Below are 60,948 nucleotides of genomic sequence, written 5' to 3'. Positions count from 1 at the left end.
GATGTGAAAAAGCCTCTTCACTCTCATTTCGAGCTGCCCTCTGCTCCCTGCTGTTATGGCACAGCTCCTGGTCCCAGGCTAGCACCGTGTCAGCCCAAAATGACAAAGTTTGAAGATCTCCAGCTGCGCAGTGGAGCTTGAAATAACCTGGTGGTGCTGCTCTCTGCCAGGTGATGGACAGGGAGAGTGGTGCCTCCAGCACAGCTCTGCACCCCTGGGAGCTCAGGGTGTGCCCGTGCCCTGCTCTGGAGCCTGGAGAGCAGCTGAGCTGCAGAGAGCCAGGTTGGCACTCCTGAAAATGGCATTTCCAGCTGCTCTGGGCACGGACAGCCTCGGGCAGGAGCTGAAGGGAGCATTGCACACAGTGAATGCACGAAGTGCTGTAAGAATTCAGTGTAGCTGAGGCTCTTCCTGAGCTTTAAATGAAAGGGTTCAGGTGCAGTCTAAACCTTAGAGGAAGATTTTTGTGTTTGTAGCCACCACAGTGGCCACGGAGGTCCTGAAGCACGTCGGGAGCCTGCTGGGGTGTGAACAGGAAACAGGAGGAGACACGTTTTGTTTTTAGCACCAGATCTCATTTCCCTGCCTGTGCTTCTGGCAAGTCTCAGCTCGACCCCATTTTTCTTTCCTATTTTCTTGCAGCTTTCTGTCCATCTCCCTCCACAGCACTGATTTGCAGCTCAGCCATGCTTTTGCAGCATCCTCCTGCCAGCTGGGAATGTTCTGCTAGCTCAGGGTCACAGGCCTGGTCTGTAGGGGTTTATTCCTGAAGAATCATCAATAATTCATGCAGGAGCTCCTCCAGCTCCTCCTGGGCAGGCCAGACCTGTCACCAGTGCTGGGATCTGTACGGCCAGGCTGGGGACAGTGCTCAGGGGGCTCAAAGCCTGGTGACAGTAATTTCTCCTCCCAGCCTTTCCCTGAGCAAACTGGTACTCAAAATTCCACCTGGTCCCTGTCTTTGGGGAGAAAAATGAGTGGTTTGGAGGTTTGGAATCTTCCCAGCTGAGGGGGGGGCATGGCAGCAAGTGGGGTCTGGCAGGTGGGTGCTGGAGTCGGGGGAATTCACCTCCTGTGGTGGCAGTGATGGGTTAAACTCGGGCACTGGGGGTAGTGACTGGTTCTGGGAGGTGATGGGGGAAGGAAACTCCAGGCAGGGCTCCTCAGGGAACTCTCACAGTCCTGGGGTGTCATATTTATTTCCTTTCCCTTGTGATGTTCCAGCGTGGTTCTTCTGTTCTGCTCCATCCCTGAAAAGGAAAAGCATTAAAAACCGCGAGGTGGAGGGATAACAGTCCCAGCAGAAGGAAGCAGCTTTCCCACCTCCCCTCCCAAAATCGGGCACGGGCTGTGAGACATCCGCTTCTCCAGCCCGAGCTCCGCGGGCAGCGGGAGAGGGCGGGAGCAGGCGGATCATCCCTCCGGGAGAGCCCCGGGCCGCGCAGGAGGAAGCGCGAGCACAAAGCAGGGAAATGACTTGGCAAAGGTCACCTGGAGCTGGGGCCGAGCCCAGGAATAGCACCGGGCTCCGGCCACCCCCCGCAGCACCGTCCCTTCCTCCCGCTGTGCTGAGGGCACAGCTCGTGGCACTGGGGGTGGCTTTGGCTTTGCTGCTCTTTGGGGCACCAAAATTCACCACGGCAAAGAAAAGTGATGACAGTGGAGCCTCACCTGGGGAATCCAGAGTGGTGAGGGGAGCTGGGAGGGATGGGAATAGGCTGGGGGGGACAGGGGTGCCCATCAAGGCTGGAAAAGCAAGAGGAGAGGGCGAGGTGGGCACAGGACACCAAAGGCTGCTGGAGGCTGCCTGGAAGGTGTGGAGACACAAAGATGATGTGGCTGGTGGGGCTCCAACTACACCTTGAGGATGCTCCAGAACAGCCAGGGAAAGTTCCACACGACCTTCCCTGTCCTGAATGCCTTCTTCTGTTGCCTCGAGACCAAAGTAAACCCAGCCTGGGGTCTGGGGGCTCTGCAGGCTCAGGAAGAATATGTGGAACACCTTCAGGCTGTGCTACCTGTGTGTGCACAGCTGGCCAGATGTGGTGATACCAGTGCAACAGCTGGGCAGCCTGAAGGTAGGGGCTCAGGGTGAGGTGCTGAAATAAGGCCAAGAAGGGATTTGATGGTGCAGGAGTGACGCCAGGGAAATCAGTGCTGAGCCAAGCTGGGATGGAGCACGTGCCAAGAGAGGGAGCAGCCAGGACAGCCGGATGCAGGGACGGGGAGAGGACTGAATGGACACAGGCTGTGTCTGCCAGCACCTCCCTCCTTCCCTCATGCCCTCCGGGCTGTGTTTGGTGTGGCCACGCTCCTGCTGATTCATCAGCTCATTTTGGTGTGTCCAGCTGGAACTGGTGACATCATCACCTTTGTACTGGGAAAGGTGACTTGGGCTCATCGCCCTCCAAAGGCAGAGCAAGGAGCAGGGATTGCACTTGGATTTAGACAAAATGAGAATATGTCAAAGTCTGAGATGTAGAAGTGTGGAGAACAAGGCTTTGGGTCAATGAAGAAGCAGGAGTCCATCACCTCTTCTGGAAGCACAAGAGGTTTGTGGTGGGTCAGGGCCTGCAGGAATCCCACCTTCTGGGCACTGTGCTCTGCAGGTGACGGTGCCCCCAGGCTGGGATCGGAGGGCACTTCCACACCTTCTCACTGCCGGGCCCGTGCCGCCCCACGAGCCCCCACCCCGCCCCGGCATTGTACCAGCCCGGTCCTCCCTTTTCCTGTAGGTGGGGTTTCCATAGGATGTCTGCTGCTCCATCCCCAGCCCGGCCAGCTGGCCGGTGGCTGCTCCGGGGACGGTCCCTCCGCTCCGGGCTGTCCCGGCCCGGGGAGCCCCGGTGATGGCAGCGCGGGGAACAACCACCAGCCCTGCTTGTGATTTCCCCTCCTTTCCAAGCTCTGGCTGGAGCCCACGGCCCTCGGAGATGGGAGAGGATGCCGAGGCCCTGCGGTGGCCCTGAGGACTCTCCGGGGATGCGGTGGCCGGCGGGACAGCCCATGGCAGCGCGGCGGGGCCGCGGGGGCTCTGCCAGCAGCGTGCTGGGGCTGAGCCGCTCGGCGCTGCGGTTGCCGGCGCTCTGGTGGTGGTACCTGTTCCTGAGCGCCGATGCCCAGGAGGTGGCCACGTTCACGGTGCAGTACCGGGTGCTGGAGGAGGTGCCCCCGGGAACTGTCATCGGGAGCCTGGCCGAGCACTTTGAGGGCGGCGAGAGCGGCGAGGCGGCCGAGACCTTCCAGCTGATGGGGACCCCCGGGAGGTTCCCGCTGCACGTGGGCAGCGGGGATGGGGTGCTCAGCACGGCCGGGCGGGTGGACAGGGAGCAGCTGTGCCGCCACAGTGATCCCTGCTGGGTGTCCTTCGACGTGCTGGCCGCCCAGAACCCGGCCCTGATCCACGTGGAGGTTCAGGTGATGGACGTCAACGACAACGCACCACGGTTCCCCATGCCCGAGCTGGAGCTGGAGATCTCGGAGAGCGCATCCCTGCGGACGCGGATCCCGCTGGATCGAGCCCTGGATGCTGACGCTGGGCCCAACGCCCGCTGTTCCTATGCCCTCTCCCCCAGCGAGCACTTTGCTCTGGAGGTCGTCTCCAGCTCTGATGGGACGAGGCACGCGGAGCTCGTCGTGGTTAAGGAGGTGGACCGAGAGCTGCACTCCTCCTTTGACCTCGTGCTGACGGCCACTGATCACGGGGAGCCACCAAAATCAGGTACTGCTTTGATTAAAGTCATTGTCCTCGACTCCAATGACAACAGCCCCGTGTTTGCAGAGAGCTCCCTGATGGTGGAGGTTCGGGAGGATGCCCAGCCCGGGACCTTCCTTGTGACGGTCACGGCCACTGACCCTGACCAGGGTCCCAACGGGGAGATTGAGTACAGCCTGAGCAGGCACGCGCCCCCCGAGGTGCTGAGCACCTTCAGCATTGATGCTCGCACGGGCAGCATCCTCCTGAGGCTCCCTCTGGACTACGAGGAGACCCATGCCTATGAGCTGGATGTGCAGGCGCGGGACCTGGGCGCCAACCCCATCCCGGCGCACTGCAAGGTCCTGGTCAAGGTCCTGGATGTCAACGACAACGCTCCCGATGTCCACGTCACCTGGGCCGCACGGGAGCCCGTGCTGTCCGAGGCCCTTCCCAAGGACAGCTTTGTGGCCCTGGTGACAGCCAGTGACCCTGACTCGGGAAGTAATGGGCAAGTGCTCTGCTCCCTCAGCCAGGGCTATGAGCACTTCAGGCTGAAGAGGACCAACAGCCACAGCTTTGCGCTGCTGACCAACGCCTCGCTGGACCGCGAGCGGCGTGCCGAGTACAACCTGACGCTGGTGGTGCGGGACATGGGGGACCTGTCCCTGGCCGTGCTGAAACACCTCACCATCTGCATCAGCGACGTCAATGACAACGCCCCAGCCTTTGAGAAGGCTGCCTACGAGGCTGCTGTTGCTGAGAATGGTGAAGCACCTGCCTTCCTGCTCACTGTCCGTGCCACTGACCCTGACCTGGGCTCCAATGGGAAAGTCACCTACAGGATCCTGGACCCCTCTGCTTTGGGGTTGGTCTCAGTCGACCCCATGACTGGAGACATTTTTGCCCTCCAAGCTTTTGATTATGAGCAGATGAGGAGCCTGGAGTTCCTGGTGACAGCAGAGGATGGAGGGCATCCCAAGCTGGCATCCAACATCTCCATCAGGCTGGCTGTGCTTGACCGGAACGACAATGCACCCATCATCACCACGCCAGCGCTGGTGGGAGGGGTGGCCACGCTCTCTGTCCTGGTCAATGTGGACACCGGCTGCTGCTGGGTGGTCCCTGGGAATGGGAGCACCCAGGGGGCTGCGGCAGTGACCAATTCCACACTCATGTCGTGCCCTGCCAACCCTTTCCTCTTCACCATCGTGGCCAGGGATGTGGACTCCGGCACCAACGGGGCTCTCCGGTATGATCTGGTGGGTGGGGATGATGCCAGGCTCTTCATCCTGGACCCGCTCCTGGGGCAGGTGTCCCTCAATGCCAGCAATGCCAGCAGCCTGGCCGGCAGCCAGCGGGAGCTGCTGGTGCGGGTGAGTGACCAGGGGGACACCCCCCTGCACACCCTGGCCCGGCTCCGCTTGCTGTTCCGGCGGCACGGGGCCTTCTCCAAGATGTCAGCGCGGGATCCCGGCTGGCCCAGCCTCTCCGTGCTGCTGCTCATCTGCCTGGCCGCTCTGCTGGGCGGCTGCCTGCTGCTGCTGGCGCTGACCCTGTCCCTGCGCAAGAAGGACAAGAAGGACGGCATGGCCTACAACTGCCGGGAGGCAGAGGACGCCCGCAGGCAGCAGCAGCTCAAGAAGCCGCACAGGCAGATCCAGAAGGCCGACATCCACCTGGTGCCGCTGCTCCGGGGCCGCCCCCGGGAGCCCGAGCCCCCCCGGGCCTGCCAGGAGGAGCAGCCCGACACAGCCACCCCTGCGGCCGGGGGGTCCCCGCAGAGTCCCCTGCACCTCACCCCCACTCTCTACAGGACCCTGAGGAATCAGAGGACACAAAAGGGCTCGGAGGAGCCGCAGGGCACCTTGGAGCTGCCCGTCCTGCAGCGCCGGCCCTGCCCGCCCCACAGAGCCAAGCACGCCGTGAGGGAGGCTGCGGCCCCCGCGGAGGCACCGCCGCACGGCAAGAGCTTGGTGAAGCCACCCATGGGAGAGCCCCGAGTGCCAGCCGAGCAGCCCGTGGGTGCGGGGGGACCCGGGCAGCCCCAGCCGCACCAGCAGATCCTCAGGAGCCTGGTCCGGCTGTCGCTGGTGGCCCTGGCGGAGCAGAGCCCGACCGGGGAGTTCTCCATGGAGTCGCCCCCAGTGCAGGTAGGAGCCGCTCCGGGCGCTCCCGAGCGTGGGCACCTCCAGCCCTTCCTTGCCTGGGCCGTGCCCAGCCTGGCGAGGTGGGAATGTGCAGCCTGAGGGTCTTTGCTTGGTCTCTTCCCCAGGCCTGGGTAGGATGAACACCCCCCACCCAGCAGGGTCACCCCAGCAGGACAGGCGGGAGTGGGGCTGTCACAGGGTGTGACAAGGGGACAATCCCAGGGACAGGAGCAGCAGGAGGGCTGCAGGGGAAGCTCGGGCCCAGGTGGGCTGCCCAGCGCTTGTTTTTCCCCCGGTGTGGGGATGCTGAGCCATCTGCGGGAGGAGGAAACGCTATAAAAAGGCCGGGGGATTCGGAGGGACGTCCTGGCAGGAAGCAGCTTGAGTGGCCAGCCCGGGGCTCAACAGGCTTTTCCTGCCTTGCAGCAAATCTCCCAGCTGCTCTCCCTGCTGCACCAGGGCCAGTTCCAGCCCAAAACAAACTACAGGGGAAACAAGTACACGGCCAAGAACGGCAGCAGGTAAGGCTGGCTCCCAGCACTTCCCTTCCCCACGCCCCCTTCCCCTGCCCCAGCCCCACCAGGCCAAAACCTCTGGGGGCAGAGACACACAAAGAAAAGCCTCATCTCCTGAGTTTGGAGGTTCTCCCTTCAATGACAGGTTGTGCTCCTCTGGTCCTGGCTTCCAGTCGTGTCCAGCTGCTCTTTGCCTCCTTCCTGGGGTACCTTTGGCAGGTCCCTCCATACTCACCGGAGCTCTTCCATGGCCATGGGCCATCCCTTGCCAAGAACTCTGATGGTTCTGGGTGCTCAGGAGCACAGAGGGGCCCAGCTCTGGAGGCAGCAGCACAAGAATGAATGTTCTCATGGCTTTGGACACTTAGTGCCTGTCAACATGAGTTTGGGACACCTGACCCTGTGCCAGGGGGCAGATGAGTGAGGAACTGCAGCAGGGCTGGAGGCACTGAGATATCCCATCTATGTGCTAAAGATATCCCCAAACTTCATGGTGTTCCCATTAAATTATGCTGTGTGCTCTGGGTGCACACTCCTGAGGATGCTGAGTCTTCGTCACTGCCTTGCCACGTCCCTCTGTCCCCACCTGGCCAGGCCATAGGCAGACACAGCTTTCTCCACCTTTCTCACCTGCAGCTGCAGAGGATGGAGAGGGAGGGAGAGCAGCTTCAGGGTATCTGGGGTGCTCCTCACCTGGTCCTGCAAGGGGGAAGCTCCTATGAATTAATGGGGAGGAGCCAGCAAATCCCTGTTTGCTCAGGATATGCCCCTAGATCCCTGGAAGTGTTCCAGACCAGGTTGGGTGGGACTTGGAGCAACCTGGGATTATGGAGGGTGTCCCTGCCGTGGCAGGGGGTGGAATGAGATGGGCTTTAAGGTCCCTTCCAACCTTTCTGTGGTTCTCTGATCTTGCTGCAGAAGGATAAAAACCCTTTCAGGCAAGCAATGTGGAGCAACCCCCCAAACCTCATTAACTGATGGGCACTCGAAATGTCCTTGGTTCTGTGGGTGGTGCACGGGGAGGGTGCCCAGAGCCCCTCTCTGGGGCATTTTGGGGAGATAGAGACCCTTCCAAGGGCTCATTGGGGCTGAAGTGACCTGGGTGTTGTGACCTCTGGCAGGGCTGCAGGGCTGGACACGGGGCTGGACACGGGGCTGGACACAGGGCTGGACATGGACTGCCTGAGCACCAAGGACAGCGGGCACGGCGAGAGCGAGGCCGGGGACCGCGACTGCGACAGCGCCTTCGAGCTCTCCGTGCAGCAGCTCGTGGGAGAGGAGCTGGAGACCCTCCTGGAGCCACAGGCAGGTGAGGTGACCTCGCTGCTGGGACAGGCTGGGGCTGGGGGGGCTGCAGCAGTGGGATCTCCTCAGGTAACCCACACTGACCCCATCCAGGAGGTCCTGCTGGCCTGCAGCAGCCAGGGCACGTCGCACCTCCCAGAGTGGCTCTGGCAGGAGCAGTGCTTGGGGCAGCATGTCTGGACCATCCCAGGCTTTTGGTAGCAGGCCAAGGGATTTGCTGAGCTTCACATTGGATCTTTCCATGTGTTTATGGCTGCTCTTCCCTCCCATGGACGTGTCTGCTGAGGTTTAGGGTTTAGTGATGTGTGAGCTTGGCCTCTGTCATTGCTGAGGGGTGAGGTCCAGTTGCACATTGCAGCTGGTGAGCTGCTTCCCACGCTGGCCTGAGCCCTCCCTTCATGGTCTCCTGGTCCATGCAGAGTGAAAAAGGTGGACACTTGTCCTTGTTAAACCCCTCAAGATGTTATCTACCCTCAGAGCCCCACTGGGTCCTCCTTCCTCTTCATCTCTTGTGACCAACCTGCTGCTAATTTTATCTTTTTTGAGATGTGTGACCAGAATTGTGCAGTGTTTAGGATCCACTGGGGGTACAAGGAGGTTTTCTGGTGTGTTCCTGTCATGGTTTGACACTGGCACAATGCCAGTGCTTCCATGAAGATACTTTCTCTCTGGTTTCTGCTGTGAGATGTGACTAGGAATAAGCAAAGCAGGCTCTTACTTAGGGAAAAAGAACCAGAACTTTATTAACTACTCTACAACTACAGATAAAAAGGAACACACACACAGGGAAAATGAAAACTTCACAAGTGCATTTCTTCCTCTCCCCACCAAATTTCTAACTCAATACATTTGTTCTTCAAATCACCAACTCTCGGTCCAGCAGCACCTTTTAGACAATCAATCTTCAGTTCATCAAGAGGAGAGGAGTCTTTCTTGTACCATGGGCTTCCCCTGGAAACACAGCTGAAGCCTCGTGTGTTTCTGTGTCACTCGTGGCACCGCCTGGAGTACATCTGCCATCATGACTTCTTCTTTTTCATGTCCAGTGCTCTCACCACTGAACACGGACCAGAACTGCTTCTAGGGTTGTCTTTTAAGGATGCTCTGTCTCGATCTAAAAAAAAGGCACAGCCTCTCTTTTGGGACACCTGTCCCCACAATTTCTCCTTTGGGACACCTGTCCCCCCCATATTTTTTCACCCCCTGGGGCCGAGGGGCATCAACACTGAGCAGTCTCTGTATCACAAACAATCTCTCTTTTGGGACACCTGTCCCCCCCATATTTTCACCCCCTGGGGCCGAGGGGCATCAACACTGAACTCTATTGGTTCTGAGGCCATTGCCTCCCCCTAGAATGCAGTCTCTGTATCACAAGGAACATGGTTCTGTCCATGGCTATACAAAAAGAGTCCAGCCAAAAGCTATTCCATCATCTCTTCCCACTAGGATTCTTCTCTATTCTTCTACTATCTCTCACTCGCCCAGACCTCTCTCACACTGGCCCATTTCCTTCCTCATCTTCCACTCTATCTTCTAGGAAAGGTCAATGTTCTGTAAAGTTCTCATTCTCTAAAAAGGGGTTAAAAGCTCCTACAAGCGGCCGGCTGAACCCCCCCCTCTTCTCCGTCCCAGCCGTGCTGCCGGCACAGGCCCATGTTTATCAAGCTTCAAGGTTACAGTCCCAGGCAGCGGCTCTCTCTCTCTCTCTCTCTCTCTGTGTCTCTCAGGGGGGGCTGCCCGATGGCTCCCGGTGTCTCTCTCTCTCTCTCTCTCACCCTTCCACCCCGGGGCTCAGGCCTACCTCTCCCGGCCACATGGCTTTCCCCTCCCCCTGCCCAGCCAGCAGCTGGGCCGGGGGAGAGACCCGAACTCTTTCCCGCCAGAAACCCAAGAGGACCCTCCCAGGGGAGAGCTCTGCTTTTAACCCCGTGTTCTCAGAGGCGTGTCCAAGTCCCAATGGCCAGGTTAAATGCCAATATTAAAGTCTGAATATCCATTGGCCCAAAACACAGCATCCCAAAAAACACATTTCCTGTCAAACCACCACAGTTCCTCATTCCTGTCCTGCCCAAGCTCCATGCTGAGCCCTGTTTGTTGTGGCTCCCAAATCTCTCCTCTGCGTTGAGGGAGAGCCATCAACACATGACAGGTCGTTGTTCCCTGTGACAATTATCTGACAGTTGGGGACACAGAAATTCACCAGCCACATTTTGCTCATGGCAGTCAGCATTATCAGGTCCTTCAGCAACCCTCTGCTTTTGGGTGTTTTAGTGGAGTCAACACCAACATTGTCCCCTTGCCATATCATTTATCACTGTGTTGAGCAGATACTCTGGGACTCTGCTAATGACCTCCCTTGGTGAGGAAGATTAATTATTCCTACCATCACTTCCCAGCTTTTAACACATATTAGTCCCTACAGAACCTGGCTGTAAATTCAGGCACAGCTCAGGTCCTCTGCAAGCCTGGCTGGTGCTGTTCCATCAGCTCAGGTGACCTCTGCCTTCACAGAATTGAATGCTGGAATTGTTGGGTTGGAAGGGACCTTAAAGGGAAGTGTGGGTTGGAAGTGACCTTAAAGCCCATCCCATTCCACCCCTTGCCATGGCAGGGACGCCTCCCACTGTCCCAGGCTGCTCCAAGCCCCATTGTCCAACCTGCCTCAGACACTGCCAGGGGTCCAGGGTAGCCACAGCTGCTCTGGGCACCCTGTGCCAGGGTCTCCCCACCCTCCCAGGGAACAATTCCCACCCAGTATCCCATCCAGCACTGCCCTCTGGCTTTGGGAAGCCTTCCCTTGTCCTGGCACTCCAGACCCTTGTCCAAAGTCATCCAGGACTCTCCATGCAGCCCTTCCAAATTTCCAGAACACAATTCCCCATGTGACAATGTCAGGTGGTTCCTCTGGGAGCAGCAGCTCCATGGCTCTCTCTGCTGAGCCTTGCACAGAAGGATTTCTCTGAATCTGCCTGGGCTGGGTTCACCTTCACATACTTAAAAACTCCTGTCACCATTTCCACCTCCCCTCCCTCTGATCCTGCATTCATTTGAAGCAGTAGTTAATGAACAGCAGCTAATAAACCAGGCAATTTCATAACTGAGTTCCTCTGGCACTCCGGGGTGAATACCATCTGGGCCTGACATTTTCTACATGTTCCTTTTATTGATTTGTTCTAAAAATCTCCTCTCTTGGCATTTCAATTTGAAAGAGTTGGGCTGACTCATGTCCTGTAGCAGAAATTTCATTGTGGAGCCTCTGTGCTCCTCCACAGAAGAGAAACTCATTGAGCTTTGCTGCTGGGGTGGTTTGAATTCCAGAGCTGGGCATTTTTGGTGCTCTTCCTTTGAGGCAGAACCTGCTGCTTCTCCCCCTTTGCCTCCCTGCTCTTTTATTCCAGTAAGGAGCAAACAAAGGAAAGGCTGAGACTTAAAAGTTTCCTTGGATTCTGAGGTCCTGCAGCCAAGAGCAGGGAGCCAAGAGGAGCCCCAGCTCCATCCCAGGTGCACTGACATGCCCTGATCCCAGAAAAGGGACTGGGGGAGCTGCCCAGCAGCTCTGAATCCAGTCCTGCCCACGCAAGGATAGAAAATCAGAGCTATGGTGAGGTGCCATCTCCCATGATCCTTGGATCTGACAGGAAAATCATCCTTTTGGCCAAATTCCTGGGATTCCATAGGATCATTAGGGCTGGAAAAGCCCTCCCAGACCATTGTTCCCCAGCACTGCCATGTCCACCAGTGACCCATGTCCCCAGTGCCACATCCCCATTCCTGGGGTGATGATTCCACCACTTCCCTGGGCAGCTCCATGCCAGCAGGGAATGCTGAGGCTGTGTGGATTCCTGCTGGCCATGCCCAGAGGCTGATGTGTTCCCGACCTGCAAACCTTCCTCAGGAGCTCAGAGCTGCCCCAGGAGCCCAGAGCTGCCCGCAGAGGCAGCCGAGCGCAGCCGCCGGAGCTGCCGGCCTCCTTCCTCCTCTCCCAGACACAAACAGAGCTGTGGACTTGCATCCTGAGAGGGAGGAAGGAAGCACTGCTGGTGCTCAGGAGCATCCTAACAGCTGGCTGAGGCTGGCTGGGCCTTTGTGCTGTTCCCAGCGGGGGACTGCAATCCCGGGCAGCTCTGGGATTGTTGATGTTGTGGGATGAACTCGCAGCACCGTCTGTTAGCTCTGATCCCCCAGCAGCCCAGCACAGCACTCCCAGCAGCAGATGAGAGATAGAACTTTATGGATGATAAAAACAACCCCTGCTCCCCAAACACCATTAAAACAAGGCAGTAAAGAGTTATTGGTCAAATTAAACATACCTAATTATGAGGTTTTCATGGCCATGGGACCGTCAGCCCAGCTCTCCCTGCAGAGAGCAGACCAGTTGTACCCTGCTCCAGAGCTGAGGCAGCCAAATATTCAGGGAATGAGGTGGCTTCTTGCAGACTGGGGAGGAGAAAACTGCATATTTTACAGCAAAACCTGCAGCACACTTGGGTGATGTCTCAAGGAACAATCACTGCAACTCAAATACTGAGATTGCAGAAAGAAGCCCTGGATGTGAAGCAACACAAAAGAATTTTGGGGCTCCAGCTGAAACAAAAATCTAAGGGATGTACCTGCCCTTCTCTCCTTACCAGGCTGAAGTCCCAGCTCACTCCCCCAGCCCATGCCAGGGCAGTTGTTTTCCAGAGAAAAAGGAGCAATTGCTTGGCTGGCTGAGGGAGGAGCCTTGTCTCAGTCACTGACTGCAGATCCCAGGTCCCAGCTGTGGCAGGGTATTGACCACCCTCTGGAATTAGCAGGATAAGAGCATTGGAATGGGGACCCTCCTTTTCAGATGCCACTTTTTAGTCAGAGCCACACAATTATTATTACTACAGTGACACCAGCCCTTGCCACCCTGGGACTGCTGGGTTTTGTTACCAGTGAGGTTTTGGGGCTCCCAACCCCTTTCCTAAACTGACTGGTTGCTCTGAACTCCCCTGAGGTTCTGGGATGTGCTTTGGGAAGGAACAATGAGGGGCTGGAATGCAGCCTCTGTGCACCACAGCACGGCCTCTTGTTTACCAGCTACCTCAAAAAACAAGAATCCCTATTCCCCTTCCTGCTGTCTGACGAGGAAGCTATTCCAGGCTCTCCCTGCTATGGGGTCCTTCCTTTATTTTCCAGGAGATGTTTATTCATGGACATCTATAATCACTTCTTCTCTTGCCAACACTATTTTAAGCATAAAGATTTCCTCTGCTGGCGCATATCTCCTCAGACTAATGACAGGTTGCAGTCAGATCCCTGGAGAGCACTTGCTTCCTTAGGAGCAGCAACCCCCAGCTCTTGGGGTCTCCATTGTGTGAGCCTGGATCACTCCTGGTTTCATCTCCAGAGTTTTCCCTGCTGGTGTGGTTTCAGCTCCCTCTCCCACAGATGGATAATCAGATTTGTGTGTAATTCCCCTAATCAGACCCATAACAATCCACCCTGGCTGTGCCTCCCTGTCAGCAGGGAATGCTCTGAGTCCTCTGTGTGATTCCAGTTGCCCATTGTGGGCCACAATCAAATTTCTGCTGCACTAACGAGCCTGCCCCAGCCCCCAGCCCAGGCGCCCCCTGCTCCTCAGCTGTTTCCAATCGAGGAACAACTACTTTAGAGCTCAATTGTTCAGTCCCAGTCTCCAACCATCCAGCTGTGCATTTTATAATCCAGAATTTCATTCTGGTGTTATTGTTTTCACAGTAACCCATTTCTTTTCGGTCTCAATCTGCCTCCTTAGCAGCAAATTCCCACCCTGGAGTGACCCTGAAGGGAAGTCCACTATCTTTGTGTCCAACACTTCCCCCTGGAAAGCTTTTCATTGTCTGCTCCCCTTCAGCCAGTCCTGAACCCTCCCTCTCTCAGGCTTTGCTAACAATTTAGTGAAGTGCCAATTGAGACTGCAACAAATGAGAATGCACAGTGATTCTAATGGCTATTATATTAAAAACAAAACAAAACCACCAGTAGTTTCAAACCAGTTCTACTGTGGCTTTTTTAAGCTGCTGGTTTGCATGGTGTCACTGGTGATCTGTTTTCAGTCATGTCTGTCAGCTGATTTTAGATATTTTCATTTATCAGTATTTTTATCAATCTATCTCCCCCCCTGTTCTCTGCTGTGCTGTCCCTCCCCAGAGCTGGCTCTCAAGAGGCTGACAGCTGCAGACCCAGAGTGGGTGGCCCGGCTGTCCCTGCCCCTCACCAGCAGCTACAAGGACAACGTCTTCTGCCCCGACTCGCCGCGCTCCCCCGAGGATGAGGAAGCTGCAAGGCAGGAGAAACCGAGGACCTTTGAGACCTTTGGCAAAGGTGCTGGGGCTGACCCTGGTGGCAGTGGGACGAGGCTGGCCAGCACCTTCCTGTCGGAGATGAGCACCCTGTTTGAGATGATCCTGTCCCAGAAGGTGCAGGTGCACAGCGAGGCGGGCGCGGGGCTGCTGCGGCAGCTCTCAGCCCGTGGGCACAGCCTGGGCCTGGGGGATGCTGCTCCAGGGCTGTAGCAGCTCAGTGGCTGTGGCAGGGAGAGAACAGTCAGAGATTTGGGGTGCCCAGCCCTATCCCCAGCCCCAGCAGGGTCACTGTATGACCCATGCCCTAGACAGGTGTATTCCTTCCTTTGTCTCGCCCCACTGAATTTCTCCACAACTGATTTCACCTTTAGTTCCCCTCCAGCTGTGTGTCCTTGCCTTCCTCCTCTCCCACCCTGCTCTCCCAATGCTCTGCCAGCCTCCCATCCCACCCAGCAGCAGGAGGGCCTTTCCTCCCAGGACAGGCCCAGGCAAGGGGGTTGTGAGAACAACCACAGCACAGCGAGATACATCCATGTGATCAGAGACTGTGAAAATACCTGTCACGGACACTGCTGCAGCTGGGCTCCAGGGTTTCAGTTATTTAAATAAAACTGTTTTTTTCTAACTCTACCCTCTCTGTCAGCAGTGGAGCTGACATAATATATGTGCAGAAAGCCTGAAGTGGCAGCTGGGGAAGGGGAGATGAGCCTGTTGTCTCCCACAGGTCCTTCCAGCTCCTGTGGTTCTGCCACTGGGAAGCTGGCATTTTTTAAAAGCCCCCAAAATCAGCACTGGCATCTCTCCTATGGCTGCTCCAAGTGCCCACCGCTTCCTCTCCATAAGGACTGGATGTGGCACTCAGTGCTCTGAGCTGGGTGACAAGGTGATGATCAATCACAGGTTGGACTTGATGTTCTCAGAGGTCTTTTCCAGCCTTAATGATTCCATTCTATTCTGTTCTCTCCTTTGAGGCCATTGGATTTTGGAGCACAATCCTTATCCAAAAGCAGACACCAGATGGCTGGAGTCTGCCAAAGGTAACCTGGGAAAAAGGAAGTGTGAAAACACTGTTTTGAAATATTCAGTCACAAGCTTCACCCTTTTTATGGGTTTTCACTTTGATCTGTCAGTCTGGGAGCTGTAAGACAGTTTTGGGATAATAGCATGGGTGGGGAAACCAAGGTATTGGTGACAAAGGAAGAAGCACACAGGTGTTTGTCTCTGCACTCCTGGAGAAGGGAAGGGTGGTGCTGACCCACAGGCTTATGCAGCAGTGTGGGCATGGCAGGTAAGGGCTTCTGGGCTCTCCTGGACCATCTCAGGGACCCTACCCCTGTGCTTTTCCATGTACCTGGAGGTGACATTCCCAGCTTCAGCTGTGTACACACCCGAGCCACAGCACCACACAATCACACAGACGATTTAAAGCAGAGCAAATGAGAAAGTTACCTCTTTCTGTTGCTCTTGGGGCTAAATGACAAGAACAATAGAGTGAGATTTCCCCAGGTGGACTTTTTAATATCCAAAATGTTGTTTTATTTCCAGTCTCCAAAATGCTTGTACAGATGAGCCCATGTCTGGCATCCATCCATGGATGGGTTTGGCCTGGCCTGCTCGTGCTGCTGGTCTGCTAACACAAATCTCTTGCTGGTTTGTTTTACAAACAAAACAGGTTCTTGCACCAAAACAATGTCAGAGAGCCAGATTCTAACTGAGATGCAGCTGTGCAAACCACGAGGGAGGCATTTGTGACTGAGCCCTGTGGGATTCCTCTGCACCTTGGGAGCACAGGCAGAGGGACAAACAGCCAGCACAACCTCACATCTCCCTCTGCAAAGTTGCTTTGATGTCCCTGTCAGAGGAAAGTCCTTACACAAAAATACCTAATAACAAGCAGGTTTAAAAGGAGACAAATTCCTCCTTCTTGCTTTGCAATTTCCTGGTTCTGCAAACTGCTTTCAGCCCCCCCAGCCCCTCTCCCATCCTGGCCGATGCGTAAGCGCGCTCTGGATTATCACAGCATAGGAAATCCACCCCAGGCATTTCCTGCTCCTTGTATCCTGCTTGATAAAGGAAATGGTCTAAGAAAGTTTGGTCTGAGCAGAAGGAGAGAGCAGACCAGAAGAACAATCAGATGTGTTGAGGGCTGGCTGTGCCCCTCCTTTGCTGCACAGAGAAGTTCAGGATGGGGCCATTGCCTTTGTTTTGCAGAGCCTGATCTACACAGAGCACCAGGGCCACAGGAAGCTGGGCAGCTTGCACAGATGCCCTTGAACCAGTTTAAACTGGTGTGAACAAATGCCTTTTTCCGGATTCAGCTGCCCCAGTGGAGGAAATTATCACACCAGCTGCCTGCTGCTGCTGCCTGCCAGCGGTGCCTTCCCGCTGGGAGCATCCCTTATCCACTCTGCTGAAAATGAGCTGGCGTGCTCAGCAAACAGGGACACGATGGATTTTGAAGCAAACCTTGCTCATTGTGTCTCAGAGAGGTGGGAGCAGCTCCCTGCCAGGGCTGCAGGAGCAGGAGAGGGGACAGAAGGACACTGACATGGTGCAGGATGGCCGGGGACAGCTGTCACCTCACTGCTACAGGTGGATCTGTCACATCCCATAAAAAACTCTGCCCAGTGATGAGAATTCACTCTCTTGCTTGCCCAGGTCTGAAAGCAGATTAAACTGCCATAATGGCAACACAGAGCCAGCCTACACTGTGCTGGTAGCAGGGGCACTCTGGGGACCTGCTTTGGAGAGAGAGAAAATTGCCTCAGAGGGTGTGGGCTAGGACAATCCCAGGGTTAGTTGCCAATGTCCCCATATGGTGGCTTGTAAACCTCCCTGGGGGACCATGAGCAAGACATGCAGGGCTATTGGAATTAGAATCCCAGATCACACCAGTGTGGTGCAGAACCACAATGGTGCAGAATGGTTTGGGCTGGAAGGACCTTAAAGGTCATCTTGTTCCACCCCCTGCCATGGCAGGGACACCTTCCATTATCCCAGATTGCTTCAAGCCCTGTCCAACCTGGCCTTGGACAGGGCTTGGAGAGATCTTTCAGAGATCCAGGGGCAGCCACAGTTTGGCTCTAATACAGAAATGCAGGTGCAGAAGGAACATCCCTGTGTGGAAGGTAGAGTACTTGGTGGTGCAGGAGATATCACAAAGTTTATTCTCAAAGCCCAGGTATTTAAAAATGCCTCCTGTTCCATGAACAGAGAGCTTTCTCTTTCCTTTCACTGCCAGCCTGGTTCCAGCCCACACCAAGGGCTGCTTTGTCCTCTGCCTGCTGGTGTCACTCACTGCCAGCAGTGCTGGGGCTCCCAGCCCTGCAGCTCCAGTGGCACTGTCCTGGCTCTGAAGGCACAGCTCCACCCTGCGCTGCTGAGCAGCATCATGGGCAGTGTGCCTGTGCTCCAGGAGTGGGGCAGGGTGAGGCCACACTGTCCTGGCTGGCTGCTGTGCAGACCTGCAGACACAGGCTCAATAGTCCAGAAATCAGGGCTGGAGGAGGAGGCTCTTAATCCTGAAGGGAATGGATGCTTTGTGTGCATATCTGAAAGTACAGAAAAAACAAGGTGTTAATGACACTGGCAAAGGCTGGGCTTGATCATACAGCCACAGAATCACAGAATATCCGGAGTGAGAAGGGACCCTTAAGGATCATCAAGTCCCACTCCTGCACAGATGCCCCAACAATCCCACCCTGTGCCTGAGAGCATTGTCTAAATGCTTCTTGAACTCAGGTTTGTTTGCTGGGGAGCTTGTTCCACTGCTCAACCTCTCTCTGGGTGAAAAACCTTTTCCTGGTATCCAACCTGAACCTCTCCTGACAGAGCTCCAGCCATTCCCTCAGGTCCTGTCCCTGATCCCTGGGACCAGATACTGGAGCCCTGTGCTGCCCCTCAGGAGGACATTGAAAACCACAATGAGCTCTGCCCTCAGTCTCCTCCAGCTGAAGTGGAAGAATGCCCAAGTGCCCTCAGCTGCTCCTCACAAGGCTTCCCGTCCAGACCCTTCCCCATCCTCGTGGCTTCCTTTGGACACTCTCTAATGGTTCAATGCCTTTTTTATACTGTGGTGCCCAAAACTGCCCGCAGGACTGGAGGTGAGGCTGCCCCAGTGCAGAGCAGAACAGGACAATCCCCTCCTGGCCCAGCTGGTGATGCTGGGCCTGGTGTCCCCCAGGACACAGTTGGTCTTTTCAACAGAAGTGATTCTGCAACCCATCATACTATGGGAACAGCTTCTCCAGCTGGACGGGAAAGAACTGAGGAGGAAAAGCGGCGCCTTCCCTTCACACAAAGAACTCCTTTGTGCCGTGGTCCTGTGGGAGCCCTCCTCTGGCAATACAGCCCCACTTTCACAGGGCCACCTGCCCAGGCAGTGCCCCAGCCCCTGGAGCCCTGCTGGCCCTGGTACCTTGCAGCTCCTGCTGCCATGCCTGCAGTCTGTCCCGGGCCTGCCTGTTGCCCATGGCTGCCGACTGCCGGTAGTGCCTCAGCGCCTCCGCCAGGTCTCGCTGCACTCCCAGGCCCTGCTCGTAGCAAACGCCCACGTGGAACCTGCTCTGGGCATCCTGGCACAGCAATCACACAGCAAAGGAAACAGAGACTCTTTAGCACCTTCTTCAGAGTTTACTGCTCTATCTTTGGTCACCTTGCTAAGTTTACTGCTCCATCCCTTAGGCTCTGTCTTCAGTAGTTTAGTCCCCTGGAGAGAAGCATAATGTCTGGCTCTGCTCCTTCCTATCCCTTTCCAATTAAATTCACTGATTTCCCTTCAACACCCAGGGCTGTGGCAGAGTAACAAAGGAGCAGCTGGCTCTGCAGAGCATCCCAGTTGTCTCAGAGGTCAGAGCTGAGGTGTCTTGGGCAGCCGTGACTGCGCCACATCCTGATCCCACCCAAACTCCGAGCACGCCCTGAGACTGCCCTAAGAGAGTTCAAGCCCAAGTCTTGTAAAAACATCACAAATGGCACAGAGGTACTTGCTGCCAAGGGTTGGGAAATTCCCCTTTAACACAAGAGTGCAGCACTCTTCTGCTCAGCCTCACCTCATTCTATTCCAGAAGAAATCTCAGGCAACAGAAATGAAGTAAATGAAGCAAATATGCACTAGAGAAAAAGCACCTGAACCACTCAGACATATGTAACTGCTGGGAACAAACTGGAAAGCAAAGGTTGGCACTGCAGTGAAGCCAAATCCAAACCCATGACATGTTTATGTGTCAGTTGTGCATTTTATCCTTGAGATCCAATGGGAGGCAAAGGGTCTCAGAGAGCAGGAAAGCAGGATGACACTCCTGAAGACATTAAAAAGACTGCACGGACTTGTGGTCACACAGACCTTTCCAGCAACAAAGCCAGCAGCACAGCCTGAAGAGTGTGACTGCCAGAAACATGAGCTAAACAAGGCTTTGGAAAAAAGAAAGGAAGAAAAAGAAAAAAAACCCAAGTAAGTAGCAAGTTTTAATAAAGCCACTAGAAAAGAACATATTGCAAGTGTTGCTGTCTAGGATGTAGCTGGTAGAGGCAAGTGCAAAACTCAGTGAGTGGGTGCTTTGCAAAATGTTGCAAGTCTCAGCTTATGACAAGCAATAAACTCCTTTAGAGATGAGATAAACACGTTGAAGAATTGGCACCTCAGCTGTGACTAGAGACAGGGTTCAATCAGGAGAGCTGCACCACCATCTCTCACAGGATGAACACCTCAGAGCCAAGCCTGCAGTGAGGGGAGAGCCCCAAATTAGCATGGCAGGAGTGACTGACACCCCTGGAAATCTGCAAGTCAGGCCCAGTTCTCCAACAGAACTCTTTATTAGGGGTTTATAGTCTGTGGCTGCATGTAGGAAATCAGGGAGGATAAAAAGTGGGAAACAAAGTAGAACACAGTTCTTGTGTTGGAAAAACACTTGTCAGAGTTCCCAGCTCAGCTCTAGAGAGAACAAGCAGAGAAACGCTGAATCTGTGACTTTTTGTGCTGTTTTCCTTTTTCTGGAGTTGTACTAAACTATGCTGTCCTTGCTTCATCCATGCCAAGAGTTCTTTCAGCCAACTAAACATCAATTCCAACTGCAGGGTAATGGGAAGTGAACCTGTCCATGGAGCCCTTCTCCAAGGAAAATGGGGACATCCCATCCCAGGGAACCCACCATCCATCAGCCTGCCCTCAAGGTGAGCCCCTGAAGCATCCACAGCATCTGCTGAGCAGCAGAGATGGGGAAGGATGCTCAGGGTCTGAAACTCTGGCCAAAACATGCCAGGGGTGCAGCTGAGGACCTGCAGTTACCTGACAGATTTTGTGTTGTTAAGGCATTACCAGTAAATGCCAATCATCTCTTTAATGGGATAACTCAATATGAAATTGTTCAGCATAAAATCTCTGACTCCAGGCTGGAAAAAAGGAGCCAAGGATGAAGCTTAGGAGAGATCTTCAGCAGATTTAGAACTAAATACTGTGTACTGTGATGTCTGAGCTGCTGTGGCAAGTCAGGCCTTGTCCCAGCAGACTGAGAGTGTCTCCATGCTGGAAAGAGGGTGAAAACCCAAGTGGCAAAGTTTACAATGATGTAAAAATGACCATTCAAAATGGTCAAACTTACTATAAAGAATTAATTAAAGATCTCACACACCTAAGGAATGGGCAACAAAATCACAAAGGAAATAGCACTGCCAAATGCAAAGTAGTGCTGATAGGAAGAAATTTGGGTATCACACTGTGATAGTTCCCTGAGACCATCTCATCAGTGCTCAGTGCCAGGCAAAGGGCAAGCAGGGCTAGGAATTATTGGAAGGGAATGCAGAACAAAGCAGAGGAGCTCATTATGTGAGATCCATGGCATACCTCCATCCTGAGTCCACTTTTAGTCCAAGCATCTTAAAATGGTCAAAGGAGAATTAGAAAAATAGACAGAAGACTGACAAGCAAAGTAGAACAGCTTAACTACATGGAGGCACAAACTAAACCAGCACTGCAGCCTGCAAAAGAAATGACTCAGAGAGGACACACTAAAGGGCACCACAACCACAACTATTAGCCAGCAGAAGAGGCAATAGCTGTTCATTATTTTCCATTGCACAAAAGCTGTGGGAACTGCAGTTAAAATGAACAAGTTCTTCAGGAAAAAATAACCCCTGGCCATTACAATGCAGCTGAAAACAAGGGGACAATGGCAAGAAACAGAACTGTGGGATGCAGAAACCTGGCTGCAAGACATGGGATCCACAATTCTGCTCCTCTAAAGGCTGGTGGGGGTTTAGGAGAGTGCTGTCCCCACACTGTGGCACTGCCCTTCAAGAAAGAGAAGCCTGGGCCACTTGGGGAAAGTGCATGCAATAAGATTCTTGGGGATCTAACATGAGCTGTGAAGAGAAACAGCAAGAATGGGGGAAGTCTGAATGGAGATTCAAGTATTTCAGTATGTTAAAGGTGCCTGAATTTAAAAATAAATCCAGAAACAGTCTTTCCATCCTCTCTATAAAAGATGAGAAACAATGGGCCAATTTTGAAGAACAGATTTGAGATAAACACAATGAAGTTCTCCAAGTGATGCAGTAGTGAAAGATTTTGACTGAAGAGGGTGTAGATGCTCCATAATGGGAAAGCTCTACAATGCTGGAAGCTGGATACAGGCACTGGTGCTGTAGGAACTCCTCCAGCCCAACGGGGCTGTCTCTGTAGGGTCTGTGCCCAGGGCTGTCTCCTCTCCAAGAGGCACCAAGGCTCCACTCTGTCCCTTCACACTGGGCAGTAAAATCCTGACATTCACTCCTGTTTCCAAGAAACCCTGAAATCCTCCACCTGCAGATCCCAAGCTGAGGACAATCCCTGGCAGAAGGAAGGATTACTTACCCCACTGTTTGCTGCCTGCAGAAGGTATTTCAAACCTCTCTTCTCCTGAGGCTGCAGCCCCCTCATGTAGAACACTCCAAGATAAGCCTGTGCCTGCAACAAAACCACATTGTCCAGATCAGCCAGGATTTTAATTACTCTGGTTTTTTAACTGATTTTTCAAGCTGCTGGGGTTACTGTGGCAGTGTGGTAAGGACCCTGCCTGTGCAGGGGCTCTTGGGAGAGCCAGGGCTGCCCTAAGAAAAATCAGCATGATTTGGTAAACACAAAGAATTCACATTTGAGAGCCAGAATATAATTTCAAACTCCCTGCAGGAGTCAGAGCCAGAGAATGGTTCCCACTCATGTCCTGTCCCCAAGATGCAGCAGATGCACCCCCTGGTCAGTGAGCTCCAGGAGGCCACAGGCACTGCCAGCCTGGCATTCCTAGGGTGAGATGGCACATGCCTAAAGGCATCTCCTGGAGTGGGAAAGGAGGGCAGGAGACAGATCTGCACAGATGAGTCATCTCAGAAAGTCACAGATACAAAATGAGGATCTGTTCTTACTTCAAGCACTGGAAGTTCCTCCAGTACAGTGACCTGTACTCTTGGAATTGAGAGGAGATGAAAAGTGAGCTGTGTTTTCAAGAACAGGTGAGCTCTCCCAGCCAAAGGTTTAATGTAAGAGCCCCATTGACAACAGCCAACCAACACGTGGCACAGTGACTGTGTCTGCAGGCAGGGCTGTCTCCCAGACACTGTCAGGAATATACACAAAGAATCAGAGAATGGTTTGGCTCATAAGGGACCTTAAAGATCCTCTAGTTCCAACCCCCATGCTGTGAGCAGGGATAAAAACATTGGAAGGCTTTCCCTCTCAGTGCTATCTCAGATGTGGCTCCAACCCTTCAGTCAGGGCTCTCTGACCTATGGACACCAACCTCTGTGATGCCAGCCCCTGCTGCTTGCTCCAGGAGTGCCACAGCCTTGTGATGCCTGTCCCAGGGGCTGCCAGGGCCGTGCTGGAGCAGGTACCTGGCGTAGCGGTACTGGGCCATGGGGTGACGGCTGCTGGCTGCCTGGCAGTAATAAAAACCTGCCTGAGAGAGAGAGAGAGAAAGCCAGCTGATGACTGGCTGAACATGACATGGCTCCCTTCAAGCTTCACCTCTCTGGTAGACCCATCACAAGCTGCATCCCTCCCACAGCAGAACATCAGCTGGGTCAGGTGGGACAGTGAGTACCCCCGAGCCCTGGAACCACCCTGCCCCAGCTGAAGGGGGTGGCACTGGGCCAACCATGACTCAAACCAAGCTGCCTGTGCAGCTCTTCCCAGCTCCAGCAGCTGCTGGCCAGCTTGCACTAGGTGGCAGGCTGGAGTTACAGGAGCCAAAGCAGAGATCTGAGAAGCCCTGGGATGTGCAGTGGTGTCTTAAATACAGCGACATGACAGGTTTCTCCTTGGAACCCCGCTGGGTGCTGGTAGCACAGCCTGTGCACCTGGAGAACCCTCAGAAGCTGTGGGAAAGGGATCTCAGAGCACCTCTCTGAGGGGATTGGTGACACTGAAAGCAGCTCTGCAAAGCTGCAATTTTTATATTTCCAGCATTTTCTACTGAGTCTTCAGAGCCTGGGCTCTCCCAGGCTCCCCAGGGAAAGGGCACAGCCCTGAGGCTGCCAGAGCTCCAGGAGCCTTTGGACAGCACTCCCAGGGATGCACAGGGTGGGATTGTTGGGGTGTCTGTGCAGGGCCAGGAGCTGGATCAGTGATCCCTGGGGGTTCTCTCCAGCTCAGGACATTCCATGACTTTCCCAGCCATGTAAAAGGAAGAAAGCTCCAAGCACCCGGCACAGATCCCTCTCCTGATATGTGCTCCCACCCCCACCCCCAGGCAGGCCCTGGATACCTTCTCCAAGTCCTTTTCTGTGCCCCTGCCGTGCTCGTAGCACAGCCCCACGTTGAACTGGGCTTTGCTGTAGCCCCGATCTGCTGCCAGCTTGAAGCAGGTGAAGGCCACCCGGCAGTGCCCCGCCCTCATGCTCTCGGTCCCTGAGGAAAACACAGCCCAAACCATGGAAAACAGGGAAAAGCACACAGCCACAACCCAGCCTCCAATGCAGCAACCTCCCCCACAGCCACTGGGCCTTCCTTGGCTCACACCAAGTGCTCTGGGCCACTTCCAGCTGGCTCACCAACCCTCCTTCCACAGTTTCAATAAGAAAAATGGCAACACTGCATTTTAGGGATTTTTCTGGGCTCGTGGCAGAGAGGGATCACAGGCTAACACAACGTATGGCTCACACAGAAACAACTTGCTTTTCAGTGCTGCAACTAGTGGTGTATATAGGGCAGGGACTTTTCTTAGCTCATTGCATCTTCCTTCTGCTTTTCTTAGAGTTGCAATCCTGCAATTGCTTTTTCAGCTTGCCAGGAAAACCGTGAGCTCAGACAATAAAAGAAGGATACAAGGATATGACATCTTGTGTTGCAAAAAAGACAGGAGATGGCTTAATTTCCAGCTACAGATGTCAGGACAACAGTGCAGGCTTCAAGCAAGCCTGGATTGAAATATGCTGAGATAAATCAGGTGGCACGATGGGACAAAGGGCAATAAATCTCTCCAAGCACAGTTAAAATTGCTGAAAGGAGGCTTCAGTTTGGGTATTTGCCATCCCTGCCTTCTCACAAGACCTGCAACCATTTGGAGGTCCTCCAAAATGAGAAACCTGTGGTTTAAGGGCAAAACAAAACCAACTCCACATTACCAAGGATATTCAATGCAATGGAAATATCAATTCGGAAAATCTGCTGCAATTGGAAAGCGGCTTCCTCTAAATGCCCTCGCTGAGCTGGGTCACCCTGAGGAGTCAGAGAAAAAAGCTATTAAAGAGAGCTAAATCATATCAACCCTAGAGGAGATGCTGGCTTGGAAACCAAGCAGTGAGACCTGTTTGTATGGTAGTTCAGTCATCAGGAGGGTGAGGTCATGTGTACACAGAAAACCCTCCCTGTCCTACACAGCCACCTCGCTGGGGAAGCTGCCTGGACACTGCTCCCCTGCCCCTGGCCAGGGAGCTTGGTGCAGCCTCTCAGGCACCAGCAGGCTTTCAGAATTCAGCAAATACCTCATCCTACTCAGCAGTCTGTAGCTCCTCTGGAGGGGCAGCGCAGGGACAGCTCTGAGCTCTGCTCTGGGACAGGGACAGCACCCAGGAACAGCTGGGGCTGGGCCAGGGCAGGGCCAGGCTGGATTTTGGGAGAAGCTTCTCCCCTCAGAGGGTGCTGGCACTGCCCAGGCTTTCCAGGGAATGGGCACAGCCCTGAGGCTGCCAGAGCTCCAGGAGCCTTTGGACAGCACTGCCAGGGATTGTTGGGGTGCCTGGGCAGGGCTGGGACTGATGATCCTCATGGATCCCTTCCAAATCAGGATATTCCACGATTCTAAGATAACTCCCCCCTCCAAAAATAACATTAGCCCTTGTTCCCTCTGCCACACTGTGCCCAGAGCAGAGTCCCAGCCAAAACACCCTCACACCTTCCCTTTACCCAGCTCCAGCTGAGCTGCCCCCTCAGCTGCACTGAGCACTGCCCAGTGCTGCTGAAACCCTGCAGGGCACAGCAAATCCTTTTCTCCTAGGCAATGAACAGCCTGGGACATGGGAGGAGGCTCAGCCCAGCTCCACACCCCTGTGACATCGAGTGGCAGCAGAGCTCAGTGCACTCAGGGAATCTGGAAAATGCCCCTTGGCTCAGGGCTACTCCCACGGGGCCAAGACAGGTCCAAGGGCCCTGAGCTGCTCCATGACCCAGCTGCAGGCTCTTCCTCCAGCCCTGCACAAGGGGCACCTCCCAGCATGGAGAGATCCATGCTCACCCCCTCAGCAGATCAAACAAATTCCTGCTTGGAGCCTTTTGCAGGAACTCACTCTGCTAAAAGCTGAATTTACCTCACTCTGCTCACAATGTCCTTGAGCGATTGCTCAGCCGAGTGATTATCTTAAAAAAGGAATTATTTGCATCTAAGATGTGAATTGCAAAAAATTGGCAGGTTTAATCACAACAAGAACAATAATATAATTTATGGCCTTGTGACTCTCGAGCTGATGCACTCTCTTCAAGCCCCAAGTGCTTCCCTCTTTACCAGACAAGAGCCAGCCCTGATTTGCAGCATTTGGAGTGACACCACCTTCCCCAGTCATGGGTTGTCTGGTAAACACCAAAATAGCAACAGCATGTAATCACCTAGTGAAAGATTGCATCAAAATGCATATACACAGCAACACACTGGTGCTGCTGAATTTATTTTTTTGTTTGGTTGCTTGGTTTGGTGTTTCTCACCATTTTCTTTCAGTGTTTCCCTGCCAGCAGCCCTGTTAGAGATATATCAAAGGATGGGGATGGCAGGCTGTAAATCCTGGAATTTTCTGGCTATAGCAGAAGTCAGTATATCCCATCTCCCTTTTTTTCCCAGTCTTGTGTGTGAGTGTTGCTCAGGCTGTGCTCAGGGTAGATCTGGGATGTGTTCCTGCAAGGAAGGTGCAGACACAGGGGGTTGAAAATGAAACCTTACCTTTGCACTATGGAGAACTGGCCCCACCCTGGAGCTCACAGGGATTTGGAACTCCCCTGCATTAAAAAAAATCCAACAAAAAAGCAAAGTTTAGCAATGCTGCATCTCTGCCTTTTCTCATCCTCTCTATTCCATAACTCTTTCCTAAAGGTCTGATCTCCCATTCAGTCAGGGACATCAGAAACAGAAGGAATCCCAACCAATCTGACCTTTGGAGCAAAAGCAAGCTCTGGAATCCAGCCCTGTGGCTGCAGCTCCTCCAGAAAGGCCCCTGGTTTTGATCTGAAGACACCAAAAGTAGAGAATCTTCTGCTTTTCCTAAATGTTCCAGTAACTTCCAGTAACTCACTGCTTTAAACCCCTGTGCTTCATTTCAAATTAAAGTACTCCTACTATTGGTTTCTGCTTCCAGGCACTGGCTCTTCTAGGTTTTTTCTTCTTTACTAAAAAGCCAATTTCTCCTTTTGAAAGTCCTGACACGACTAATCAGCCCCTCTTGATTCCTGTCTGTGATTCTAAAAAGACTGCACCATTCACATCTTTCAACTGCAGCACTTTTCTGCCAGCCTTGGTTAATTTTATGACTTTTTGCTAATATTCCTGAACTTCCAACGGGGTTACTGAGGTGCAGCCCCTCTCAGCAGTGTCACAGGAGGGGTGACATTGCCTCCTCCTGCCCAGTTTGCGTGGATCAGAACTGCTGCAGCTCCCAGCTCACCCAGGGCGTCACACCCAAGCCTCAGCTGAGGTGCTGCCTCCCCATGTCCTTCTCCAGGTCATTTCCCTGCAGGGGACAGCCCTGCTCCTGTGCCAGGGGGTGATCAGCCCTCTCAGGCACCCTGGGACAGCCACGAGCTCAGCACTTTGTCCCCAGCTCCAATGAGAATGATCTGACAGAGCATCTCCAGCCCGAGCTGAGCCACCTTGCTGGGTGCAGGACTGTGCTGGCAGTGGTCACAGTGGCATCACTCCTGCCAAGAGAACAATGACCTCCACAAAGAGGACACAGCCAAGGATTCAAGGATTTTTAACCTGGGTCACCACAAGCAGCTGGATCCCACAGGACATTGAACTCCAGGTGCTGGAGCCTGGACCACTTTGAGCCAGAGCTGTGCCCTCCCTGTGCCTCCCTCTCAAGCTGTGTGAGAGCCAACACAAGTGAAACAAAATGTCCTTTTAGGGCCTGATTCCTGGACTCCTGGGGCTGTTTGGCTCCAGGAGCAGCAGCAATGAGGTGTGCAGCAGGCAGGAGTGCTCCTTGCAGTGCCTGTGCTGTACAGCATGCAGGGAGCCATGGCCTGTGTGCCAGCTGCAGCCTCATTATTCCCAGACAAACAATTCCCCCCTGGCTGTATTCAAATGTGTGTTATCTGAACAGGCCCCACTCACCCAACAAGCAACATCACTGTGGCAAACATGACTTCTACGCAGCATTCCACCTAAAGTAGTATAATCTGTGAATTTATTAGTTGTGCTTTCTGTTTCTTTGCAGAGCAGGCATCAAATTATCTGATATTTCTCACTGTAAGGCTCTACCGTGTATCTCCCTTGTGATGTAATTTGGGTTTTTGCCACACAAACAACTGCAAATCCCATGGAAAAAAAATGGTCTGTATTAAGAATTCTCCCACTACTTGTTTAAACAGCATTAGTACATCCACACTTTAAAGAAACTGTACATTTTGCATGGGTGTCAACTCCTAAATCAGACACTCCTTGTTTACTGTGAAAATGTTGTAATTTGGACAAACCACTGAACCATGGAAAATAAACAGCCACTAATTCTGAATTCTGTCAGCCTGCAGAAGCACCTTGTGCCCCTCTACCACGGGAAACCCCTCCTCACTCAAATCTCCACAGATCAGGGTTACCAATTCCACAGAACATCTGGAAAAAAGCACAGGAACCAACCTATCCTGACACCCAGCCCCAGTCCTAAAGGATCAGAGAGTCCCAGGATGGTTTGGGCTGGAAGGGAACTTAAAACTCAGCCAGTACCACCCCTGCCACGGCAGGAACACCTCCCACCATCCCAGACTGCTCCAAACCCTGTCCAACCTGGCTCTGGACACTTCCAGAGACCCAGGGGCAGCCACAGCTGCTCTGGGGGACCTGAATTCCCTCAGAATCACCTTTGAGGCTGGGCAAGCTAAATTATTCTTCAGGTTATGTTTAAAAGATGGGAATATCACAGCTGGAATTTTCTGTGCAACTTTATTTGTACTTCTTCAAACCCATGCTATGATGCAACATGACTGCACATTCTTTTTTCCATGCAGTCTTGCAGCTTTCAGTGTTCTGGATGCCCAATGCTCACATCTTCAGCAGTTCATAAATATTTTTATCTCTCTTCACTGTTCATCCTGGACTAATCAAGTGTTGCTCACAGCTAGCTCCAAATGAGGAATTAATAATCTTCTCCTAGACAGCCTAGATTGCTCATCCCAAAACATCCAGGAGAACGAAGTCACAACAAGAGCTGGCCAAAATCCAGCATTTCTGCCTCATGGAAAATTTCACTGTTTCCAATTGGTTTCATTGTGCTTTGAAATGAAAACACACTTTTCCAATGTCTGTAATCTCAGAATTGAAATAACGAATTTTACAGTTCTGCCAGGGGTAAAATACAACTCCCCAGGGCATCATTCAGCTGCTGTAACACTGAGACTGGCTGTAATCACCTGCTTGCTCACTCTGTGCCTTTAACTCCCAGCAAAAAGCCTCTGAGTGAGGCAGAAATTGCATAGAAAAACATAAGATGTGAACACAGAGCCGAGGACTTGCTGGTAGCAAGATCTAGAATGCTACTTAAAGCAAGTTTTAAGTTAATTTCCTGAAGTTTTCTTTTTAAACAAAGGAATAGATTTTGTTCCTATTGTGCTCCAATAAAATTGGAGTGGCTCTTGTGGAAAGCTGAGATGTTGGGACCCATCCCACAGATTTCTGCCACAACAACAGCAGATTGTCACTGCACAGGGCCACCAGCACCAGCAAGTGTGGAAATGAACTGAAACACCCAGAGAAAGGGGAAGGACATGGAATTCTCTCCAGAAGATCCCTTGCCATTGCTGGCAGCAGCCAGGGTACATTCTGCTGCACTCTGAGTTCTGCTCTCTCATGGCAAGGCTTTGCTACCAGATTCCCCTGCATCATCTGCCAGGCGTCTGTCCTTCCCCTCCTTCTGCTCTCCCCAGCTTCCTGCTGCATCCTCATTTTGCCAGCCTCACCCTTTTTCAGTAGCTAAACACCAGGGAAAAAAAATCCTGTACCTCAGGCAGGTTTTTCTGTAGAAAGCAAAATGTAGTGAAAGAAAGGCATCATCAAGCTTCACTTTCCATGGAAAGATTCCCAGGACTTCTCACATGACAAAACCCTGCATTTTTTCAGGCTCTTCAGTGCAGATTACCAAATCTCTTCCCTCTGACTTTTCTCCATAAATTCCCACAAAATGGAGGCACAACAAAATGTGGAATGTAACCCGAGGACTTATGTACGGAGCAAAATCAAATTATTCCTGACATATATTATCTCTGACAAGTGACAGTTGGAGATGCTTGGGCAGAAAGGGTGAGGAGCAGGGATTATGAAGTCACGCTCTCCCTGGCAGAACTTTCCAGCAATCAGCTGTTCTGTGATCTGAGCAGGAGGCTTGGCTGGACCAATTAAGTCTCATTTCAATGTGTAATTTTACCTAATCACTTCTTGGAACCCACTTGTATTTCTGGCCCGTAGCAGCGAGTTCCACAATTTACCTGGGCACTGGCCAAACACAAAATGCCTTTTGCTCTTTTCCAAACTTGCCACCTGACCCTTCTGTGCTGCCTTTTAATATCAGCATTATGAAAAAGCCTGTCCCTATTCACTTTCTCTCAACACTTTTGGTTTCACAGAGCACCAGCACATTCTCTGCCACTTCTTTTTTTTAAGCTGAAGAGTCAGTCTGTGTTTGGATGTAATTGTCTGTCATCTTTTCTCTGCAGTTTTGTCCCTGTTTTTCAGGCACTGTCTTTTCCTTAAGTGCTCAAGACATGGCTGCATCCCAGACTCACATGAACCCACAGCACTGCCTTGTCCTCAGCTCCTTCCTTCACCATAATTAACATTTAATTGGCCTCACTGCTGCCGAGCACTGACTTAACCTTATCAAAAGCACATCCACAGTGACTTTAAATGTTCCCTCTGCAAGACAATTATTAATTTGACACTCCTCACTCTGTGTGTGTATTTACAGCCACACTCCCCTGTGCACACTTGTTTAACTCACCTGGGGATTACCCTGGCTTTGGTTCTGTGCAACCTTTGCCTGTGACTTTCAGATTTGCCTGTCCTGAAGAATTTTGTACCATTTGCTGCTTCTGCTGCCTTGTTCATCGCCTCTTTTTTCCAAATCACTGCTGACTGTGCTGAGCAGAACAGGTTTAACAAAGGACAGGGGAATCCTACAGTAATGGCTCTCCACTGTGAAAACTTTCTTGTGCTTTAAGGCGTTACCAGCCCAAGTGTAACCCCTCCATGTTCCCTCATACCAGCTTTAATTCTTTAGATAGCTTTGGTTTAGGTCCTGTCTGGATCATTTTCAGAAAGCTAAAAGCTGGATTATCTTGCTCCACATGCCTGTTGACTTCTCCAAAGAAGTCTTAATAGATTTACAACTCTCTCAAGTCTCTGCAAGGGAGCAAGCTGGCCTGAGAAATGGCTTCCTAAATCCTTCCAAGACCTTTGATACAGCCCACTCATCCCGGCATCTGACACCTCTATCCTGTAACAGAGTTTCTATCAAATTAGAATCACCTTTTTTGCAGTTCTGTGCCTTAAACTAACAGCCACCCACCCCTTTTTAAAAGCCAAGCTGTGCAATCTGTGAGTGCTCATTCCCCTGGCCACAGAGCAGGTTTGAGCATGGGATTACAGATTGTCCTCGGAGGCTCAGTGATCTCCCAGCTTCTGAAGAACATCTGAACAAAGACCACGTGGCCTTAGTGACTTGTCACTGTTCAATTTATCAGTTTGCCCAAAAGCTCTTCCTGTTGACTCTCAGTAGGAGCTGTTTGTCAGACACACAGGCACTCCAGGATGTTCAGCTGTGCCAACTGCAGGCACTGCTGTCTCCACTTCTTCCCACCACTCCTCCCAGAGGTCCATGTCCAGTCACCTGCCAGTGCTGGAGTGCTTCTTAATATGCTCCAGGCTAAAGCAGATGGGTTAAACAGTCTAATTGGCAGTTTAGGTAAATTAACCTGGCTGTTTTCCTGGAGTTAATTAGGAGACATGGAAACAAAATGCTCCATTTGCCAACTGATGGGAATGGTAACCTCTGGCAGGAGAAGGTTTGATAAGCAGTGATGGGCAGTAGCTGAAATCAGCACCGAAGGAAGCCAAAATTCTGAAAGCAAGCAGAAAATGGGAAACAGCTCCAACCTTTTCTGCAGCACCTTCATTATTTAAATTCTTCCCTGTGAGGGTGCTGAGTCTCTGGCACAGAGAAGCTGTGGCTGCCCCTGGATCCATGGAAGTGTCCAAGGCCAGGCTGGACAGGGCTTGAAACAGCCTGGGATAATGAAAGGTGTCTCTGCCCATGGCAGGGAACAAGAAGAGCTTTCAGGTCTCTTTTAACCCAAACCAGTCTGTGATCCTGTGATTTAGCCAACATCTGTGGTTGGTTTCCTGATGTGCCTCTTCTACACCACTACTGAATGTTGTCCCCTTGCCACCTGTTCCAGCAGGCTTCCTGCTTCCAACAGCCTTCCTGAGGCCATTATCAATGTTTCTATATCTAGAGAGCTGTAGGCCTCATCTGATCTTCCTTGGTGTGACTTTAAATTCTCTATGTAGGACACGCTTTCCTGGGCGAGACTTCAATTTTGTTGGAGTCTATCTTTCTATTTTTATAAAACTCATTTTAATAATGTCTTTGATACCTCCTTCCACTGTCTTATCTATGGCATAAGAGCTCAGAAATGCAACCTCATCTTGCAGGAAGAGAATAATTCCTCCAGTTTCACACCATGTACGCCACTCTCCCAGATCAATGGCGCAGCATCCTCCTGAATCCTTCTGGCTGCAAACATCTGTCCACAGTAAAAGAACAGGACTGGATGCTGCAATCAGTCTGCTAAGGCAGAGCACTGTTGGGAAAGCTGTTGTCACCTGCAGTTACAGCACAGCCTTGTCTCTGCCTTCAGGAGGTTTTTTCCTCCTGTCTCTGGACTCTGATTCATCTCTCTAAAATTTGCCTTTCCACTCTCACCTGCCTCCTGTAATGTCGATAAATGACTACACACTCCTTGGCTCCGAGCTTGCCTTGGAGGAGCTCCCAGGTCCCTCTGCCAAGAGTATCCTGTCCCGCAGCACATGGCACATACCTGCTTCTGCCCAGGGCTGCCTCTCTCCTTGCCCCGAGGGGATGCCTGAGGATGAATTCTCTGCTACAGCCTCTGGACTTGCTTTCTGCAGGATCTGGGAGCCCAGCTGCTCGCCAGGACCGCTGGTTGAGGCTTCAGTCACCACTGTAACACAGAGCACAGTGTCTGCTCCAGGTGACAACACCGGGCTGTGCATGTACTCAGTGTCCTCTGACCACACAGACAAGCAGGAGGAAAGTTCGTGCAGCAGAATCCAGAACGGAAAACAAAGGTAAGGGCACATAGATTGGGATTACACCAAACCATTAAAAGAATCAGAGATTCTCCTGACACTCTCCCCAGGGCCCGAGAGCGGCCCTCAGCCTCTCCCAGCCTCACCGAGCACAGCCCGAGGCAGGAATCCCAGCCCGAGGCAGGAATCCCAGCCCGAGGCAGGAATCCCATCCGGCCGCCCCCCGCCGCCCTCCCGGGCCCAGCCGCTGACCTGCGGGCTGGGGAGGCAGCGAGGAGCGCCAGGGAGGCCTTCGCTCTGTCCGGGCGTCCTGCAGCGAGCGGAGGCCCGCGATCTGCCGGAGCAGCTGCAGCAGCAGCGCGCCCACAGCTCCCTGCGGAGAGCGGACACGGTCAGGGAACTGCCCTGCTGCTTCTCCCGCTCCCGCCCGGCCCCTTCCTCCCGGCTCTGCTCGGGGATCCCCCGAGGTGTCCCCGCGCTGCTCCTCACCCAGGTGACGGCCTCCCGCACGGAGTAGCGGGGCACCAGGCCGGGCAGCGGCTGCCGCCGTCCTCCTCGCTCCGGGCCATCCTGACACGCGGGCGCCCTGCAACAACCGCACACACACGGGCGCCGTGAGGCCGCGCCGCGCCGCCGGCCCCGGGGCGGGGGACCCCCGAGCCGCACTCACCGCTCGGGGCTGCGGCCGCGGCCGCCGCCCAGCCCGGGGACACAGGCGGGGCGGGCGGGGGTGGGCGCGCAGCGGCCCCGGCCCAGAAGCAGCAGCAGCCGCCACATCCCGCCCGCCCTGCCGGAACGCGCGGGCCACAGAGACGGGCGGGCGGCCGGGCAGGGCGGGCCGGGGCTGCGGGCACGGCGGGCACGCAGGGGACAGAGGGAACACGGGCGGCTACGGGGAGGGCGGGCGGAGCGGCAGCATCGCCGCGGAGAGGGGATACAGCGGCACGGACAGCACGCAGCGAGGACAGAGCGGCGGCAGCGCCATAGAGCGCGGGTAGAGCGGCCCCGGCGCCATGGAGCGCGCACAGAGCGCCGCCCGGCCGGGAGGTCCCGTGTGGGCGCTGAGGGCGCGGGGGCTGCCGCTCCGCAAAATGGGGAATGTGTAAAACATTTCTGAAGAAAATGTGTTCACCGGGGTTTGATCTCTGTGTGCTTTGCAGCCTAATCAGCAAGAAGGGTGACTGCGTCCGTGAAACAGCAGCTCGCGAGCGCTAAGTGATGTCCAGGTGTTCCAAAGACCGATTACTTGGTAGGGTCACCTTGCAAATGACGCTGACATTTCAAGAGTCAGACATAGTTAACAATTTGTCCAGAGTGTAACACGGAATGAGAAGGGGGTTATGGAACAGGGTGCTGCCTTTTTGTTGCAGAATGCGGAATAAATTAAAATTAAGGAAGGATGTTCTTTGGTGCTTGATCTTTGTACGCTTTCAAGCCGTATCAACAAGCAAGGAGATTTAATCCCTGGAACAAATAGCACCTAACAAGCTCTAAGTGATGTCCAAGTGTTAGAAGGACAAATTACTTGGAGTTGCCTTGCTAAGGTTTAGGGCTGGACACATTTCAATGACCTCAGACCCCAGGGAGGTTGAGGAAGCTTGTAAAGAAGGATGTACCACTGATGGTGGACACAAGGCAGAATTTATAGACACAAGGACATTTGGCAGAACCCACAAGATAAGGAAGATTGTGATAAAGCCAACTCAGCAGCTGGGCTGAAGTCAGCTCCGATTGGGTAGAAGGTAATTCCAGCAGGGGCAGGTCACAACCACTGACCCATGGCCCAAGAAACAACTGACCCAAAAGAGGAGAAAGACTGAGCCTGGGACTAATTAGCATGAGAAGCGAGAGACTCATTAACCAATAGAAGATAGAATACTAATTAGTAGGAGAACTAGGTGACATGTAGCCAGTGAACACTGATGCCTTTGTTTGCTAAAATGTAAACTAAATAAATCAAATGCCTCGGCTCCGTGTGGATCAGCCTCTTGCACAGAGGACAGAACCTGTTTTAGGCTATCAGGGGAGTCCCTGGGGATCTGCTGTTGCGTGGGGTGGGGGTAACTCCTTCCAGGAGAGCATGGGTAGGGACACACCCCAGGCTTGTCATACCCAGGTTGTTCCTGCAGCTTTGGGGTGTGAGTGAGTGCTCCCTGAGCCCTGGGGGTGACAAAATATAGGAACCACCTCAATAGTGGGGAGTGCTGAAGGATTCCTGTTACTGTACTATAAACTGGATTGTTTTAACCCCAGGGAGAGGGGGAGGGAAGGGGTAGGGAGCCACCAACCAGGTAAGGGGGGGAAGTCTCAGGGGACAAATGACACCTGGATGGCCCAATGTCCCCAGGGCTGAGAGGCATCTTTTGAACTTCGCCAATCACACAACGCCCTTGCTGGCACACCGAGATTGAGGGACAGCTCTCAGCAGGAGGCAGGGGAGGGGAAGGGAGAGGGTGTTGGCACACCTGGGAAAGAACCAGGATAATGGAGACAGGCTATTACATCACGGCACAACACTGGATAAAGTGCCTTTTCCTTACCCAGAGCTGCACCCAACAGAGACCATACCATGCCAGCCTGAGAAAAAACCAGCTTCATGTCCTCCTCACCCTGGGTTTCCACCAGGAGTAAGAATATTGCCCTGCTCATTCCAGCTAAACACTTTCATTTATTTATTTGTTCCATAGGCACAGAAATTCTTGGTCATTCCAGCTTGGTCCCTCTTTCTGGAATGTGATGTTTTCTGTGCTGGTAATTCCTGTTATGGGCTCAGAATTCTTGTTCAGTATTAGCTGTGGTTTATGCTTGAATGGCTGCAGGTTTAATTCCAACTGTGGAAGATCCCTAATTGCTCTCCTTCATCAACCTAAACACTTGCTGTAAATTACCAAATTTCTCTTGGTGTTCCACAGCCTTTTTTTTTTTTTTTTGGTAGTGTCATATGGGACACAAATCCTTTATCCTTTTCACCCCAGATTTGGCTTAATAGTGTAATTACAAAGTCATTCAGTTGCCTGTTTCACTAAATGTGTCTGTAATTGTCTCATGTTAGTAGACTGGTGTTTGCTAAGCTACTACAGTTTGTTTGGGGATGAAAATTACATGCAAAATAGAAATATCAGCATCTCCACTCTATAATCTTGCCTTAATTTTCTTGCTCATCAGGTTGATACCACTAATTAATGCTCCAAAAACTGAACCTGCATTTGTTGGTATTGGTTCATCCACAATCTTCTCAGCTGATCACTGAATTTTTAATGCTTTGGTCCTGGTTTCCTTTCAAGTTCCCAGCCAGGTGGTGAGGGATACTCTGATTTTCTGTGCCTGGCAAGGCATGAGCAGAGCTGCTCTGTTTGGACTCCTGTTGTGGGGATTCCACAGGAGCTGCAGTGTTCATGGTGCAGTTGTGGGTTGGTGTCTGACCCTGGAGAAGGAAAATCACCAGCTGAAGGTCAGGGGATAAAGGTGAGGGGATGCTGAGGGATGAGGAAGCAGCTCTGCAGGGAAGGAGCAAGGAGGAGCCAAGGAGGCCAGTGGGATCCTGGGGTGCTTTTCCAGCAGGTCAGGCAGGGATCCTGCCCCTGTGCCCAGCCCTGGGGACACCTCTGGGGTGATCCTGCCCCTGTGCCCAGCCCTGGGGACACCTCTGGGTGATCCTGCCCCTGTGCCCAGCCCTGGGGACACCTCTGGCTGCTGTGTCCAGCTCTGGATCCTCAGCACAGCAGGGACAGGAGCTCCTGGAGCTGAGCAAAGGCCTGGAGTCAGTGTCCAGGAAAGGCTGAGGGAGCTGGGGCTGCTCAGCTGGAGAGGAGCCCAGGGAGAGAGAGGGGCCTCAGCCCTGGCTGTTCCTGGATGTTGTTGGGTGTCCTTGTCTGTCCCTGGGTGTCCCTGAGTGTCCCTGAGTGTCCCTGTGTGTCCCTGTCTGTCCCAGTCTGTCCCTGTGTCCCCAGTCTGTCCCTGTGTCCCAGTCTGTCCCTGTGTCCCCAGTCTGTCCCTGTGTCCCCAGTCTGTCCCAGTCTGTCCCTGTGTCCCCAGTCTGTCCGTGTGTCCCCAGTCTGTCCCTGTGTCCCCAGTCTGTCCCAGTCTGTCCCAGTCTGTCCCTGTGTCCCCAGTCTGTCCGTGTGTCCCCAGTCTGTCCCTGTGTCCCCAGTCTGTCCCAGTCTATCCCTGTGTTCCAGTCTGTCCCTGTGTCCCCAGTCTGTCCCAGTCTGTCCCAGTCTGTCCCTGTGTCCCCAGTCTGTCCCTGTGTGCAGGGCTCAGGGCAGCCCCAGGCTCTGCTCCAGGCCCAGCCATGGCCCCAGAGCCACGGGCAGGGCCTGAGCCCAGGAGCTGCCCCTGCCCAGGAGGCAGAGCTGCTGCCCTGGGCAGTGCCAGCCCTGAGCAGATGGTGCAGAGGCTGTGCAGTGTCCCTGCCTGGGGCCATGGCAGAGCTGTGAGCACACCCTGCTGTGCCCTGAGCTCTGGGATGGCCCTGCTGGAGCAGGGAGGTGACACCAGGTGAGCCCTGGGGTCCCTCAGCCTGACCCACTCTGGATTCTAAAGGGACCTGTGCAGAGCCAGGCAAGGCTGAGCTGGCAAAGCTCAGAGCTGGGGCTGCTGTGCAGGAAGGTGGCTGAAGGAGGAAATGTTGAAGAGAGAGTGGCCCAGGCTGAGGCAGGAGAATGTTCAGGCTCTTCCACCTGAGGTTCTGCTGCTGGGGTTGCCCATCTCAGCCAGTCTGTGTCCTTGAAGGCAGAGTGGAAAGGACATTGAGGAGCAGGAGGTGACCAGCCCTGAGGAGCTGCTGCAGGTGCAGTGTCTTACTGCAGCTTTTCTGCCTGCTGGTGCTGGGATTTTGTTCTGTGCACCCAGGGGCGGTGGGGGACGTGGCCAATGTCATTGCAGGGCCCCTTGGCAAGGTCACAGCAATCAGGAGAGATTCTGCTGACTGAGAAAGGGCAAGCAGCAAACACTCAGTGAAGAATTCTTCCCTGGGAGGGGAGTGAGGCCCTGGAGAAGCTGTGGCTGCCCCTGAACCCTGGCTGGCAGTGTCCCAGGCCAGGTTGGACACTGGGCTTGGAGCAGCCTGGGACAGTGGAAGGTGTCCCTGCCCAAGGCAGGGTGGCACTGGGTGATCTTTAAGATCCCTTCCAACACAAACCATTCTAGGATTTTATAAGAAGGGTAAGAAGAAGGATTGGACAATTGTAAAACATTTGATTTAACCTGACTCTTGAGAAGGTGATGGGGAGCTTTCTTCTGGAAACTGTTTCAAGCAAGATGGTGATGGGGAACAGGCAGGATGGATTTAAGGACAATGATGCCAAAGGAACCCGATTGCCTCAGTGATGAGATTGGCTCAGAGCATAAAGGGAGAGCAATGGGTGTTGTTTACTGGACTCTACCACAAAGGTGTCATTTTACCAGCCTAGTGGTAAGGTGTGGATGGGTAAAGGTGCTATAAATTGGATTGAAAGCAGCCTGGATTGCTGGGCTCAGCTGCTGGTCAGCAGAGGGTTAGCAGCACACAGAGCGTACCAGAAGGGGCTGAGAAAACTCTGCTTGTTATCATGATAATTTTAGGAAAATAAATACTTTGCTCCTGAGGGAAATAAATACTGTGCTCCTTAAGAAATATATTTATTTTGGTTGGATGAGGGAACCAGGCTGGTTGTGGAAAGCAGGCTAAAAATAGACATGGAAGTTCTAGAAGGTTATACACATTGTGAGTTCTTTTAAAAACCTTTGCAGTTGAAATCACTCTTTCAGTCACTGGTTTGGACAGTCACTAATCCCCATTCCCCCTCAAAGTGCAGAAAAAAATGAATGTATTTCCAAGGTTTTGATTATTTTTTTGAGGCACATTTGGCACCACATTTGGAACTTTATTCTCTGGAGTTAGTTCCTCTTGTCTTATAGTGGCCTCCTGCTAACTTAAGGTTTCATCTGCATTTTTATTTTTCTGCATCTTGAGCAAAGTAACTTAGTGGACCATGTAAGCTTTGATAGATAATAGTTGTTATTTTAAACTAAACCCAGAAATTTATGACCAAAAATCTCGCCATCCCCCTTTGACCAAATATACTTCAAACAGTGTAATTACAGGGGATATCTCGTTTCACAGCTCACAGAAAAAGCAAATGTGTTTGTTTTACTTTATTAGATTTCTTATAATACATTCATACAAACCCAAATGTGCATATACACACTCTGTCAATAATGCCAACTGCAATTTATTAAGTTTTATAAATTTTTTCCACTAGGTCAGTATGTTGTTAAACAGAGAGTGAAGGCAGGATCAATGTTAAAGATGGGAAGGCAAAATTTCCCAGTAAACAATCTCAGCTTTCTCTTAATAAGTTTATAAGGGATATTTTTGAGGAAGGCTAATTAATCACACACCTGAGACCTCTCTTAAGCAGTTGTACAATAAGAAAAGAGAAGAGAACAAGAAATAAAGGTGTTTGGGCATAAGCTGTGGCTCATTCTGCTGCTTCCCTGTTCCTGGCGTGCTGCAAAGCCCCTCAGTCAGTCACTGTAATCCAGAGCTGGGACTGGGAGCAGCTTTGGGCATAGATCTCGTTGCTTTGTGATGAACTCGGAGGCCCTGGGAGAATCTCTTGGTGTTGACAGCCCCTGACAGTAAATGTCACATGGATTCAGAGGGAGCTCAGAGCCTTCTGGTGACTGCTATGAGAAGAGACATGGTGACAGCAAACCTGATTGATGAGCCGTGCCACGAGGACAGGGAGCTCTGGGTGGTGATTGTCTGTAATTGAATCGTCCATGGAAGTTATTTCTGGGTTTCCACAAACACTCCAGGAGAGTTTGCACAGGGGAGGGGTGTGAATTCAGACTGAGGTGCTCAGCAAGTCCTTGTTAAGTCAGCCCTAACAGACTTTAAAACTTAACGGGCTGCTTTAGCTGCGTTCCCAGAGCTATAATGAAACAAACGGCACATGGAGATGGTCAGTCCTGCAATTACCTTTAGGAACGTTCATTGTCAGCTTCTGCCTCCCCTTTTTAGTGCCCCGTCCTCGTGGCTGGGCCGTGTGATGTTGGTGACAGAGGCTGTCCTTGGCTGTGACACGGCTGTGCTGTCACACCGGCTCGTCCAGTGATGCTCCGGGCGTTCACCGCGAGTGTGAGACCTCAGAGCCCCTCACCCAGCCGAGCACTGCTGGCCCTGACCAATTAAATTGACCTCTCTCTCATTAAAACCCCTGTGCAGGCTCTGGTGTGTCACAGATCTTTAAAATCTCCATTATGAATTCCACTTTCTTGTGGGTATTTTTAGTTTCTACTTGAAGAAATGATTATTGTCTCTTGCACTTAAACATATCAGTTTCGGCTCTGCAGACATCTCCTCTGGGCCATAGTCAAAGACCTGATCTGACTTGAACTGCTGAATCCTCAGGGAGGATTTCAACACAGCTCCAAGCACTCGGACATTGGAACTGTGCAAGGAGGAAGAGGGAAAGAAATTCAAGCCCTCCCCCCTTCCCTTTGGTTAGGCAGGAGCACATCTCTTACAGATTTACTTGGTTGTGCCAATTTAATGTGATTTCTTCTGAGGGCCTGGAACCACTCAAGGAAGGCTGACAGGTTTTATCAACAGAATGGAAACTGAAGTGATAAGGTGAGAGTTGTTGACCTGATAACTAACAAACAGAAAACTCCAGTGTCCCTCCAGCTAAATATTGCACTCCTCAGGTAAGTAAACGATGGCAGCAGCTGTGGTCTTGTCACTGAGCGAGAGTGTGTTTGAGTGCAGAGGAGCAGGAGGTGAACTGTGAAAACAAACACATTCACTTTGCCACAGACTATTTCCCTCTATTACTTTTAATGAGAGCTAAACTCCAAAATGCACAATGGGACAATAATATTGTGGGGAGAAGGAACTCTGCGTGCAGCTCCAAAATTCCAGACACCCATCTGCAATTAAAATGATTGCTGGTGTATTATTAATGGCTTGCCAGGAGTTGGAGGTTGTTACCAGGTTTGGGACCAACTGGTACAAGTCAGTGCACAAGTGACTGAAAGGCAGAGCTGAGTTAACAGCCTGAACCCTCAGTGCTCAGAGGAGCTGGGAAATGAGGGAAGTGTGAAAAGGTGAGAGGAGCCATGTTAAAACACATCCCTGAAGGGGCTGGCAAGAAACAGCTGGGTCACCATAGGCAGAAGTTAGTAAATGCATCCTAAGTGTGTGTGGGGGGCTTGTTACTTTTATTTATTTTAATTCTGAAATTGTGGTGGGGGAGGACAACTGGGAAAGGAAGTGGAGACCTCTAATGAGCAACGATTTCGAGGTAATGGGCACAAAAAGTACTGCAAGCCTTTCATTCCTCCTTTCCCCTTACATCTCCCTGAAAGCACGCTGGGATTATGTAGGAAACGGAGCTGTCACAGTCCTGCCAGAGCCCTGAGAGTTGTTGCCTGACAGGATATGAAGGCTTCAGCAGCTGAACAAAGCGGCACACGACAGAGCTCGTGTTCGGTGTCCATCTCCCCTCGCTGGCACCTGGCCTGCTCGGCACAATTGGCAACAACAAATGCCAAGCCAGCCCTTCCTGCTCAGCCTCTCATTCAAGCTAACTCTGTGTCTCACATGAAAGCACTTTGGTACTCCCCATGTTTGTCATCCTGCCATGTAGCTTTTCTTTTTGCTGTTACAGTTTCTTTTTGTCTCAGGTGAGGGTACCAGAGACATGCTGGCTGTTGGAGAAGCAGAGCTATGGTGGATGCAAACAGGGGCAGGGCTGTACTTTTCTCTCCTAGGAATTTGAAACTTTGGGATTTTTTTTGCCTGCTCTTGAGCAATGGGGTCATATATTCATAGAACAGCTGTTATAATGTTGAGATGCATTTCCTAAATTGTGCAAACTAGCTCAGAGCCCATCACTCTGCATGTAAAGTGTTGCTTTTTGTGGATAACCAGATTATAGTTGTCAGGGCTGAAATTTATCTTCCACTTTGTCATGAGGCTTGCTCAGTGTCGTGGCATCTTGAACTTTTTGCAGTAAATATTATCCTAATTAATTTAGTTTTTATCAGAAAACTTCTTCACTTTTCCCCCAACTTGTCAAATCATTTCTGAGCACATTGAACACCGTGGACCTTAATCCCCATGGGACTCCACTGCTGATCATCTTCCACTGTGAAAACTCATCCTTTAGGATAATCTTCTTTTTCCAATGCTAAATTGTAACTCTGTGAGGTCCTTACCTGTAGTTCCTGGCTGTTTTAGTTTATTTAAAAGTCTTTGATGAGACCTTCTATGCATGAGGTTTCTGGAAGCTTGGGGTGAGTTGGAAATGCAGGGAAAAATTCTCAGCTGGAGCTCTGCTATTTACATGCTTTTGACTCCTTCAAAGAATTCCAGCAGATTTAGAAGGCTTGGATTCCTTTTACAAAAGTCATGTTTACTTTTCCTTAACATGTTACTTTTATTCATGTATTCACTAATTCTGTTCTTTACTGGAGCTTCAGCCAACATGACCCATATGGACATTGGGCTTAGTGGTCTGAGGCTTCTTGAATCGCCACTGGATTTATTTTAAAAGCCTGATTTCTTATTAGTTACCTTCCAGTCCTTTGATAATCACAGCAATTTTCAGCAAAAGGTTACGTACTCAGGGTATTAGCTCAGTGATGATTCATATTTAACATTCTATAAAAACCTTGGGTGAATTCCATCGGGCACCCAGTGAAATGCTGTTATTCTTTTTATCTGCTTTATAATCTCCACTTAACACCCTTAAATTAAGACAAGCCTTCTGTGAAGGCCTTATAAACAAGATCCTGGTTGTAGAGTTTCCAGGATTCTCCAGGTGAACAGAGGTTTGAAAAAACCCCAAGAATTTTTTTGGATTTTTTGTGATTGCATCGTGTTTTCCGAGTGCTTCTTCCACACCTGGGTGGCTCTTGCAAGCTCCTTGTTCCTGACATGTTCAAGAAGGATTTATAACATTCTTTCTATTTCTTTAGCAAACTGCTTCTAAACTCTTTCTTCCATCTATGTTATTGTACTTTTACATTTAGTCTGCCAGAATTTATGTTCTTTTTAGATTTCCTTTTTCAGACACAACTTCAGCTTTTTGCAGGATACCTTTTAACTTCCAAGAGCCTCCCTGATCCTGCTGTTTTATGATGCAAGCTTTTTGTTTTCCTCTCAAGTCTTTTTTTTTTGACAGGTTATATGCATTTGCTTTGAGCCTCCAATATAAAATCCTAAAATAGTCTACCTGCCATCTGAAAACATTTTACCTTTCTGGCTGCCACTCTGAGTGTTTTCTGTAACAAATTCCCTCATTTTCCAATTTTCCTTTTGCTGGAATCAGGCACAACCACTTCATTTGCCAGCATTGCTTCATTTCAGAGGATGCAGTCATGAGTCAGATAAAAGGATTAAGGGTTTAGCCTAACCCAGTCTCTGGGAAAGCTGGAAATACCAGCCATTAACATTTCACTAATGGTAATTTCCCTGATTTCATTACCTGAGGAGCAGGCAAGGAAGCAGCTTGCCAAAGCTGGTGATGGTGAAAATTCCTGCCATGGAACATCCACTTCTGTCTGGAACCTACAATGGACCAAATGACAGAAAATTGGGGAAATAAAACCAATCTGAGCTGATTTATCATCACATCACTGAAGTTTGATGCTAACTGGTGTGATTTGGGGCAGGGTGTTGGTGGGAGGCAGAGTAAGGAGCAGAGGCACAGTGACAATGTCCAGTTGTCACACCAGCAGATCAGGAATGATCCAGGGTGAGAACAAGAGGTTCTTCACACCAGAGAATCACAGAACCATGGAATCCCAAACTGCTTTAGGTTGAAGGGACCCTAAAGCCCATCCCATTGCTCTCCCTGCCATGGCAGGGACACCTCCCCCTGTCCCAGGTGCTCCAAGCCCCAGTGTCCAGCCTGGCCTTGAGCACTGCCAGGGATCCAGGGGCAGCCCCAGCTGCTCTGGGCACCCTCAGTGCCAGGGCCTGCCCACCCTGCCAGGGAACAATTCCCAATTCCCAATATCCCATCCATCCCTGCCCTCTGGCACTGGGAGCCATTCCCTGTGTCCTGGCACTCCATCCCCTGGGAATTGCCTCTCTTCATTTTTCCTGTAGCTCCTTCAGGTACTGCAAGGCCACCCTGAGGTCACCCCAAAGCTTCTCCTCTCCAGGCTGAGCAATCCCTCAGCCTTTCCTCATTGGAGAACTGCTCCATTCATCTGAGTATCCCAAAAGCTTCACAGAAGTCCAAATAATCAAGAGTTTAGACTTCATGACTTCAGTTCCCATCTAACAGAGCCTTGGGTATGCTCTGACCCAGAGGCTGGTACAGGATGATTTGGAATCCAATTCTTTTTGTCTCTGCAGTGATTGCTCCTTGCAGAAAGCAGGAGCTGCTCGTGGGCAGCTCCAGAGCTGTTTGGGCTCAGCAGCAGTGCCAGGCAGGTGGGGAAAGCCTTCTCTCAGGTGAGGAACCCCTGGGAGGGGGAAAGGCAGCAGCACCAGGGGCTGCAGAGCACCTTGAGCCACCCCACACCGTGACAGTGGCACTGCTGAGTGGCACTGAGTGCTTAGCAACGGTGAGAGTGATGGGGATACAGATGAATTGACTGTTTTCTGAGCAAGCTGGGTAGGAACAGAAGTAATTAGCTGCTAGCTGATGAAAAGGCATGCTTAATTATTAGTATAATTATAGATATAATAGGCCAGGAATTATTCAGTAAAAGTAAGAAGGCCAATATGTTACAAAGAAGGTAATGGGAATGGAGGAGAGAATGACAGCACTGTGAATTCTTGAGAGGAGATGTAAAGAATTAAGATGATAAATCAGGAATCTTTTGGGTTTCTACTCTCTGACATATCAACTCAATTTAGCAGTGGTAGAAGGGTACACAGAGCTAACGAGGTCTGTGACTTGCATGATTTCTTTTATATAAGAGCCCCTATATATAAGGGTTTATATAATGTTGATTTAACTGATGGAATGCCAATGAAATCGAGCTGTGCTTTCATAAATCTCAGAACCTGCACAATTTCACAGGGATCTTTGCTCTTCCTCCAGCACAGCCATTTAATTCAATGGATCCTGCAGGATGCTCAGCTGTAGCTACTTCTGATCAATATTGGTAATTGATTATAATTGTTTGATAAAGCAGGACTGCTTTCTCTGACACCCTGAGAATTCATCTGGCTCAGAAGGTCTTGTGTTAGTCAGCCTGGCCAATGCAGCTAAAACTGCTTCCCATGGGAAAATGGCTGGAGAAAACAGGCTGAACTGCACTCACAACAGGGCTACATGGCTGATGTAGGATGTAGAATCATTGAAATGGGTAATCAGGGGAAGATTAAAGTGCTTGAAGGTTTTTCTGATGTCAGAATGGACACAGGGAGAGCTGGTCCTGCCTTTGTGCCAGGGATTGGTCTGGGTGCTGGAGGCAGCAGCAGTGACCTGGTGTCTCTGTCACAATCTGCAGCTGAGACACCCAAGTGCCTACAATGTCTGCTAAATTTGTAGTTGTTTCTAAAAGGCTGTCAGTGGGATGGGAGGCTGGCACCAGCAGCTCTGATCTGCATCCTGTGAGTCTGAGAGAAGCAGTGCCAAGGATGACGAGCCCTTTTGCTCATTGCACTGCTTGGGAAGGAAAATCAAGGTCCAAAGATTTTATTGAATTAGTATTTGAGGACTAATTATTAAAATGGCTTTTGATGGATGAGCTGTGAGTCATGCTGGTCTCGCAAATAGCATTTTGATAAGGTGTTTGTGAGACAGGGAGTCCTAAGATGGTAAGATGAGCATAAACCACTAACCTCAATGATGATGTTAATGCAGAAATGATACAAATGCTGTGTGAAGCTGCTGGGGTACATCTGGGCAAACTGGGGACAGACAAACTCTGTTCAGCCTCAGCTGGGCACAGAACCCTTGGAAAGTGAAGCTGGATGAGCTCTCAGCTGATCACTCAGTCCATCTCCTCCTTCCACAGCAGATCAGAGCTGTTTGTGCTCAGCAGTTGTTTCAGTTGCATTTTTAGCAGACTGGGACCTGGCACAGGTCTGTTCCTGCCCCAACCCTTCACTGTCAGGGCTGTTCCTGCCCCAACCCTTCACTGTCAGGGCTGTTCCTGCACCAGCCCTGCACTGTCAGGGCTGTTCCTGCCCCTCTCCATGCTCTGCTCTCTGTTGAGCACCTCCTGTTCTCAGTCTCTGGATTCAGGCTGTGTTTTCCTTGTCCTGCTGCTGTGCCTGTCAGCCTTTCCTGAGGAGCAGCACCCAAACCTGGCCATGCCTCTGCACTCAGCTCTTTCAGAGGACAGCAGAAGACCTGGGAGATGTCTGGCAGGTAATTCTGCTTATAGACCTGCTCAGGATAATAACCTCTCTCTCTGCTCAGGATAATAACCCTGGACAGCCTGTGATCCAGCAGAACCTTCAGTTTGTTTGTTCTTCCAGACTGCTTTCTGCCAGCTGGTGTCTGTCCTGTATTTGTGCACTTTACTCCTGCCCAAGTGAAACCACTCTGCTTTTTACCAGAGAGATGCCTTCTGTATTTATAGACTTGTCCAAGTTGTCAAAAGTTTTTAATACTGCTCTCCCCCATGTATTTGCAGCCTCTCTTCACAGATTTAATCTTGGCAGATTTAATAAACACACAGTCCATTCCCTCATCCAGGCTATCAATAAAATATTGAATGGATCTTCTGAGCAGCTGAGTAACCATTCAATTTGTCCTTTGCATTTCACAGTGAGCCATTGGAAACTGCTCTCAGACTGCAGATTCCAACCAGATTTGTGTCAGGACCCCAGCCAAGGCATTCATCACTTGTGGATGTCACATGGGACAGTGTCAGGAGCCTCAGGTGTGTGGGATCTGCTGCTTCTTCCTTATCCACAAGTCTCATCCACTGGAGAGCAGAATTGGATTGCATCAGCTTGTTTTGTTCCCGAGGGATTCATGTAGACAAGGACTCATCTCCCTGTTAGTTTCTGCACACTTGGAAAACATTCTGATTATTCTGCTGTTTTACTTTTCCTGGGTGTTAAATCTTTTGATATCTTACTTGTCCTGTTTGATTTGTGGACAGCTCCCAGTGTTTGAAAGTGTGAGAACTTTGTGGACAGTTGGGAAGGCAACAGATCCAAAACCTCTCACTGGGAGAAATGCTGTGCCAAATGTGAAATTCCTGTGATAATTCACAGAGTCACAAGTGGTTTTCAAGAGAGTGGTGGAAGGAATGTTTTGACAAAAAGAAATTATTTCATTTCAGTCTGAGAAATGATGATGCAAATCAGCATGACTTAAAAAAGAGATTTCAAGGGAGTCTTGAGAGAATTCTGAACAGTTTGAACTGCAAGTCTGAGCAGCCTTGTAGAAATTGTCTGGTAGATTAGGAATTGGGAAGAAATTCTTCCCTGTGAGGGTGGTGAGACCCTGGAATGGATTTCCCAGAGCAGCTGGGGCTGCCCCTGGATCCCTGGCAGTGCCCAAGGCCAGGCTGGACATTGGGGCTTGGAGCAGCCTGGGACAGTGGAAGATTTTCCTGCCCAGGGCAGGGGGTGGAATGAGGTGATTTTTAAGGCTCCTTCAACCCAAACCAGTCTGGGACTCTACAATTAATATGGCCAGGATCATGTAAAAGAAGAAGTTGTGAAAGAAGAAGTTATGAAACCCAATTTTGGGGTGCACTGACTTTTTTTATAATAGATTGGTAGTGAACATCTAAGAAAACAGAACTAGAGATTAAACTAAATTTCATAACCTTTTAACCCAGAGAGCCTGGCTCCTGTTTGCAGAGTGTTTTCTGAACTCTCCTACAGGCTCAGTGTTGACAGGAGCTTAATCACAGCACAGAGTGACCTTTGCACAGCTCAGTGAGAAGTGCCCCTGTGCTGGGCTTTAGAATCTCCTGCTCACTGCACACACGTGGCTGCAGGTTTGATCCCTCCAAAACAACGGATTATCCTGGGCTCTGGAGCACTTGTGGAGTGTTTGATACTGTGTGGGTGGGAAGTGCATGCATATTTATGTGAACACTCCAGCAGATGAGTGCAGGAAGAAAGAATAACCATTGCAGTTGGGATGAACGATTTGCTGTTAACCAGAAACACTGATTTTGCCTGAATTTGATATTTTACAAAAAATATCACCCAACAAACTCTTAGCTATGTGTGCATTAACAAGCCTTTGGGTCAGTGCCTTTTCTGCTCTGCATTTTTGTTACGTGGAATTATCACCATGGGAATGCCTTGACTTGCTTGGAATAAGCCCAGAATGCCAGACTGGTTTGGGGTGGAAGGGACCTCACCCAGTGCCACCCCTGCCATGGCAGGGACAGCTCCCACTGTCCCAGGCTGCTCCAGCCCCAGTGTCCAGCCTGGCCTTGGGCACTGCCAGGGATCCAGGGGCAGCCCCAGCTGCTCTGGGCACCCTCAGTGCCTGCCCACCCTCCCAGGGAAGATGGAATTGTTGGTGGAGAAGAAAAACCAAAAATGTCATCAAACTCCCCAAAGAGAGGCAGATATATTCCATGTAGGAATACTGAAATGTGAGCAGGGGCTCTGTTATGATGCTTTCTTTGGTATCCCCCATCTTCTGCAATAGAGATCCCCGTCTGCTTCCCCATCCTCACAGCTTCAGGAGCTGCAGAAGTATTTTAGATGCCATTTATGTGTGCAGAAGTGTTCTTGCTTGCTGCTATTCTGTTTTTTTAATGTCCCCTGCACAGGCAGGGTCGGGAATGTTCCTGGTGACAAAGCAGATCCATGTGAATGTTCTGAGGAGAGGGGTACAAGGCAGTGTAGAACAGATTTATAACACTGAGGTGAATCAGTTCTTACAGAGAGGGCTCAGGAGTGTTAACTCCCAGTGACTTCCACTACAAGGCAGCTGTTAACATATTACTGTGAATTGGTTTAGGGGGGGGGAAAAAAGGATTAAAATTGCATAAGTAGATAAATTTTAAAGCGACAGAAATAATAATGACATGAAAATTGGCTGCAAGACCTGAGAGACAGTAACAATGGAACGTTTTAAAAATAAATGGGTAGCCAGGAAAGGGTGCAGGGAGAGAGGCTGTCTGCAGATCACAGAGGCACCTGAGCTTGACAGTTTCTATGACTGCATGAAACAGAGCCACAGCCAAGCCCCCACTCTCAGCAGCACATTCTCCTGCACAGCAATCAGCCTCAGCACCAGGCTGCTGAGGAGAGGCCTCCCACTATTTAGTATTCATTAGAGATGGCATTTTTCAGATTGCAGTGCAGAGTGTAAACAAGCCACGCTGGAGGGAGAGTGGAGAGCAGCATTTCTCCCAGCTCTGATTTATTCCTTGTTGATGTTTGCTCACTCCACAAACCTGTGGTAGCACCAATTTTGAGGAGCTGTCAAGCCAGCCCTGTTCTGGTGTTCTTTGCAAGGAGCCAACCCACCAGGAGGCACAGCACAGTCCCTGCAGCAGGACAGGAGAGTGGCTCCCTTGTGGGGCTGAACATCTGGCAGGTTTGTTTGTGGGATCTGCCAGCTGTCTGCTTGCTATTCCATGGCCACTGCAGCTTGGAACCTGGTCTGCAGGAGGGGGGAGCCTGGCTGGGCAAAACTGCCTGGACACATCTTTTATTGTATTTCCATTTAAATATACACACACTTCCTCCCCACACAGCATCAAACACTCCAGAAGTGCCAGGATCAGGATCCCAGGTACTCTGAGTGTGGCCAGCTGCTGTCACATCCAGGCACCAGGAGAGCAGGGCATGGCCCACGCTGCACCCCTCTTGTGCTGCTGGGAGATTGGCTTTTTCCAGGGCAGCTGGATGCCAATCACCCAGAAAAGATCCAGGGGTGCTTTTGCAGCAGCTCTGAGTTCCTGTGAACCCTAATTCCTGAGTGCTGGGGTGGGGGGGTGCACACAGGCTCTCACCCCAAGCTTCCCACAGGCCCCCCCAGATCCTGCTGTTAAAGCCAGACCTGGAATGCTGAGGAAAGGCCACATGTGAGAGCTCTGTCCCTCTCTGTGACACCTCTGAGTGAGTGCAGGGAGCCTGGAGCTACAGGAGATCCTTCCAGCTCAACGTGGAGCTCACAGCATCCTGCTGGCACAGGGGCATCCCTGCTTTTGAACAGGGATTTTCCTTTGGGAATTGCTTCTCTGAGTTCCCTCCCAGTCTTTCACCAGGCCCTTTTGGATGTTGGTGCTGGGAGCTCCTTTGCCCACCTCTCCCAGCCCCAGGTCCCTGCAGTGCCAGGGCAGAGTCCTCCCCATCCTTCCCTTCCCTGATCTGCTGCACATCCTCTCCTGCCCAGCTCCCTCCTTTGGAAGCCCTGGTGGATCCCCCTCTCTTTTTCCAGAGGGATTTGTGATGTTATCTGAGGAATATTTGATTTCCACCCCAACTCCCTCACAGTGCCACCTAACTTAAAAATGAGACCTATTCAAAAGTGCAGGAGCTTCCTAAAAGGAAATTAAAAGCAGCTGCTCTAAGGATGCAGGAGATGAGAAAGGAGATAAACCCACCCCATCTGAAGCTCAGAGCAATATATCACTAAGTGAAATAATTCTACTAGGGACCAAAAAGGCAATATTCTAACAGCAGAGTGGAAAGAGAGTATTCAAAACCAGGGGTTTCTGAGCAAATAAAGAAACTATGGGAAGAAAAAAAAAAAAAACAAACAAAAAAACCCCACCAAAACCCATTAACTGTGAAGCTAAACCTGTAGGGCAGGCAAGGGAAAATTTTAAGGTGCAAACTCACTAAAGAAATCATAAAAATATTGTAAAAATATATTCAAAATTGCCCAAATCCTATTTTTCCAGAGGTTGGGTAAACAGATGAGCAGTCTCTAATAGCATTTCCTGTAGGAGAGGAAAGCAAAGTGAGTTTGTGTTGGTGCTGTCTGTAGTTGAGGGAGGTTGTTCTCCCATGAGAACCAAACTTATGGGGACAAGTGTAAGGAACCGTCTCAAATTAAATGACAATAAAATTCATTTTAGGACTAATTGATAAGATGAAGAGTCAGAAATTACCAAGACCATCTGGTAATCACTCAAGAGCTCTGGAGGAAAACAAATATGCAATTATAGAGCTACAATAGTGTGTAACCTGTCACTTAAATCAGTTTCCCTGCAGGAGGGATGGAAGTTGGGAGATGTCACAACAATCCTGGAGAAGGTCCCCAGGAGTGAATGCAGAACTGCAGATGGGCACGGTGGAGGCTGTGCTGAGCAAGGCAGGAGAAATGATAAGGAAAAAACCAGAATAAATGGATAAGCCCCAGTGTATTTGGGAATTTTTTTCTACTGAGTAACCACAATTCACAAGTTTGTGAAAAGGTCCTGAAAGGGCACTAAAGGACCTGCTCAGAACTACACAAAAAATGATCTCATGGGTGAGACCATGGTTCCTCTGCTTGCACTGTCCACCTGTCCTAGACATGACCAGAGAATCCCAGAACTGTTGAGGTTGGAAGAGGCCTCCCTCCAAGATTGAGTCCAAACCGTGCCTGATCCCCCCCCAGAGCACTCAGTGCCACCTCCAGCCCTTCCTGGACACCTCCAGGGATGGGAACTCCAAACCCCTCCCAATCCCTGAGCCCCCTTTCCATGGGGAAATTCCTCCTGGTGCCCACCCTGAGCCTGCCCTGGCCCAGCCTGAGGCCGTTCCCTCTGCTCCTGTCCCTGTTCCCTGGAGCACAGCCCGGCCCCCCCGGCTGTGCCCTCCTGGCAGGAGCTGTGCAGAGCCACAAGGGCCCCCTGAGCCTCCTTTGCTCCAGGCTGAGCCCCTGCCCAGCTCCCTCAGCCTCTCCTGGGGCTCCAGCCCCTCCTGGGCTCTCTCACAGGTTGGTGCCCAGACCTGGATACGGGACAGGAGTGCTGGCCTCACCATCATTTTACAAGTCTCACTCACATCCTCCTGCTCTCTCCAAACTGAGGAGCCCCTTCAGTGTCTCTTGCAAAGCAACAACTGAAAATCAGCATAATGTGGTTGATGGTTCTTGACAAACCTTGTGATGGAGCTGTAAAATCCCCTGCCTCGGGATATTACGGATGCTCGGAGTTTACTTGTGCTCCGGGGGTAGCCGCAGAAGTTAATGGAGGGAAGTTAAAGCAGAACCTGTTCAGCAGTAAAACCAAGGTTTGTGACTCGCCAAGTCCCAAGACACACATTGTTGGGAAACACAATAACATTCCAGGAAAACGCTGCCGCATTCCTGGTGTGCTCTTACACCCCTTGCCTGAGCATCTGCATTGGAAAGCTGCTGCTGGAGCAGGGGAACCTTCCCTGACCCAGCGCAGCCTTTGCTGTGCTTTGTTGTGTTCTGTCAGGAGCAAATGGAACGCGGCTCGGAATGTAAACACTTGTGATGGTTCCTCTCCCCACTACACAGGCAAACAATGAATTTTTATTTGAATGCTAATGAAGATCTCACCACGAGGCTGCTGGGGCTCAGCGAGCACTAGAAAGAGGAAAGCTACATGGGAGAAATAACGAGAGGGTCTTTAGAAAGGGATGAATATGTATTGGAGAGATTGATGTCATTAACCACTCACGGGTCAAAAATACACTTGAAGCCACTGATGTAATTTGAAGTAGGTAAACAAGTCTAGGGAAGAAAGTTTTCTTACAATCGGTGCATCTGTTGTGATCTGAAAAGGAGAAATTTGTACTTCTTGCATCGCTTTAACTCCAAATGATCTGGGCTTTGTAGTCAAAAAGCAGCTCTTTCCACAGGCATCTAATCTGGATCTCTTTTGGTTTTAGGATCAGAGCTTAGACAAGCTCCTTTTACAAATTTGTGCTGCAGTCTACTAAAAGAGCTGTTCCTTGCCAAGAGAATATTACACACAGTTCTGAGAAAAATGAACAGAGTCAGCTCGTTTGAGAGCTAACTGATGCTTACTCACAACGCTGATAAGCCTGACATTTACTGAGGAGTGCCACAATTCTCAGGCCAATAAAAAATCCCCAGAGGATGCGGGTTCGCTTTTTTTCAGTGATGCTTCACATCCTATTGATTCAGGATGAGCTTCACTCTTCTGAAGTATTTGACTAAAAAAACTCCAAGGATGTGGAGCCCAACTCCTGAATTCCACGCAGCTGTACCAGCCTGCCTCGGCGCATTTGTTAATGGCTGTGGTGTGCTTAATGATGCTCACAACTTGTCAGCGCCTCATGTGTTATTTTTCATTCCTGTAGTGTATTAAAAGCACTTGTGCAAGAGTTCTTGGTGCCTTGATTGCAATTAAAAATGATCCTTGGAACGATGCCACTTAACACCTTCGCAGAGGAGCTCGGGCTGGGAGGAAATTCCAGTTTGTGACATCAGGGCTCTGCCTGGTGCCCTGTCCGTGCTTTGCACCTGGGAGCATCCACAGTTTCAGGATTCCTCGGGATTAGCCCTGCCTGAAAAACACTATCTGAAGGCTCTCGAGTGCTCAAGTAGATTATGTCAAGCAGTTCCCTTTTGATCATGATTATAAAGAAATGTTCAAATAGTTCTGGAATATTAGTGATGCAAAATTTTCATTACAGTGGCTGTGATAATTAACTCCTGCCATATCATACTCCTTATCTAGGAATTGCATTATTCTGCTTTTATTATCATTTTGACCAACTTTCAACATACAAAGCTGTTTCTCTGTCTCATCTTTTATCATTTTTAAGTAGACAAGAAACCCGAACAGTGGCGAAGAATTTTCTGACAAAATTATTTTTCAGGGAAGAAAAAAATCCTTATTTATCAAAACTTGAACTTTTCACAGGAACATATGTTCCAGATGTCAAGAGTTGAAAAATCCATCACTTCAGGTGGTAGTTTGTTCCCAAATTTAATCATCACTGCTGTTAAAAAATGTGGGTTTCATTTCTGCTTTGAATCACTTTCATTTTTCAGTCCTCAGTCTTTCTTCTGTCTCAGCAAGATTAAAAAGCCTTGGTTGATATTTCCCCCTTGTGAAAGTTCTTATGGAATTGCCCCACAATTGAGCTGTTTAAGCTTCCCAGCTACACATTCTCCTCTTCTCATATCCTTTTTATGGCTCTTTTCTGCCCCCAATCCAATCTTCCCACATTGTTCAATGGGAACAACCAGAATTGGATGTACTGGGGCTTTCATTGCTGGACTTGATGGTCTCAAAGCTTTTTTCCAGCCCAGTGAATTCTCTGATTCTGTGGGATTCTGTTTCAGTGCTGCTGGGGGGAGTGAATTCCTTATTTCTGACCCTTCCTCCCATTTCATCTTGAATTGTGGGGAGCTCTGTGCCTGCTGAGACCTCTGAGGTCTGCACTCCAAGAGGAGTTTTGTGCTCCAAGAGCAGCCCAAGTCCTCTGCTGCTTCATGCCCTGCCTCTTCTTGAACTGGCTCCTCTTGCAGCTGGCAGGAGATGAAGCAGGAGCAGCCCCTCGGTGCCTGCTCGAGCTCTGCTCAGCAGCCTCTGCTCCTGGAAATTGCTTCTCTAACCTTTTTTTCCCTTTGTGCCATTATATCCATTTATTTTATGAATAATAGAGGGGCCCATGTTTGGTATTTCACCTCTCAGCATTAAGCACTCAGTCTCCTTTCTCTGGTGACTGATGGGGTAGCTCTGCTCATATATTTACATTCTCACTGCCAGACACTTTCAGTGCATGGTCTTTTCCAGTAAGAATTTCAGGCTGACTAGATTCCTTAAAACATTCTCTTTGATATAAAAAAAGAATCTTTCACTTTTATGACTTATACTCACTTTTCTCTAGTTTATGGCCATATATTTTAGCACTCTGTTGGGTTTGTCACTGGGATTTGCTGTTTGCTGCTGATTTTATTACCTGCTTTTTATTTCATCTAGTTTGGTTTTTTTCCCTTTAATTTAACACCGCCCCATTTTTATATACATGTATTTATAGTTCTTAATTAAGGGAGCAGCTTTGTTTAGCTTTTTAGTCCATTTTGAGATATAAAATTTCACCCATTATCTGTACTGAGCTCTTTGCTCTGGCTCGATACACTGAGTACTTGTGCTGTACCAACCCTCAGCAATCTGTTTACCCTTAGCTCATGACAGATTTCCCCCAGCTCCCACTTAATTAAACACATCCTATACGTTTTCCCGAGCCTGATTTCCCAAAGTCTGATTTCTGTGGAGTTCTGATGGAGCCCATCACCTCCGGAGAGCATCTCCTCCCCCTGTGCCTAATTGGAGCTTCGTGTGGAACTGAGAGCGTTTCAGAGAAGCTGCCAACAGCACCCTGGGGCTAAATCTTCAGCCAGCAGCCTGACTCTGCCTCCCAGGATCCTTCACTTGCATTTTCCTTTAGGATCTGTGCCATGCAGCAGGACCTGGTGCTCCTCCCCAGCATTTCCCACCTGGGTGTCTCAGGAGAGGCCCCTTTGTGCTCTCTGGAAGTCAGCAGATCTGTCAGCGCTTGTGCAGCTGCTCCCTGCTCCTGGTGTTTGAATCCCCAGCAGCACAGTCGACCAAAAATTCTCAATTTCAAACGGATTTTCAGCCAGAGCCTTCCTGGAGCTGGCAGCCTGCTTCTCCTCAGCTGGAAGGCAGCTTCCTGCTAATTTAACGCCGAGTGCCGTGGCTGCCCCGTCCCTGGGAGTGCCCAAGGTTGGACGGGGCTTGGAACTGCCTGGAAGGGTTGGAACCGTGGCAGGGAGTGGAGCAAGATGAACTTTAAGGTCCTCCCAACCCAACCATTGCATGATTGTGCACTGGGCTAAACTATTTATTGTGAGAGGAGAGCAGAGGGCGAGCGAGGCCTCGTCCCTCCCGTCCTTTTACTCCGGGTTTGCGCTTTAGATTTGTTCTCTCTTTGTCTTTCCAGATTAGCAGCTCTGGCCTCATACTGCTCTGGGGCTGTGCTGCCAGAGCCGCGTGGGCAGGGCAGGCAGGAGCTGCAGCAATTATTGAAGCATTAGTGGCTGCCCTGGAAGCTCCTGCAAGGCAGGTGAGATCACTGAGCTCTGTCCAAAGGCAAACACAGTTCACTCCTTTGAAAAAGACAAACCATGGAATGAGGGACCACTCTTCCCAGAAAAAGGTCTGACAAAAAAAAAATATGACATGATCAATTTAAAGGAAATAGGAGATAGAAAGGCAAAGACATAGATTTAGCAAGAATTAATCATGCGAGCTCACTGTAATTTCTTTCCTTGAGAAAATAATGTCTAGGAGATGAAGAGGAGGCAGCAGATGGGACATATTTTGCTTTAGGAAAGCTTTTGAAACTGTTCCACATGATTCTCTGAGAAGCAGACTAAAGAAATATGGTCTGGATCAGTGTGCCCAGCATTTCTGGCTGGGCCAGCCACTTTACCTTGTTTCTGTGTGAGGCAGAGCCCATCTGCTGCAGCCCCTGCTCTGATGGATGGCAGTGCCTCGTGCAGGCACAGGGACGGGCCTGGGGCACAGATTTATTGCTTTTGGGAGGGCAGGTCCATGAGCAGAGGCACTGGGTGGGCTCCCAGCGAGGCTGGCCTGCCCTTGCCCACAGCAGCCCCTCTGGCAGCCCTGGATCCGGCCAAATTCCTCTTCCTGGCAGCTCAGAGCTGGCAGTTCCTTCCTGCAGAGGTTTTTATTGTAATGTGGGTGCCCTGTTGGGCTGGAGTTTGGGCTGGGATCCTGCTGCTGTGTCCTGGGGTTCTGTTCAGTTGTTTAATTAATCATCGATGTGATTTTACAAAGAGCTTGCTCAAAGGCTGTGGTAAAAGCAGGATGCACTTTGAAGGTCAGGATCAGATTTTATAACCTGGAGAAGAAAGTGATCAAAAAATCAACAGATAAATAGAAACAAGTGCTTTGTACCACATTTATGAAAGAGGAAACAGATACCAAAATATATAAAAAAAGATCCAACTGCCTGCCTGAAGCGTGCCAGGAACAGACATGGGAATTAGAGAAAATAAAAAATTTAACAAGAGTGAGCAATCACCAAAGTCTCAAACCAGGAGGTGTTAATGAAATGTATTACTGAAACATGGGGGGAAAAAAGCTTCATTTTCTGCAGTGCTTTGAGCTCTGCAGGACTTTTGTGTCTGCACTTGGTGCTAGAGGGAGCTGGTGGTGTGAGTGATGTGGGTACCAACGTCAGCAGTGAGTAGGAAAGAGACTTGGAAGTGAAATCACTGAGTTATAAATTGTCACAGCAGCAGACAGGCAGATTCTGAGTCGTTGGTGAGGTAGTTTTTACAGGGGAGATAAGCTATATAAATCAACATTGCAAACTAGGTTTTAACATTCTGGAGCAAGGAGGGATTTTTATAGCTGGCAGTTGTGGAAACTCACCAAATAAACAACTGCACATGGCTCCAGATCACAGCTCCTCTTCAAGAGAAAGAAGAAAATTCATGTGATTTAGAAAAATGGAAGGAGCTGAAATCAATAACATCAAGGAAGGAAATAGCAAAGAATGGGCCCAGCAATTAAAGTCCCAGCTAAGCAGGTCCCATGAAAAATGGGCAATGAGATCAATAAAAAATGTAAAAATATATCTATACAAATGCTGTAACTCTGGAGCCCCAAAGAGGTGAACTAGACTGATTTTAAAGGAAATTATTGACATAATAAATGCCTCAGAAACTTGGCAGAACTGTAGGAAACCGTAATAATAGGGAACAAATTACAGAGGAAGGCTGGGAAGGGGTGCATTAGCGGTGAAGCAGTGGAGGGCATGAGGAATTGTCTCTAAATGAAGTTCCAGCAGAGGACATTTTGGAACAAATCAATAAAAGGAGCAGTCAGAAAGCAACAAGATAAGATGATACTCGATCAGGAGCTCTGAAAGACCTCAAACAGTAGATTAAGAGAAAGCTAAATGTAGCATGAAAAGTGTCACTCGAGTTGACCACACTGCAAGAGGGATGGACAGTGGCAAATGTGTCTTCAGCCTTGAGGAAAAGGTCTCCAGAACAAATGGGGAAAAGCAGGGATCAGTAAATCTCCCTTCAGCCTGAATAAGTGGGTAAAAACTACAATAATAAAGAAGAGAACCAGGAGGCAATTTCATAAATGTGATTTATTTGGAAGAAGTCATTACAGTTCTTGCAGAAGGAGGCCGTGTCTCATCAATCTCTTGGAGCTCTTTGGAGATGTCACCCAGCTCGTAGGTAAGGCTGGTGCAGCTGATAAAGTGCACATGGACTCCCAAACAAATGCCAATAAGTCTTTCTCTAAAGACTCTTCAAGTGGTTAAGCTGAGGTAATCAGATGTCCTCTGTAAGGAAATAAGATTGAGATAAAATGGGACAAAAAGTGGGAGGAAAGGTGGGTTTTCCCAAAGAGAGGAGTTCTGCAGCCTGGCCATGGTTAGGAACTCATCAGTGATTTGGGAGGAGGGTGAAGGTGGTGCTGGCAAGGTTTGGGGGTGACACAAAATCAGCTGGGACAGTCCAGTGTGACCCTGGGGAGAGCAGCAAATGGTTCCTGTGGCTGTCAGGAGCAGCAGGTGGAAGTCAGAGCTAAGAAATGCAGAATAGTTTGTCTATTCAATTCTATTTTATACTTAATTTAAGAGCATTATTATCACTCAGAAATAGAGCTGCTGTAGGAAAACTCCATGAAAACATTGGAGCAGTGGCCCCAGCACTAAAATATTCCATCTGAATGAGAAAAAAAAATTCAGCAAAGGGGGAAAAAAAGGAAAACACGATTATGTGATCATGTCACTGTATAAATGTTTGGCAAACCCACCTATTGATTAATATCTGCAGTTCTCCTCATCCTGTCTCCATAAAGAATAAAACAGAGCTAAAAAGGATGGGTGGGAGTTCTTTAGCTTGGAGATTGAGACTCCTAAATTTAGGTTTCTACCTGGAGGTGTCAATCTATGAGGTAGAGCAACTCCAAGAGGAAGTCAAAGCTTTTTAACCTGAATTCCATCCACAGAAAGTAGATGAGGACAGAATGGTTTTGGGAGCAGGACGGGAAATAGTCAGGAATGGGACAGAAACCTTGAGGTCTCCTAGATAGGAAAATATAAGAGGGAATGGGAAATGTTAAAATAAGAATAGGAAAAGTTTAGGACACCCCATGAAATTATGAGGCATCAGGTCTAAATCAGAAAGTCAGATGTTCTCATATAACTGATTAATAAATTGTACTGCCTCGGGCTGCTGTGTAGGTCAAAAGTAGAAATGAATTAGGAATTCCTGGGAGGCTGATGGGGACTCAGTGTCCTGCCAAATAGAATTAGGGAGGCTCCTTCAGCTGTCAAAAGCCAAGCACAGGGACCTGGGAAGGGCCTGGAGCAGGTGAGGAGGACAATAAAGGCAATTTTTGGGGTAGAACAGACACTGTGAGGGAGGAGCTGGGGAGCATCCCACCAGCAGTGGGGCACCAGGATGAGGGAAGCAGAGCTGGGATCTCGGGAGCAGGAAGCGTGGGATGCTCCAGCATGGCCTTTGGGAAGGAGAGGGAAAAGCAGAGAGAGGAATCTTGTGGAGAGGTTTTAGAAAAGGAGAGAAGACCCATGGCAGCCATAAACCAGCATTCCTTGCAGAGGGAATGTCTGAATGTGGAATCAGGAGTGTTTGCAGCCAGGATTTCAGCACCTTGGGCTGCCTGGACTGCGACCATCCAGGAGTGCAGCTCTTCCCAGGGATTCCCAGCCTGGAGCTGGGAATGCTGGCCCTGGAACTCACCTGCTAACTCTGGGCTTTGCCAGGTGCCTTTTGAAGACTGAGATTGCTCAAACTCACATTCAGCCCAGTTTGTCTCCCTCTCTCCAAACTCCCTGTTTCTCTGGAGAGCAGAGTTTCATTATCAGAGAATCACACAATCATGAAGGTCAGAAGAGGCCTCCAAGGTGATCAAGTCCAGCCTTTGGTTGAACTCCCCCCATGCCCACATCACCGAGTGCCACATCTCATTCTTTGAACCCTGCCAGGAGCAGTGACCCCTGTCCCAAAGCTCCTGTCACTGAAGGGAACTTGAGTACAATCCAGAATGTTCCAAACATGGAGATTTTAGATGGATTGGCTCAGAGGAGCAGCTAACAAATCGTGCAGGGCTGTGGAGAACATCTCCAGCTCCTCCACATGGGGGAGACCTGAATTATGGATGTGGCTGCAACTGTAGTTCAGTTGGTTCAGTCTAAAACTGTGTTTAGTGATCCCAAACTTCCCTCTTTCCATCCTGCTTTCATTTTCCATGTTGTTCGGCTGTATTTCCATCCTTCATTTCATGCTTTAGAGGAACACTTGTTCGTGTTTGGAGTTTCTGTGCCAGCTGTCCCCAGGGTGTTTCCACCTGCTCAGAAATGGTTGCAGGTATTTGCTGTGTGCTTGGGCAGCCACGGGTTTGGCTCGGGGAGCTGGGAAGGACATGGAGTGCTCTGGGAAGCAGGATTCCTCATCTGCAGGGTGCAAACTCAGGGAATGATGATTTAATTAGTTTGGGAGCACTACTTAAAAGCAAAATTGGGATCTAATGCAGCTGCCTTTAAACTGCACTCCAGTGTTACATAAGGAGCCCATTATAACATCAGAAGTGGAAACCTTTAAATGAAGGGAAATTGGATGGCAACTTTATTGTAAAGTAGGTCAAACTGCAACATGCTAAACCCACAGGATGAGGGAATATCCTCAGCTGGAAGGGACCCCAAGGATGATCCAACCCCAAGGATGGTCCAGTCCAACCCCTGGTTCTTCCCAGCAATCCCCCCTGTGCATCCCTGCTGTCCAAAGGCTCCTGGAGCTCTGGCAGCCTCGGGGCTGTGCCCATTCCCTGGGCAGCCTGGGCAGTGCCCAGCACCCTCTAGGGGGAGAAACTTCTCCCAAAATCCAGCCTGGCCCTGCCCTGGGCCAGCTCCAGCCATTCCCTGGGTGCTGTCCCTGTCCCAGAGCAGAGCTCAGAGCTGTCCCTCTGCTTTTCTAAAATCCTTCAGTACTTTGAGGATTTCTTTTTTTCAAAGTCAGGAATTATTCATCATGGGATTCTTGGGGTTGTCCTTTGCAGGGCCAGGAGCTGGACTTTGATAATCCTTATGGGTCCTTTCTGACTCAGGATATTCTGGGA

General features: G+C 50.7%; 2 protein-coding genes across 2 annotated transcripts; one reads left to right on the top strand and one right to left on the bottom strand.

The window, feature by feature from the left end:
• The first annotated feature begins 787 nt into the window (after positions 1-787).
• On the top strand, positions 788-14,429 carry PCDH12 (protocadherin 12). Its single transcript, XM_066560467.1, has 5 exons — positions 788-836; positions 3,092-5,847; positions 6,271-6,365; positions 7,481-7,668; positions 13,821-14,429. The coding sequence occupies exons 1-5, from the start codon at positions 788-790 to the stop codon at positions 14,183-14,185; spliced, it is 3,453 nt and encodes a 1,150-aa protein (XP_066416564.1). The 3' UTR covers positions 14,186-14,429.
• Positions 14,430-15,467: 1,038 nt separating this feature from the next.
• On the bottom strand, positions 15,468-33,747 carry DELE1 (DAP3 binding cell death enhancer 1). The gene is made up of 11 exons (XM_066560306.1): positions 33,641-33,747; positions 33,460-33,556; positions 33,223-33,343; positions 32,739-32,882; positions 26,377-26,432; positions 24,572-24,665; positions 23,713-23,855; positions 22,747-22,905; positions 21,825-21,917; positions 18,393-18,549; positions 15,468-17,526 (listed from the first exon to the last, which is right to left on the bottom strand). Exons 1-11 carry the CDS (start codon positions 33,745-33,747, stop codon positions 17,270-17,272), a joined length of 1,428 nt encoding a protein of 475 aa, XP_066416403.1. The 3' UTR covers positions 15,468-17,269.
• Between the last annotated feature and the right edge of the window lie 27,201 nt (positions 33,748-60,948).

The sequence above is a fragment of the Molothrus aeneus genome, chromosome 15 (genome assembly GCF_037042795.1).
Source record: "Molothrus aeneus isolate 106 chromosome 15, BPBGC_Maene_1.0, whole genome shotgun sequence".
NCBI classification, from domain to species: Eukaryota; Metazoa; Chordata; class Aves; order Passeriformes; family Icteridae; genus Molothrus; species Molothrus aeneus.
Note: the sequence above shows the minus strand (reverse complement) of the source record. Positions and strands in the feature narration are given on the sequence as shown.

Excerpts from the sequence above, each read along its gene's own strand:
- PCDH12 (XM_066560467.1), top strand. The coding sequence starts at position 788 with ATGCAGGAGCTCCTCCAGCTCCTCCTGGGCAGGCCAGACCTGTCACCA. Across the intron at positions 5,848-6,270 it reads TGGAGTCGCCCCCAGTGCAG|CAAATCTCCCAGCTGCTCTC; the intron begins GTAGGAGCCGCT and ends CCTGCCTTGCAG. Across the intron at positions 7,669-13,820 it reads CCTCCTGGAGCCACAGGCAG|AGCTGGCTCTCAAGAGGCTG; the intron begins GTGAGGTGACCT and ends GTCCCTCCCCAG.
- DELE1 (XM_066560306.1), bottom strand. The coding sequence starts at position 33,747 with ATGTGGCGGCTGCTGCTGCTTCTGGGCCGGGGCCGCTGCGCGCCCACC. Across the intron at positions 24,666-26,376 it reads CAGTTCTCCATAGTGCAAAG|GGTGACCCAGCTCAGCGAGG; the intron begins GTAAGGTTTCAT and ends CTGACTCCTCAG. Across the intron at positions 23,856-24,571 it reads CATTGCATTGAATATCCTTG|GGACCGAGAGCATGAGGGCG; the intron begins GTAATGTGGAGT and ends TGTTTTCCTCAG.